Raw genomic sequence first — 60,948 nt, forward strand, 5'->3', positions numbered from 1 at the left:
CTGCTTAGATGATCAGCACCTTCTCTTGAGTGAAGGACAGCATGAAATATTTAAACTGCTAAGACAGCTTTTTTTTTTTTTTTTTTTTTTTTTTTTTAAACAGCCATTTGAATGAGAAGCTGCCCATCTCAGTCAAACGTTGCTCAGGCTCACTGGCAGCTCATTAGCAGAGCTACAGTAGATGATGGTTTGATTAATGGGAATGAGATTTAATGAGCAGCAAACACCCCATAGTCATCAGGATTTATCATTTTTAAAAGGTATTTAAATATGTAAAATGGTTAATGATTGCTGTATTTAAGCTGTTCTTGTGCCACAGTGGTGTGTTTTGTGTACTTACTGTGAAACATAACTATGGGACAGCAGAAATATTATCAAGATGTAAATGATATTTTTGCCATCGGATCAGATTAGTTCCAATTTACTATCTCGCCTCAGATTGGACACTGTATGGTGCTTTAAGCAGTTGAAATAATCATAAATAAGGCAGTGTAGCTTTAATGTTCTAAAATAGGGTGAGGTAATAGTAATCATTTTTTCACCTTCTGTACTGATTTAAAGCCACAGTAAATGTGAAAAATCTGCACAATGATTATGGCATCTAATAGTCGTCTAATTATTGCCTCGGATATTGATGGATATTGGCTATACTTTCATCTTGCCCTTGACAGGACAGTAAAAGCTTAATTAAATACCTTTCAGCATTGAAGCAGCTGCCATGGGGAACAACTTGTATAAACTGCTGTGGATGAGCCTTTTATGAAATCATGAAAAGGTTATCAAAAAGCACCCACATTCAGGCCTAACACACTGGTTACTTGGATGCCATAGCTCTGTGTGGTGTGAAAAATTTGCAGGCTGAGACACAAAAGAAATGTTAACACAACACATTTATTTTCCTCACAGATAGCATCATAGTTTTAGCTTTCACTTACAGATAGATGTCTGCTTATATTCTCATTCATCCAGGTCATAGTCATATCCAGGCAACAAATGGAATCAAAACCAACTGGACTTAGATTTGTCTAAGAAGACATTTCGCCTCTTCTCCAAGGGCCTTCATCAGTTCTCAGTGCATCGGAGTGACTAGTCCCTTAGATAAAAGGGTTAAAAGCAAAACGTCTTCGTAGACGGTTCTAAGTCCAGTCGTGATTCCATTTGTTGCCCTGACTTAAAGACAGAAAGTTCCACACTTCTTAGACAAAATCCACTGATATATGAACTTGTGCTTTAAGGCGGTTGACTCTCGGACAGATTTTGATGACTGTCACGGTGGTTTGATATTATCCTGTGTGTCAGTGTCACTTAATCAATCATGCTGCTAGCCTCAATGTTTAAGGTTTTTGTTGACCAAATGATTACACCCAAAAGGTGCACCTGGGTCCTCGCTGGGAAGATGATTGGAAATTAGCGTGTAAAATCTGTGGAATTACTGTTTGGCAGTTAGAGGAAAGAGAAGGTCATAGTGGTTTATCTCTCATCACCTCATCCCTCCAAGTGTTTATTTCATCTTAGGAGCTGGCAGAGAAGCGAGTTGTCTTTGTTAGTGTGTAGTAGATCTTAGACACCTGTACAGCTTATTAAGACAGAATCTGGTCTCCTGGTGAAAGGCCAATCGACCAGCTAACTGTGTCTATCCACAGTTCACAACAAATCCCCACCCGGCTCTGGACTGCAGAGTTCAGACTACACAGGTTCCCATGATTTGTGATTACACTGCAGAGAAGACTTAAAATGGAAATATCGACGGGATTGCTGCATTCATACATAATCATCTCTTCGACTGAGATGTTTATTAATTCAGCCTTGTGTAATACTTTTATGATAGTCTCTTTTGGGCTCATCCTACTGTGTGAGAAGCCGACAAAATTTATGCCGTGCCAAATGCATTGTATTCCCTGATGATGCATTTATCCTCGAACAGGACACAGTGACCCAGACAAAAGATTTGCTTGTGCCCTCTTGACTCCTGGGAGTCTTTCTAATGAGGTCTGTTTGTGATAACTTTGGTACTAAATGCTACTGAATGGCATCCTATAATAAAACAAACAAGCCTTTTATTATTTAAATTTAGGATAATTAATCTCAAAAGAACTTATAAGGAATGCCCATTCTACCAATTAAAACTTGAAAGAAATTTGCGGGGGCTCACACTGAGAATGAGTCATTAGGATCGGTCCTGAAAGCTGCTGTTATATTACAAATACTTGTCAGATAGCCAACCATTCTCTCTCACATACCCAGAGCTGTGTGTTTCAGTGTTGTCTTCCTTGTGGGAATCCTCATCACCATCTTCCTGTAAATGACAATCCAATCCTCCCAAATCTCAAGGCAGATGTCAAGTGGACTTAAGTGTGAATGACCTTTCGAAAGCTAAGGCAGCCAGTGAACAACGATAGACACAAGGGGAGCGTATTTACACAGAATGTATTCTGATTTCTCATTATTTCCTCTGTACAGTGGAATACCAAGTAATATAGCATAAAGGCTGGACTCTGCCCAGTGCCGTTCAGTTTGGTCCAGTACTGATACAAAACTAAATCTGATCTTCTGTGTGATTTTAAAATATTGGCTGCTCAAGAAATGAATCATTTTTCCAGCATTTAGTGCTTAAGTTTAAATATGGGAGTTTTACTAAAAAATGAACACCTGTTTCATTCAAGCCCTTCCAACTGAGATCAGACTAGGTAAATCTCTCTGTATATTTAATTAATCTAGTTTTAAATATGGTGTCTGCAGCGACATTCCTGTATGCGCACCAATAGTGATGTATTGGTAATGTAATATTTGTTTTTCAAGGTAGAATAAACCACATTTTTGTGAAGCTCCTCACATAGTTAACCTGATACTGTGGAAAAAGTACAAGGCAATGTGAAACTATTCATTGAATCGCACCCCGCTGATTTCTGTTCGGAACCATTTGTGCCAATAATGAAGCAGAACGGCAGTAAAATTCTGATTGTTATGGCAGTCTGCGACAGATTTGTTTGAAACCACTACTGTATTTTGAGATGTAGAAAAAACTTCTGCCCCCTGTTCTTGAACATTGATAATGAAATCAAATCACTTCCTTCCTTCCAGTGTGCTCATGTGGAGGTCTTTCTCTAAGCCCTGAAATTGTGCATTTAACCCTCGTCTGTCCTTCGACAGTACGGAAAGTTGAACTGATATTATTTCTAACTGGTTTGACTTTCCTCCACCAGCACACAGCAGCACCCCTCTTCTCATGCCAGACCCTTCGTCTTTTCTTCAGACATCGACATATGCGCATATAGCAATCAATAACCATTAACCAGCAGACTTCAAACCAGACTTTTACCAATTAGGGTTATCCTCAAGGCACGTGTGCAAATATCCAAAAAGTGCTACTCCCCTGTTGTATGACTAACCCAGCCCTTCTCTGTGTGATAAAGCCATGTCCTCAGAATGCTGTTCTAACATGTAGGTGGAGATATTCTTCAGGTTGATGTCTGTTTTTGGTTTTAAGTGGTCAAGTGCTGCCTCCCTTGCTCATCGGACGACTCAGCACTGCTGTTCCCTCAGCCTGTCACACTTATGTGACAGATGCATGTGTAAAGGTGGCCTGTTCAGTCAGAGGTTGGTGGACTGTGGAAGATTAGACTCTGAGACAGCACATCACGAAAGAAAAAAGCACAACATTTAAAGTTCAGATACTCAAATGTGACTGAACTCTCTGATAGCAGCAGCTGTTCAACATATTTTCACATTCTGACAACCTCCTAGTTCATAGTTGAGATTTGGCCTACCAGACATTCATATAAAGAGGAAGATGATGAGTCATTGTTTTGCATAAGGCAAGGACATTTGGACTCTAATGAATCTTTTCTCAATTCCACTTTTCTTTATCTTTCTCTTGCTGTTCTTCCCTACTGCAGGCTCAGCTTAAAGCCTGTCCTTCTGTCCTTACAAATTCACTCAGCTGGATAAAGTCATTTACCTGAATGAAGAGGAATGAGAGAGGGGAACTGACAGAGGGAGTAGGACACAAAGAATGTCTTTGACAAACGCTGTATTTGTAAGGAGAATATAACGAAGTGAAAGAACACCAAAGAAACTGAACAATTACAAGTGAAGTTGATGGAGAGTGCAGACATGAAACCTGACTGTTTGAGAGACAGCCACTGTTTCTAACGAACAACATATTTTGTTGTTGGACTTTATTTATTCATATCCCAGAATACCAAAGCACAGGAAAAGCCACACAGCGGAAAGGAAAAGAGGTTGCAGTCCGAGACACCCTGGAGACCATCAGCGAGCGTCACTGTTAAAATGACAAGAAGAATGATAATTCAATATCTGCTATTAGTTGTAGTAGTGGCCTGGTCATCGGACATCGGTTCTAGGTTTTTCAGAATTTGTGAAAGAGACAGCAGACGATTTCCTGGATAGATGCGATTCCAAACCCAATGAGTGCTTGTGTTTCCACTTGTGTGTGTGTTTAGATTTGTTGAGGTTCCAAACAAAAAGATTCTCTCTTTAGATTCATTCTATCTCTGTACAAAGTTAATATCATCTGCATGTCATCATTTACTTCTGACAATGATCCATGTTACTCCACTCAATTAGTTACAGATAAGGTGTAAGGTGTGTGACATATTTAAAAAAATGAAGCCCACACTCTAAGAATTATCTTAAAAAAAAAAAAAAATTACAATACAGTTAAAAATACTGACCATCACATTTCCATCTGTGCTGCATTAGACATTTGGAGACATTGGCTCATCAGACTGCTCCTGTAAAGCTACACTAATGTTCTGCGGTAGGTGTGGCAGTGCTGGTTGGTTAGCTGGCCCACTCTCAGTGAAATTATTGATTTGGCTGCCATGAAACATTCATGATTTGCAAAGGATCAATCTGGAGGATTTTAGCAATCCCTTGTGTTTTTCTCGACCAACATTGTGGCGTAGCATCTATTGTATGGATCGCTGTAATATTTGGTACACACTTGACTTCACTCCATGGGACTGATTCTAATCACTTGGTTCATCTCTTAATCTCACTCATTAAAAAGTGCCATTTGTCCCCCTTTTTTTTTCCCTCATTTATCTGCAGAACTGACATTTACATCAATCTCTTCCTCATGACTTGTATTCTTGTATTTAGTGCCAGCTTTATGAGCATGTTAGCTTAGTTCAAAGAACTTCTATGATCTCCAGAAGTGACAGCGTGTACCCAAACACCTCAGCCTTTACAGCCACATTCACTGTCATACATGATGTGTATTTCTTCAGTCTCATATGTGCAGATACTTTAAATTTCTGTCTTCTTCCTTTATTTCTAATCTCTTATCACCATAAAATGGAACTGTACGGCTCCCTGCTGGAAGTTTATCGCTCATTTATGACGATACACGAAGAGCATGATGTCAAAATAAGTCAAATCACCGCTTTTATTCTTGAACACTGCTGTCTGTGCTTGCTGTTAGCACTTCTCCCTCCCTCTACAATACGACAGTTTACAGTTCACTGCCTCGTCACCTGACATGAGGAGCGACTGTCTCACTTTGATGGCATCATCATTCAAAGGCAACTCCTACACTGCTGACATAATGAATTTCTATGATTTTTAGTAACAGCAGGTGAAATCTTCCTAGGTCTTCATAGTTTTGTTGGCCAATTGCTCACATGCGCAACCATAAAATTAAATTTTTTTGAAAAACTTTCTCCTGCTCTCCACTGCAGATGTGAGATGACATATGAGGAAAGCCAGTTTTCTCATAGAAAAGTCCTCACAAACATTCATATTCATGTATTTTTTTTCTTTGTCTGTTTGTTGCCTTATATTATTTAAACTCTGCAACGTGTTAACATACATTAATGTAACTTCTCTCACTGACACACACACACAGAACACATACATCAGCTCTCCCTTATGTTTTCATGATGATTTTGGGCTCTGGGCCAAAGAGAGGTTCTGACTTCCCAGGTCGATCATCAGTCTCCACGGTTTATTAGACGCAGTTATAGTGAGATAAGCGCTGCCCTTCTGCTGCAGAGATTCTGTTGGGGTGCTCTATATCTTTTCTGGTGAGTCCATGATGTCATATCTTATTGCATGAGTCACAGAGAGCAGAAGCATTCACTCACACCTGCTGCTAGCAAATGTACAATTTTATTTTTTACAAAATACAACAGTGAGGCATTTGCCCTGTTTTCATGTCTGGCACAGTGCTGCATGGAGTCAGCTTTTCCTGACTGTGATGATGAAATGCACTGATGTGAAGAACACTGCTAGCTAACCCCGATACTATTCGACCTTTTAACGTTTTTGTTGGTTTTCTGTGCCTACAACAATCACATGCAAGCTTCTAGTTTGTTTTCTACTCATTTGCACCTTTACTGATGAACTCACCCGGTATCAAACAGTGCCCACCTGCTATTTATAGAGCTCAAAGACAGTTTGTAAAGACAAGGTTGGTTACTTATCTCATGTGGCTGATGATGAAATGTGGCAGTTTACTCCAACCGCGCCTCCTCCATGAAACATGCCAGTTTCCTTCCCTCACCTCACCTGCATCCATCCTGTGTCCCTCATCAGAAGCAGAAATACTTAGTTTATTCTCCCTGTAGGGGTTTCCTGAATAAAGCGAGAGCTGAGGTTTGTTTTAGTTAAGACTACTGATTCGCCTTTTCATTCAGGCTTTTTAAATCTGAATCTCTGTTTTACTCTACATTGCTTCTCTGATTAATAAGATAAATAAGACTAAGTTAGACTGTGCAGGTTAACACGAGGCATGGAAAGCACTCCTCTCCTGAGGAAATATCTCTCGGCTTTACAATATGTACAATACTGCTTAGAAGTTTAAGTATTCAGTTGTGCAAGATGAACACAACAGTCGTTTAGTTGTCTTTGGCTCAGTGAATGTGCCACTGTGGGGAGGATGGTCCACAGCTTTCAGTCTGTTTTTAAAAACTATTGATCTTGACTGCCAGGGACTATCCCCCGTCTTTTCTGATGAGGTGTCCTCTCACCACAGAGCACTGGCCTGATGTCTCAGCGGGTTAAACGGCCACGTTGGCCAGTCTGGGGTCAGAGTCCTGCTCGTAGCGGTAATGGTAGACCTCCATCTGGTCTCTGCAGGCTTCTCTGATATTGTTGAGCCACCGTTTGATGCCCCCCCGGTTCAGATACAGGACCATTAGAAACACCACCCCGATCAGAGCCAACACAATGCCGAGGAACACGTACGAAACCGCCTCCAGGTTCTCGTTCATACAATCCATCTCCTCTCCCCGCAGCTTCTCCACGTGGATCCCTCTCTTGGCCTCCGGCTCGCTGCACAGGAGGCGCCCCGCATCCGGGCACTGGGACGAGTTCTTCAGCCAGTAGTAAAACGCCTCCAGGTCGCAGGTGCACCTGAAAGGGTTCAGGGACAGGTAGACGCGGATTCGCCTTTGCTGGTACAGGCTGGTCACGTTTTCCCAGCCGATGTTCTCTATGGAGTTATTGACCAGCACTAAGGCGTGCAGGTTGTAGATGTCTAATCTCATCAGAGGCATTGATTTGAGTCTGTTTCCCGCCAACTCCAGCCTGTGGAGGTTGGGCAAACTTTGTGTGCTGAGCGCACGTGAGAGCTGCGCGGCGGCCGCAGGCAGAATGGAGTCGTTCAGGTAAAGAGAGCGCAGCTCGGGTAATCCGTGGAAAGCCCGGGCTGAGATCGACTCCAGCCGATTGTGACTCAGGTCCAGCAGGTGCAGTCGGGGCAGCCCCAGGAAGGCGTACGGCTCAATCACCTGGATCCCGTTGTGGGACAGGGAGAGCGCCGTCACGTCCAACTCCGTGCCGTTGGCCATGAACGCACCGCGCTGTAAAGTTGAAATGTTTCTCCCCTCCAGTATCAGCGCGGACGTCCACTCCGGTATGTCCCCCGGCACCTCGGTGTCCTCCCCGTCACGGCACGTCACCGTCCCCGAGTCTCTGGCACAGATGCAGGACGACGGGCACACATCATCCGTCCTGACAGGAGCATACAGCGCGCACACAACCGCAGCGTAACACAAAAACCGCTGACTCCAAGTGGAGAAAATGCGCTTTGAATCGTCGGCACCGTGAAATATCCACATCTCCCCGCTCGTTTCAATCTCAGATCAGTCCAGGCCACTACAATCCTCTGAGGTCTGTGAAGTCCGATCAGTCCGACATCCGCTACTTTGAACGGTCAGAAGACAAAAGGCGCTCCGTCCGTCATCATGTCGGCGCTGCCGGTCTCCGTTTGGAGGAAAGAGGAGTTCTCTGCGGGATGTTTACGCATCGGAGCGGCGGACTGCGTGGAAAGCTGCTGTGTTGGTGGTAATTTTGACGCCTGTCACAGGCTGGTGGAGGTGGAGGGGGGAGGTGAGGGGGGAGAGGGGAGAGAGAGAGAGAGAGAGAGAGAGACACTGCAACGCAAGTAGCTATTTTTAAATGCATCCTCATTTACAGTTTTTTTTTTAAAGGGCATTTTCAGAGAAATACAGTGAAGTTATTCAGGAATGTTTACTTTGTAGTAGTTGTTGTTGGAAACATCTCAGCATCGTCCACTAATGATGCCTTTCCTAATAACCAAGTGCTCACTGTTGTGTTAAATGTAATTGTCGAACCAAACGTCCACGACGTTATTGTTGTAGATATATTTGTTTCCTTGATCACAGCTGTAATTTACAGCTTCTTATGTTTGCTAAACATCAGCTGTTAGAAGTGGAGCCTGTTTAATGGGGCTTTGGTCAGTCCTTTGTTGATTGATTCCTAATTCTGTTTCTGGGTGTTGCTCACACGGTCCAGGTCTACAGTGTAGAGATGGCAAACAGGTCAATAAGCTTGAATACATAAACCGCTTCCATCTCAGGAATTTGCATTGGGGTGTGGAGATGGACCACTCCATGAGACTGATCTGTCCTTTTGTCCCCATTCATAACTCAAACAGGGAAACAAGGAGTTTAAAGGAGCTTGAACATCAATTTCACATTTAAATCTGGAAGTAATGGGAGTGAATTATGCTTCGATGAAGAAGGTGGCTTGAAGCTTTACTGTGAGGCAAAAATTGAAAACCATATTTTATCTTAAGTGGAAAATGTGACAATATTTTGCCTATTCCTTTCCAAACCAACCTAAACCTGCTATAAGCAAAGTGAGCAGTCGAGGACACTAAAACTGTATCAGTTAAATAAAGTATCTCAGTATTGAACAAAAAGGAAAGGAATTGGCTCAGAGTAAGACTGACAGAGTTAAAGGGTCAGTAGTTCAGTACTTCGCTTCGCATAAACTTTCTTTGTTCTGTGCTCAGTAAAATAAAAAAAGGGAGAAAAAAGGAAAGCTGTGGGGCTAGAAGTGGAGAGATGAAGGGAAGCAGATAGGAAAAAGTTTTCAAATTTCAAAGTTTACAAATAACAGAGTAGGAAGAAAAAGCACCAGGCCGATGATTATAGAGATTCAAAGATGCAGAAAGGAAAGAATACCACACAGCACCTCATGAGTTTGGTTCCTTTTTTATCATCAGGTCAGCCTGATGATAACTTTCAGTCTGACCTGACCACAATAGCCTTTCAGCAAATGATTTGGACTTATCTGGTTGGAGCAGCTGCAGAGTAACAATAAACTATCAGTAGTCATGGGCCAACCTTACTGACACCCACTCCATCACAAAGAGCACAGTAATAAGACTTCTCTAGCTCTCAGTTCATCCTGTTCCTTCAAACCAAACTGGGGAAGAATATTACTTTATGGACCACGGGATATACTTTATTAAGACTTAAACGGGAAGTGACTTTCCTGAAATTTTCGCCACAAATTAAGAAGCATGACCCTGTCCACAATCTCAGTGTTTACTATCATATTGAGATTTTTCCATAATTGGCATTAAAGCTCCCAAATAATGAAAAAATACCTAGAGCAGAAGCCAAACAAAACCATCTAGTCTAGTCTAGAGTTTCCTTATACTCTGGCCAGTGTAGTGTATACACAATTTAGCAATTCTTCACAACTTGCCTAATGACACCTGATAGATATGAGATAGATAAGATAGATATAAAAAAGAAAAAGGACGGTAGTATATGTGAACATAAGAATGTCACTGAGCTTCTAATTAACTTAAGTGAGACGGTAAAAGCATATTTCCCAAAATGACAAACTATGCCTCTAAAGGTCAGTAGGAGCTGTAGAAGATATTTAGGGCCCGTGTTTTTGTGTGTTTCATCAAGAACAGGTGGCTGGAAATGGCTGAGGTGGGGATGTAAATATAGGCACTGCGAGAGGGAGACAACAAGAAGCTGAGCCAGAGACACAATGAGACAGAGGGAGATAGCGAATGATGGAGAATGGCACTACTGCTGGTGCCTCTGATAAGCGCATAGAGCCATATTAATGTCAGGTTGTTTTTCCTATTAAGGCATATGGGATAGTATTTCTTCCTCCCAAACAAACAAGGACATCTGTTCATTCCTCTTCTCCGCCCAGGACACCCCTGCCTCCTCTATGCGTGCCCGTCCTATCTGCCGGTGCAGAGAGCTGATTTAGTGGCGGCTGCTATTCACAGGCTGCTGCTGGGATATTGTTATGGTGCCCTCCTTGTGGCCTTCAACTCGACTCTGAACCTTGTAATTGATTTACCCAAGGCTGCCCATCCCTATCTCCTGTCTGGACTGTGTATCTGTGTTTGTGTGTGTGTGTGTGTGATTAGTTGCCAATAACCTTGGCAGTGAAGTTTTGCTGCTATCCTCAGGTGTGTCATTATTTCTCACAGCTCTAGTGCATATGCTAAATTAACGGCCCCACACTATTTTGCGGGAATGTGCTGTGCTGTGTAGTCGGCATGTCGATTGCATGCCGCTCTCAGATTTTGGGCTCCTGCTTCGCCCTTACCGTGTCATTCATCATTCATTAACCTTGTCTTAACAGCCAACCTGGTCTTTGCTTCATCCCCCTTCCAGCTGGTCCATGACTGACATTCTGGATTGTCATGATTTAATAGGATCTGAAATGGTCCCCCAGGCTCGAGAATATCACGCACGAAATAGTCAGCGCAGGATGTTTAAGCTTAGATCTCCCCACATCAGTTGGTTCTATGTCTCAGCACATCAGAGATGTTACCTACACTTTGATAATCTCTCTGGTACAATATCACACTGGGACAATACAGTGTGAAGATGCAACACAAGGACATAGTACAGCTCAGAAGTTTTACTTTCTGACAGAGCTTGCAGGGTCGTCCCCCCCCCCCCCCCCAAAAAAAATGCTGCATAACAAGCCAGTTTCTCCAAACTCTTACGTCAAACTGTTTTTTGCTCCCCAGATTTTTCAGTATTACATCCTCGATGGATTCCACCCTTCTTATTTTTTAAGGATTAGCTACATTCATTTAGGTTTTGTGTGAAAGTTAAAGTTGAGGAAAACTTTAATAACAGGGAAAATTTCTTTTGCTCTCCGCTGAGACCAGCTGCCAGGGTACGTCCTGTGGTACACCCTGGTGCTTATGAGCAGCAGTAATTCCACCTAAAATCTTCCTTGATCTTTCTTCTTGCACTCTGCATGTTTGATAGAGTCCATTATGCAAAAGTTGAAGGACTCTATAGGAAACTCTGAATAATGTGGTTTATGTATACACATACTCAGTGTTATCTATCTGACCCAGCATAAACCTCTGGAGATCACGGTTCATCCATCTTCACTCCAGATAAACTACTGCAACAGACCAATAAAGATAGTAACACATCACCCATCTCACACTTTATTTACTCTATTTTGTTCTCCCTCCCATCCCAAATACAGTCTGCACCACTGTTTGTCCACCTGTCTCTCCATCTGTCCATCCGTATATCTGCAGACCTGCTCCTTAAACAGCACTCCGCCACCGGATGAATAAGAGATGAGGGGATGAGGCAGGAAAGGAGAGGGTAGAGGTGGTAGAGAAGTAAAGAAGTGTGGTGGAGTCCAGTCAGAGTCGTGTGGGTATCAGGGTGTAAATAGATCTTGAGGAGCCGGTGTCACCTGTCCCCGGACCATTAATTAGTTATTTAGACTTCTAATGGAGTGAGCCACAGCCAGACAGACACAAGCGGCCAACAAAGCCAAATCACTTGGTCAGAACACTTCGCAGTGGCTGCTGATCACTATTTGATCACTGTGTCATAAGATTTGATTAAACACAGTGTATAGGTGGAGGAGCATTTGTAGGATAATCAACATATTTGATTATTAATTATTAACAATTATCATATACTCAGTGTTTTGTAAAATGAAATGCAAGAGCAAGATAGCTTCATTAGCAAATGATAATGAGACAGGGTATAAAAAGGACAATAAACAATAGATATGGGATCTCTGAAAATAGGGCAAAAGCTCTGGAAACCAAAAAAGTTGGCACATCAAAACACTATAAAAGAAAATACAGAATAACTTAAGATTTTTATAAGGGCTGTATACATTTATAACTGGACCCCCCTGATGGCTCAGTGAGTAGAGAACATAGCCTGAATGTTGATACTGCAGCGGCCTCGGCTTGAATGCAACCCAAGGCCCTTTAATGTACGTGTCAGCCCACCCCTTCTCTCACCGCCTGACTTTTCTATCTCTTTCTCTCTAAACGGCTATAACAAAGGCAGAACTTCCCCCAAATAATGTAAAAGTTTACAACTTTTTCTATGTCATTCCTTCTCTTTATATATGATATTATTATGTAATAATGTATAATGTATGATATTCCATTAAGCGTCTCACTTGCACCCCCCTCGCCCCCCCAATGGCCGGCATATAATGAAAACTTAATATTTAATTTCAAGGTTGCAGATGAAGGTTATTTCTAAACCTTATGGTCACAGGGATGCATACATTTGTAATGTTTCTTACATTATAGTCTTTGAATCCGACTCAGTTGCTGCTAATCCATATTTCTCAAACTCTACGATTTTCATATCTGAACGTCATACGATCTGGAAAATCAATGGGTCAGGGGAGTGGAGGAGCTCATGTTCACACACTTTCCTCTCAGGAGATATGAGACTCTTGGAATTCATTGTGCGTGTAGGTTATTGGATGGCACATGCATTTATTAATTAACATCCAAGATATTTTTTTCTTCCTCAAAACGGTGTCTCCCACAATAAGCTTTGAATGTTTTGTTGTTTTGTTATGAACACTGATTTTGGAAATGATCATGTAATGGTTATTGGGTTTGGATACTTGACCTGATATTTAGATTGAATTAAAGCATACATAAGAATTCCTCAGGGTTACTATGACATTGCTTTGATCAAAAATGTTTTACGATATACCTATTTAACTATTATGTGTATTTAGGCTGCTTATTTACTCACAAATATGACTTGCTTCTTGATTGCTTGAATGCAAATTACACACAGGGAATCATGAGGAATAACAGATCATGCACACCACTCAGTAGCTGTTTAACTCCCAGAAGCCCTCATGGTATGACACAGTTAGTATCGACTTCTCCAGTAATCAGATGGATTTATTTATGTCTCTTCCTGGCTCATACAGAACATTAAGTTTCTAATGATCACCTAATAAACAAATAATTGAATTACAAAATGGTTGATAGTCGATGTTCAGGTGATCACTCTCTGTCCTTCTGGCTGTCATTGACCAACGATACTGATGCCTTCAATGCAGCTGAGACACTCCTGCTGAAGGGTGAAGTGTATCAGTGACACCTTGGAAAGTGAACCAACCACCTGAGTCAGGGGAAGGCACTGGCCTTTTGCCAGTCCTGTTAGAAGGGGTTAATCAGTCCCAGTGCTGAGTGATCCTTTTTCAATACCAACCACTACACAGATAAATGTTTTGGAAAAACCGATTTCCTTCCATTTGACTGTTGGCACTACAGATACTGCATTGCGGGTTTTCCTTCTTTTCTTTTCTTTTGTCTCCAAACTGTGCTGAGTCATTTATTTGAACACATTGCACTTTATAGAACTTTGTATTTTTGTGTACATTCAATTTAAATACAGTAGTATGTTGCTGATACTGAACTTTCAAATCACTATAAGGCATCTGCTTGGAGGGGATATAACGCTGAGATAAGTGTTTAGCAGTAATTTGATAGCAACCTTAAATTCAAGACGAGAGTCAGGATTAACATGGCTCAGAGTCACAGTTTGGATTTGGATTCAGTTAAAGTCAAGAGTTTCCAGGGTCTGTGGAGGTCATCAGGTGATCAGATGACCATGTTGTTTAAACTGGTTACCTCACACCAATCTATTGAACAAATTCTGTACATTTATATGCTTACTGCGGCCTTCCCAACTGATATCACTTTCTTAAAATCTCTCAGTAAACCTTGGCACTGGCAGGTTGTTCTGGATGAGTAAGAGATGATATTTATGTTTGGCAGGGCCGGGCAATCATATCCATCCATCAGCAGCTAGATCGCTCATCACTTCTACCCACAGTCAGGGTGAACTTTCCTGGGGCATGAAGGCAAGCCGCTGCTGATTGGCCATGCACCCAGGCCAGCGGGATACCGTGGAAATGGAGGACGAGCGATCAGCGTGTAAGCCTCTCACCATCTCATTTATTTAATAATTAATGTATTTATATCTGCTTCTAAAGGTGCGATGTGAGAACTTTAGGGCCTGTGTGTGGTGAAAGAGGGAGTACATTTACTCAAGTACTGCTCTTAAATATAAATTTGGTTTTAGATACTCCACTTGATTTTTTTTTTTTTCCCTTCTGCTTTATACTGCTACAACACTTCAGAGGAATTATGGTACTATTTACATGTTTAATATTAAACATATTTCCAGAGGGATTCAATTACTCAACAACAAAGCTAAAATAAGAAAAAAAGTCACAAATATGGTAATATATGTGGCTGAACTTAGCTTTTTCCTTTGGGGTTAATCAGCTTTTGGAGGGCGTCCTAAGCTGAAGCACTCAAAAACCAGCTCTACACATTAAGATTAAAAAAAAAAAAAAAAAAAACCTTGACCAGCAACATGATGCATCGTTATATAATCACTCAAGGGAAACGTTATTCTTCTTTTTACTTATCATGATTTAAGTACGTTTTGCAGATAATAAATGTAGTTCAATTAAGGTTCCTTACTTGTAATACATTTTTAAACTGTGTTGGTGCTTCAGTAAAATATCTGAATAGTTCTTCCACCACCAAAATCAGTTACACACACACACACACACACACACACACACACACACACACACACAAAAGCTCGTCAAGTAGAAACAATGGTATCAGTGAGGACAGATGGAGCTGACTTCTGAAGAAAGAAAAAAACCTCAAACAAACTTAGCCATCAACAGGAGGACATACAAACATGATCCTTTCTGATGTCCTTGAACATGACAACAAATTCCTACCTGCACTTTTGATTTGCAGGGAGAAAGTTGAGAGAAATAAGGAACTTTCCTTACAAGAGAGCAATAAAAGATTGAATTACATTCCAGGGAGCGATAACTGATGAATGAAAAGCATGAGCAGTTGAAGGGCTAAATGTCTTCATCATCCATGTTTCATCACCGTGCTGAAAATACTTGGGCCATTATGGCTCATAACAGAGGAGGACATTTGCAAAGAAGAGGAGGTGGGGATGGATGGGTGAAGAGAGGGAGGAGATTATCTTACATTTATTACGGAGGAGTAAATTAAACAGGGAAGGTCATTATTTTTATCAGGAAAAAAGAGAGAAAGCCGGACCTATTCTGAGCTTTTATCCCGATGGCAGGACCACAAGCTAGCTCTACAGCTTTGTGTCACCCTGTTTAGACCCCAAGCCCACTCTGCCAAAGCATGGCTTCATCAAACACACACAAAAGAGAAAATAGCCTGCTCTTTTTATATTATTTCTGGATTGCCAGAAGCAGCTGAAGGCCTTTTATTCTTCACTTAACATATTTAGTTCCCCATGAGGCAGAGGGGATTGCTGATGCCACAGAATATAAACTAAGTAAATAAATAAATTTACCCCTGGGCGAACTTCTCCTCAATATATTTTTATTTGCTTTTTGAGGTTCGATGTGTGTCACCTTTGTTATTGTTCCCTGGAGTGGGATGAATAACGTCAGCAATATTCGGCTTTCATATCTGGGAACATCATAACAAGATAACAGACACTAGGCAGGAGATAAGAGAGAGCATTCCTCTGTAGAGCTTGTCAGTGACAACTCCTCTAGATGTGGAAGAAAATATGATGACAATGAAACCAAAATTTTATTATTATTAAGTCAAACTCATGCAAACAATAGCTACTACAATAGTCAAGGATTTAAAGTACGAGCTGAAAAATCACGCACAACCGCCAACCTCAGAAGGATTTATTATTGAATATCTGCACAAAATGTCATGGCAATAGCCCAAAGTGGTGAACAAACACACAAGCCTAACAGTGGACAGACTGACATTGCCATCTCTGGACCTAAAAATGGCCAAAAGTGCAGAAAACCTTGTGCTTTTCAAGCAGCTTAGTCATAAGTGTGCGACCAAGCAGCGTGACCAGCAAGGTGAGCAGACTGTTTCAGAAGAGTGATTGCCGGTGGGCTTGTCAGCCAACTGACCCTCACCCCGCTCATGCATAGCTATGTGCCAAATTTAGCAAGGCCCTCTCTCTGCAGCTGATATTGCCCCAGCCCTCAAACGCATAGATTGTGATTCTCATTGAACCTACAAGCACAAGCAAAAAAAAAAATAATAATAATGAATGTTTCTATTTTTATTCTATTAGAAATTGTGAGCAACTGAGTTTTTCCAAACTACTTTAAATTTGTCACTGTACTTAACATTCAGTCGTGCATGACTATGATTTACTGTCAGCCATTTCCATAATAGTTGGTAATAACCTTGCCAGTGTAAGAGAGCGATGGGGATTTTATTTTTACATGAGCACCACATTACCATCATTTGCATCATGTATCAGATGTCCTCGGCTGTGGAGAGAGGGGCTGAAAGACAGAGGATGGGGGAGGCTGACTAAAGGAACAAATCCACTTCTGCCATTGGAGAGGTTGAGGGGGTCGGGCCTCTCAGAGTGAAGAGTGAGCAGCTTGTGTAACTCAGGATGGGAGGATGCTGCTAAGAGGGGATATTTTGTCTGATAAAGGTTAAACATGAGACCCGACAAAGAGGTCCGCGGGATTAAGTGCATACTGATGAATGGGTGGTGAAAAGGGGGCGTAGTATGATTAAATCAAACAAAAATATTGTAAATTCACAACTATTAGAGCAGAAAAAATGAAGGAGAGATTAAATGTTTATATATGAAACTGAGGCTTTTTGCTCACTCTGTTTCTTCGTTTCACTTTAGCATATTTGGGACAAATATTCCGGAGACAGTGCTGTAAGAATCAGCTATCTGCCCCTCTCTTGGCCAGACAACCTGACACTGAAACCAAACCCCAGTTAAGAAGGGTAAATCCACAGATTTTACATTCTAGACACTATCAAGTCAACATTAAGAAACAGTTATATAATGTTTCCTCAGGTTTAGTTATTTGTTTAAAAAAATAACCTTGAAACTACAAATACTTTTAGAATTACATTGGTTAGCACTTAATGGTTAGCATGTATAATGTTTTCCATGGTAGTTAGGCAGAGGTGTAGTTTAGCAGGCATTTGGTTCCAAAACATCAAACTTTGATCGGCTGTTGCTACAAAATGAGAAGTCAGGGTATCACCAGAGTCATTGTATTTTCTTGGGGGAACATAAATGTCTGTGCAGAATTTCCTGATATTCCACCTAATGGTTGATGAGATATTTTAGGCTGAGCCTCCCAACCTTCGTCTTGCCACTAGCATAGTTAGAACTGTCCAACCGAATTAAGGACTGAAAGTCAGAATATCTGAACGGTGATCATTCTTTATGAATCTTCTCTAAATTACTGGAACAGCTAGACTACTCTACCCGATCCACAAGCAGGGATACAAATCCAGTTTCCTTCACCCTGAAACCCCAAAGAGATTTTGCAGTTTTATTGGTTTCAGGTTTTCATTATGACGGTTTGGCTTGCAGTGACACGTGCATTTCTCAGCCAAGGTGAAAACACTTGTGTTAACTATCACCCAAAGTTTATGCACTTGTACTTAAATGAATATTTCCATATCATGCAACTTTATACTTCTGCTCCGCTCCACATTGCACTTTATGCTTTAATAATTTAATTTTACAGCTTTATTCACTGCAGTAACTCTAATATATGAATTACTTAAAATTTGCCCCATTTCACCACCTTCATCGTTTTGAATCATCTACGCATTAAAGCATTAATCATAAAATATGTTTTTGCGTAATGGCCATTCTCTACTGACTGATACAATATGCTAGTGTGCTGTGTTCTTCGAAGTGACTGTGTGGATCGGCCTTTCCTGTCACCTCACCATTAAAGCCACACCTTCAGACCGAGGGTCAAAGGTCATCGTTGTGGTTACAGCTGTGTATATAATTCATGTAGAGGCGGGTTGTCATGTTGATGACCAACAGTTTACACGATGAAGCTGAGTGTGTGTCACAGATAGACTGCGGACTTTGTTATAGAATACGCACGCAGCGGCTTTTTGTTTGCAGTCTGGACAGTTCTGATTGCATTATGTATAGCAAGACATCTGATAAGGCTGAGATCACGGGCACTGGAAATGACCTCAAATGGCACTAGGCAGTCAAATAAATAACTTGTAATTTCATACTGGGTCATATTTCCCCCTTGTCCCACCATACGGCAGTCTTATTTTACTCATCTGACTCCTTTCTTTATCAGCTCGACTGATACAGATACATACCAAAACAAATAAACACAGGAAGAAACAAAGCAAGCAAACAAACAAATAGCTCAGAAGACACAGAATAAACGGAGATGGACTGTAGGGACACGGGGAGAATAAACACAAATAAAACCTGAGCTGGTTGATAATAGTAAACTGATGAGAAATTTAAAATGTGGGATTCTTTGGAGAGTTGTAGATGGATATCACTGGTTTTTAACATTCAGATACTGTGGAATTATCTGTATGATTACCATGACAACAATGTTGTCCTTGACTCAACGCTTATGGTTATTAAGATGCATTAGTGAACATCTATTGTGTGTTGTATGTCTTTGTCTCTGACTGGCTGGCTGTTAGAAACTGTTTCCTGTCATGTTATGTTAACATTATGTTAATATGCAGCAGCTCATGAGGACAAACTACAAAAAGAAAATTTGGGCAAAGCATCAGATTGTCGGCTCAGTAATTTATACCAACTGGAAGGTACTTGTAATGAAAAAAAATCAATCTGCGAACTTATCGTTTTAACACTTATAAACCAACCAACTGAAAATATTTCAAACAGAACATTGTTAAGAAATGTTTAAATTACTATAGCAATTTGAATGTTTCTTGGTTCTTGAGCTAAACAAAAGACATTATGATGAGCATTTGTCTTTTGAACTTTAACAGGCCAAATAATTAAACCATTAATAACAAAGCCATTCACCAAAGACTTGATGAAAGAGCAGAATCCCGTAGAAATATTCCCGGGGATACTGATACTCTTTCCTACTCATAGTTGACCTCGGTTTCATTCCATCTATTCCTCAATGGCTTTGTGCATTTACTTTTTGTTCAGCAGGAACCTGCCCTGTGCGCCCTATTGGTGTTAATGCCTCGGCCAAGTTTTGATGTTGACCTTGACTTCCTGGATGCATCTTCATGACTTTCGTATTGGCTGACCTCCAGATACTGGTGATCAAACTGGCAGATGCCTCAGGAGCTCTAGCTGTGATGATGGAGATTTTATTGTCCCCGATGAACACAAGCTTTCCCTCAAATCTGAAAACCAATGAGATTCCAGAGCAGAGCAGCTCCCTCCTCATCTCCCAGTTACATAACTGGTTAGTAAAAGAATGGAAGCACATGTCCATCCATCTTTAAATGCTTAGCCGAAGTCAGGTCGCAAGATGGAAATGCAAAGGAGAAACAACAATAAAACCCTTAACACAATGCTTCGGTAGAACTGGAACTTTTAAAATAAAGCTCCAAAGGTGTTGGAGGACACAAGGTTAGTAATGTAGGTTCAAGAGTCACAGCTATATCTTTCTTTGCAGCCATCCAAGCATGAAATTGAATTTGTCAGAGGATAACTGCTGCCACCTAAAGGTCTGAGGCTACCTACACTGTAAGTGTACATAACAGAAAGGCATTTGCAGATTGTATAGACTGATTTGGTTGCTACAGTTTGCAGCTTTTGGCAGGTTTAAACCAAAAAAAAGGGATAATGATTTTGAAGAGCGCACACACGCACTTGTCTTTCAGTTTGAGAAATACAGTTAACCTGGAGGCACCTGGCAGATAACTTGACTCGGCGGCCAGACCACCGCTAGAGCATGAAATTGAAATTATTGATGGATACATTCTGACACCAAGAGGTCAGAGAGCCACAATGAACTGCATGTGTACCAGTGGTCGTCTGGTACCTGTGTGGACCTCTAAAACAAAACATTTACTCTTCAGAACATTTGCGGTTTGTCAACATAAAATTACTATTTATTTATTTATTTATCTATTTATCATTTACATACAGAATAGTTGCTTGCGCTTGTTAGTGCATACACCAGAGATAAAAAGGAGCAAAGTGAAAATTTGGAGTCAGATCCTTTCCATTTTATTCAGTTTCACTGAGTACAAAGTTGTAATCATACTGTAAAACTGTTCATGCTTGTTATTATTATTTAAGACTACCCTTGCAGACAGTCCTCCATGGCTTGCAGCTCCTGTAATTCATTGCAGTGAGGGCCACGGTGAAGGCAGAGAAGTCGTCTGACCTTGGGGATGACAGAGAGGGCCGGGTCTCTGGCGCCGCTGGGAAAAGGAGAGGTGAAACACTGAGCGCTCCAGTTTTACGGTTTTCTTGGCATCTCTAGTGTAAGGACTGCGACTACACACATGCATTTTTCCTCACTGTCTTTACAACTCACACACCCGTTGAAGTGTAGCTGAGCTAATTTGAAGAGTTGTTGGCCCAGTTCAATACTGTCTTCTCCATACTGGAAGCAAATGGCGATGGTGCTTTGCTCCAGATGGGAGGCTGCATTATTCCAGTCGCCTACAAGAAGCAAAGCAGGAAGATAACTGCAAAACCCGAGCCTGGCAGTTATTCTAAAATTGAAATGTTGGTTTCTTGACTGGTTTTGGTGATATCTGAAATTTAACATGACACTATTAAGCATGTTTTGCTGATGATAGCAACATGTGGCATGTGTTAAGCATCATATCAGCATCAGTATTATATCTGCTGAAGTTAAGTTAATGTCAGGAGTTAAAGAGAGACCACTAGCATCATGAGTTAACTAGAAAGAAAACATAAATTTATAAACAATGTATAATCTTACTTTAAACTCTTAAAAATAAATCATGTTCATGGTTTGTATTTTATTTTTGTGTGAGTTTTGACTGTATCTGGCAAAATAAAGAAATGGGAAAAATATAGGGAAAAGAGTCTATAGCACTCAAAATGGAGACATCCTTACTGTTTGGTAGAAATCCACATTAACCATTAATGGACAACTCAAACCGTTGTGTAACCATTAGCAGATTACATGTAAAATAAATGTAGATATCTGTTGCCAGACAACTAGAACAGCAAAAAATTAACTGCTCACCCATTGTAGCATAAGCTCTGGCCATTGCATCAGCCAGCTCCCCTCGTACAGGGTGCGTCTCTGCAAGGATTAGTGTGGACTGACACTGAGTGCTCTTCAAAAGACTCAGAGCCTCACCTAAGGGAAGGTGAACACGGAGGTGTAAGAGCTGCTGAACAAATGACAGTGATGTATTACTCTGTCTACACGCCACATCAGCAATTGTTCCTCACCTGGCCTCTCTCCCTCTATGAGCTTCACAGCCTTCTCCAGGTCGGCCTTGATTCCCTGCAGCCTGTGGTTCACTTCAGATGAAGATACACAGTGACCACAAGAAGGCAGCAAACATGTAAATCCTCCATCCTTGCTGTTTTTCTGAAAATCAAATGGGGTCTCAAATGATTCACATGATGATGATCACAGTAGTATAGTGCAAAAAAAACAAAACAAAACTCCACAACATCAACAATCAGCACATGCCTTGACTGAACTTTGGCACTTGCCACACAGCAGTCCAAACTCTCGTTCACTACTTCTGATGCCCGTCCGCTGCCGTCTGCCCCCTGCACCTTCCTCCTCTTCCTGGGTCGGGGTGCAGGCCTCACACTGACACAGGAAGAAGTACTGCTCTTGCAAGAGACGTTGGCGTTCTTTGATCACCATCCTACTGCTGTGAGGACCTGAATGAGAGACATTCTGTGATTGTGATAACTTTGATAAGATGGTTATCGAACCACACAGACAGTTGCTAAAAATGGTAAGATTATCAGTGGAGAGATAATGATATAGTTTAGGGATAAGTGACAAAAATATCAGCCTTTTAATTTAAAGTAATACAATATAAAGATGTATGTTGAAACTTTCTTTCTTCTCAGAATTTGTATTGACATGCACGATTTCCTCTATTTTTAAAATCTGACTGTCATCCAAAGTGATTCTGATTCATATGTGACGGTCATTTTCTTACCATAACAGTGTAGGATCTCTTGTCCTGCAGTGATATCTTTGGCTGCTCTGACAGTGACAGCGACTCCACAGGCTGAAGCTTTGTGCTCGGCTACACTCTCGTTACAGTCTGCAGACAGATCTAATCCAGTGCTAAATGCCAGGCTGGTGTTGGGGCAGCAGGAGTGATTCAGAAGACTGAGCGTTGGAAATATTGCTGTTGCTATGCGGGTTTCCCTGCTGGACTGCACTGGTGAGTTTTTTGGCCCTGTGCAAAAAAAAAAAAACAAGTAAAGGTCAGTGCGAGTCAGGCACGGTCACTGCAGAAGATGCAAAAATTAAACAATCATTCTTTTTTGGGTTGTACCAACCAATAAGCACAGTGGAACTGAAATGATCACCAGAAATGTAAATGTGCTCCAAATTCACTGGTTGTAATGCTTCAAATGCTAAAGCTTTATCTTCTATGAAAAAATTTGAAAAAAATATTTATAATTTTCCTACAAAGTCTAGTCCAAATAATAGTATTACTACTGATAAATAAGGAAAACAAACAGAAGTGTAACTGATGATGTTCTTGCAGGAAACATAACTAACTCGTTTATAATCTAACTCTAACCCTATGGTTCGATCGCTACAATCACATTTTTGACTCTGAACTGCAATACCTCTGCGAGTTTTCTTTTAAAACTATTTAGCTGTCATTGAAATCATCTTTAAGTGTGAACCATGATGTTACCTGTGTCTTGCAGCATGAGGATTGCCTGGGCATTACACCTCAGCTGCAGGATGTGTCTCAGAACTGCACTTCCCAGCAGCCACAGCTCCGAGCTCCAGTCTGTCTTCCCTCCGTCCTCGCCTGGTGCATGCCTGTTTACGTCTGAGGGCCCACTGAGGGTCCGAGATGCAGGCGGTGGACCTGCCTTACGGAGCCTCAGGTAGACTGTTGCTACAGTAATAGCGTTCAGAAAACGCAGGGCAGGACTATGGCAATTTAGGTGGTGCAGCAAGTGAAACACGCTGAGGTAAGAGTCACCGCAGTAGGCAGTAGAAGGTTCAGGTTGATCTGTGTGACATGGACTGGACTTGCCGTTTAGACAGCTCCCCTCTGACTTTCTGTGTTGGTCTCTGATTGGTTCCCTGGCCATTTGGATGTTTTTCAACCCAGCCTGAAGTGTAACTCTGAGAGCAAGCTGCGACATCACACCCAACGCCATCAGATCTGCGCTGAGCGGACATTCCCAGCGGTGATGTTCGCCCCAGGCATCCCACTGACAGGAAGTGGAACAGTATCGGCTGTAACTACATCCCTCACATGGTACAGGACACAGCGTCTCAGTCAAGCACCTGTGACAGAACCGGTGCTCTGTCTCAAGCACTCCCTTTGCGTCCAGTTTTCCTCTGTCCCCCCTCACCTCCTCCGTCCCTGGTATGAGGACACAGCTGTAAGGCCTGTCATGAAGGATCACCTCCCCAGCTGCTATTCTCTCCGCAGCCACCAAGTGTCGACCTTTCTCCAGGCTGAGGCCAACAGTAGCTTGCGGACAGATCCCACATGTGAGATTCTCACCAGATGGTGCTTTGACCTGATGTGGTCGCTTATAATTCTCAGAGGCAAGATTGTGATGATCCTCTTTTCCGTTTTGACCTCCGGCAAGCTGTTTGAGACACTCTGTGCGACGGCCTTCTAGTTTATGTAAAAGATGAGAAGGGTAGCCATTCTTCAGGGCTTTGTCAATGTCATCAAGGCATTCCTGAGGAAAACAAAGATAGTTGAGCGTGAGCCACCAAAAATAAAGGCATGAGCAAACACAACATAGAAAATATGTAGTCTAGGACTGAGAGTTTATCTAAAATTAAACCAGGAAACAAAGAATCAACAGGGCAGAGGAAAAAATAGTAGTAAAGTAATTATCTGGAACTATTTCTGACTGATCCAAAATGAGTGAATAAAATGTACAAAGATTTATTCTCATAAATTCTCATAAATTTTTAATTTTCACATATGATCTGGTCTTCTTTGGCATGTTTTCTAAACTTAGGCATATTAAAAACATTTGTAAGATGAGTAAAAATAACTAAAAGCAGGAGGAGCTGATTCCTGGCCAGTCAGTGTGGGTTGAGCTGAGGACAAGCAGCAGTAAAATTCAGATTGATGTTCTCCAAATAACAGGCCCAAAGAGTTTACAGCACTGGACCCTATTCACAATGATTCACTGACATTTCTTTCATTCATTCATTCATCTTCTATCACTTCTACCCATTTCTGGGTTGAGGTGGGTGTTCAATCCAATCCCAGCTCACATTGGGTGAGAGTGGGGTCACCCTGGACAGGTCACCAGTCCATCACAGGGCCAACACACAGAGGCAGACAGAGAATTTACAGTCACCAGCTAACCTAAACATGCACGTCTGTGGACGGTGGGAGGAAACCCACACAGAAAGGCCCCAGGAACCGAACCTGCAACCTTTTTCTTTGCATCAGTTCATGCAGTGGAAATGGGCTGAATTATAGGGATACAGTTTTCCTCAGGGTGAAACTGCTTCAAGACCTGATGTCTGCAGGACTGACTCAAATCATACTGACTTTATTAGGTACACCCGATATCCAGTCCAATACCACGGCCCTGCAATGGATCCTCCTTCAAGAGGTTTATGGGCTTCAGTTTTTATTGTAATAGTTTTATTGTTATGCTGCACTACACTTCAAAAGCACCACAAAGTGCAGCCTGCAAAATGAACATCAAGTTGAATTATCGCCTTTCCAAAACGGTTTCAATGAACACTCTAACCGTCAGAGGGTCGGATCTATTGCAGGACTGCTGTAATAGACTGCCGTACCTGATACACTGCCAACTGAATGTTGTCAGGGTGACCTCGAGGGAAATACACCAGAAACATAATGATGCATGCAGAAATCCTGACAAATTATTACAGGTAGTATATATAACAATCTGCTCTTTATAACTAGAATAACAAACGGTTTTAAGATTATGAGGGTACACTGTACATGTAATAACTGTACAGATACAAGCTAATTGTGCGAGGTGGCCTCGGTCTCACCTGGTAGTGCTGCAGATGGTGGAGCGCAGCCGAGCGGTTGGCATAACACAGAGACAGCTGCTCTGAACTTTGGGGAGCGAAACATATGCCCTGTCATTACAGGAGACGGAGAAGATGAGTGTTGATGTCCGCTAATTATGACTGAAAGGCATATCAACTTTAAGGCCTGCTGTTTAATCCATGTTAGATAAAATGTCTATGGAATAATACAACTTTCTCTGGTGAACATGCTTCGTATGCATCACTAACATTATTACATTAAATGTCATCAACTGAAAGAGTTCAAACTGTAAGTACAAATGGAACAAGATAGAAAATGTGGCAAAGGAACAAAAGTGATATTTTAAATGAAAGGATGGACTTTATCCTCCATCATTGTGTCCAGCTCACCTGTGAATAGTGCAGAGCGGCTGCAGCGTAGTTTCTGGTCTTGAAGCTACAGTTTCCTCTCTCCCTGCATTTGGATGCCTGAACTGAGTCCTTCTGTACCGAGTATCCTGCAGAGACTGACTGCAGGAAATCAAGATCATCTTGGCTGGAAGACACAAATACACAGAGGGCACACTTTGTTGGTGACAACATCTCAACATCAAACCTGTCACTTTGTCCAAAGGCTTTCCCAGCAGAAATGTTTGGGATTATGGAGGTATTAACTTTGGACTGATAAACTGAGGTCTGAAGACAAATCTATGTTTTACATCCTCTGGTGCCAAACTTCAGTGACTAGCTAGCTGCTCACCCAGTGAGAGTTAAGGCACATTTAAAAACGTCATCTATTTCAGGCAGAGACGTGAAGTGCTGCTTTAAGTCGGGTTCGAGTCCGGCCCATTTCTGCGCAACGTGATCTTGCCACTGGGCACAAGGAAGGTCCATCCTGAAGTAAAATAAGGACTCATGGGCAGCTGTGGGTTTATTTTAACTCGGTTTCACGCCACTTTTTTTTTTTTTTTTTTACCGCGAATACCGAGTTAGACGTAGATGAGTTTCCGATAAGGACCTTCAAAATAAACCTTTTGCTGGTACAAGCCAGTCCAGTTAAAACAAGAAATAAATACGGGCTTAAGGAATGGCCTTCTGTTGGCTGCTACACCCATTTAATTATTTTGGGATTTCCCTGAGATGTGTGTTCATAATCTCTGTAGATTACCCAAGTCTGTTTGTGTCTTAATTTAAGAAAGCAAAATAACTACTTGACCCAAAAGCACACACAGATGTAGTTGAACAGCAAGTTTATCTGTTATTTTAATGCTCCTCTTTACCATCCAAAACTAGCTCTAAGAAAATGAAGGCCATAATAAACAGAACATAGAATGAAAATTTACTTTCACAATATGGTTCTAAACACAAGAAATACAATGTTGACTATTTATTTAATTCCTGCCTGTAGTGTGCCGTCGAGTCATTTCTTTTATTTTGAAGGCGTAAATAGTCCATATCCGGTGTGCTTCCCGCTACATGACGTTGCTTTTGACGAATTAAAAAGAAAACGTCATTCTGTTTCTCTCGCGATAACTCAAACATTTATTTTGGGTTACGTATTTAGAAATAAAACTGATATCTCCCGTTCATCGAGGAACTTTAGGCTGAAGAAATGAGTGTAACACTCACAGAGGGGGCGGTTGAAGTAAATATGAATGTTATTAGAAACGACTTTCTTTCTTTCTTTCTTTTTTCTCCAGGCTGATTGCTTTGGCCGCTAGCTGCAGCATGCTAGCACCGAGAGCTAGTGGGATTTAAAGCCAGCCGGATCTGTCGCTCAGATTGTTTCCACTTTACTTATCTTTCACGACCTGCTTGTGGAAATGCTTCATTCAGTCATGCACTGACGCACAATGATACTCTGATTAACTGATAATTGTCTTTTCGCCAATTTCTTCTTTATAATTTAGGGGGAGTTGATTAAGGTCAGGTTAGTTTATAAAGCAACATTTGCCTGATGAGGGGCGAAAGCAAATAATTGCCATTTCATTAGCATCCACTGATATCAGGCTGACTGGTGATCATGTAAGGGAGAAGGCAGGTGTTAAGAGCAGGTACTAAATGGAGATGTCTCCCTGTTCAGGTCCTGCTCAGAGGCTCACAGGTCGACAGCCCCGTGCTGCAGTTACTGGTGAGTTCATTTTAGCTGTCCATTTACCTGCCAGTTTTTAAAATCCACTTAATTACAGGTAAATAATACACCGCATTGAAAATACCATGAAAACATTCAGTATTGCTGGAGCACAGTCTTTTTAATTGATTTCCACAGTTTAAGGCCTTTAAAGGTGTGAAAGGAAGAGCTACTTGCTCTTAATGCTTAGTGTCTATCACCAGAGTGCCAAGAAGGGAAAAGAAAAATGAAATTCTTCTTGTCATTTTTCTTTCTTTCTTGCCTTTGAAAAAAAAGGGGAGATTTTAATAGGTATACTTGCTTGCCTCTGTGTTTGTCAGAACATACGTCAGATCACTAGCGGCACAGGCCCAGCCAGGTTCCGGCTCATGATGAGTGATGGTCAGCATTATTGGTCTTGTGAGTATCATGCAGGAGTTTTCATACCGCGTGTTGGCTTTTCTAAATCATGGTTTCTGTGGTTTCTAACTAACCTGGGGTCCAACAAAGGCAATAACATTTACAGTTATTTCAGTTGTGCTCAGGGAAATTTGAAGCTCACAAGACAAGATATGAGCTGCACATTAATTGGATGTGTTTGTGTATGTAGCCTTCCTGTTGGCCACCCATCTGAACCATCTGGCAGAAGAAAAGCTGCTACCAAACTGCGTGTGCAAGCTGAAGAAGACTACTACCAACACACTGTCAGATGGAAGGTATATGCTTTCTCTTCATTAGCTTTCCTCCACACCTTTTGTTTTTTGGCTAATCCCCTCTGACTCTATTTTGACTTCTTCCCGCGGCTCCAGACATGTTGTAGTTGTGATTGACATGGACATATTGCAGTCAGCTGAGGAAACTGGTGGGAAGATTGGAAATCCTACTCCATTCAATACTGATGGTATGGTCCTCTTGAAACTTGCATGCATTCAATTAAAAATATTCATTACCATTTAGCGCTTTCTTTAATTTACAGATAAGACATCATCTCCACAGAAGTCTGTCTCAAGTGCCTCGGTCTCACCAAGTCGCCTGGCAGCTGCAGTGCCTGGACCCTCTTTTTCAAACAGCAGTGAGTGTCATATGTCAAAACCTATTTAATGCTTCAGTTTATATGAAACTCATGTCATCTCAGCCATTATACATTGACTGTGCTGCTCAGTGCTAATGTTCCTTACATTCATTAAGTATGCTATTATTTGTTATTTGTGTGATGAGACTGCAGCTGGCATCTCATTCACCGCAGCAGTTAAAGCTCCTGTAATGTAATTAATGTTTAGCAGTATCATCTTTTGCAGTGAAGAGAGGAATCTTTTATAGTCATTGTACACACACTGAAATCAATGTACACACAACACAATTATTTATTTATTTATATATATAAAAAACACACACACACACAGGTGCTTGGTGCACCTGGAGCGGTTTTTTGGGGGACAGTGCCTTGCTCAAGGGTACCTCGCCAGTGCCTTGGAGGTGGACCGGCACCTCTCCATCAACCAGTCCACACTCTGCATTTCGTCGTTCAGACTGGGATATGAACCGGTGACCTTCTGATTCCCAAACCAAGTTCCAACCCTGCTGAAGAGCAGGACTCGCTTCATGAAATCTTTCTCCAGCTAACAAATTCTTGATTCTATATTTACAGATATTCTAAGAATATCCAGCGAAAAATATAACTTTTCATGTAGAAGAGAGAAAGGTGAGGCTTGTGTCGATTAGCTACAACTCATTTAATTTTTAAAAATCCCAGGTCTGGTTGCACTCATAGCTATTGACAGCATTTCAAAAATATTTGTGCGTGCTTTTCCAAGCCAGTGCATACAAGGCAGAGATGTCTGACTAAATCAGTTTGAACCTAACTAAGCAATGCTGCCAGAGGCCCTCAAACTCTATATTTATTGATATCACGTTATATAGATTAAAACTACCTATTTGCTAAGCAATTTCCAGTAATTAAAGCTGTCACTAAAAAAGGCACGCTCTTATGTATTCATTTATTCATTCAGTTTTTTTTTTTTGTTTGTTTCTTGTTTTTTTTTTTGGGGGGGGGGGATTAGATAGTTGAGCTTGCTCCAGTTATTAAAAAAAAAAAAAAAAAAATTAGTGACAAACTCTAACCTCACCAACAGAGGGAGCCATGTGCCCTTTGAAGGAAGAGTGCTGATGAATGAGTTGCAGTTCCCTCATTGGGTTTTCTTTCTCCTCAGTGCTGCTGTTCTGCAGCTGTAATCTGGTTCCAACAGTGTCTTTGGTGTTGAGTTTTCAATCTCATTTACCATATCACACTTTGACCACTCAGACTAAAAAGTGAAATTTTAATTCCTGAAAAATTCAGTGCTTCACTGTTCAAAGGCTGCAGTCTAAGTGTGTGTCAAGAACCAGATGGAACAGGATCATAAGGCACGGAGGGGTTTTCAACCAGTTGAAGGTAGCCACAGGAAATGCTAAATTAATGGAACACTATAGTCCCCTCAGCACGAGGGCCTTTCTCTTTTTAACACATTGTGCACTTTTATCATATTTACTGCTTAGGCATCAGAGCAGCAAAATATCTTGTTGCCCACTGGCCACTGCGCCTGGTTGAGCTCATAACTCACCTTTTCATTGTTTTAATAACAACCAGAATCTCATAATAAGGTAAGACCACTGAATGATGGCTGGTTTCCTGCCAAAATGGCTGCTGCCATGTGTCTTTCCCAAAGTAGCTCATGTTTTATTGGATCTTCTTTTATTAGCTTAGCCTTTGTTTCACTCAGTTGTTTTATTCCAGCAACTGCTCACAGCGCTGACATTGATTTTGTTATGTGGTAGAAGCATAACCAATAGTCCTCCTCGGTGGAGGATGTAGGCATGTGGGTGGATAATGAGTGCTTGGTATATGTTGTGTGTTTGTGCATGTGTAGGTGTGTGTCTGTATGTGTGTGTTGTGACTGAGGGAGGTTGTGTGGGCCGATGGCTCCTCCAGTTCATGGCTTCATGAATGTTGTTGTGGACTGAATCCCCATGTAGCGATACGCAGACGGAGGGAGAGAAAGAAAGCCAACTAATTTGTCTCAGCAAAGCTGAGGTTTTGCATTAGACACTTCATGGGACTCTTTCCTGATCCATGTTACTTCACAGATCCCATCAGATGCAGAAAACCTGCGGCTCAGTTTAATTGTGCTGTTGATGAAATGGTTTTGTATTCATCTTAAGAGACCAAAGCAAAAAACTCTCGCAGAGCTTTTTCCTCCTGAAGTGTTTGATTACTTTCCAATATTTTAGCAAACTGCATTTGCGGCAAGTCAATAAATGTGTGTGCATTCCCAAATTCCACAAATGAAGTGTTTCCAACCAGCTGTGGGCGATGTAATTGCTTAGTTAGCCACCGCTTTATCTGATCATCTGGGTTAAAGCCTCTATTAAGGCATCAGACTTTAACCAACACACTGAGTCTCTGGACATTTCCATCAGGCTAATATGGCTCCCTTCCTCCTTGTTTGAGTTGGTCGCAAGACAGAAAGACGGGGAAGCTGTATTTACAGAACAACACTCCCTCACTCATCCCTCTCTCATGTTGAGAAGCTACTTCTTCTGATGCTCATCATCTCAACTGCCCCATAATGTCAAGAAATAATTGAATTTGAATTTCGAAGGAAATCACCTGAGGCCTGATAACTGCTGCTGGTGCTCCAATTACAGATCTATTACTGTGTCAAAGTCTGATATAAATAACGCCAGCAAACAAATATATTTGTTTATTGCTGAAATAATAGAACAGGCAAGCAGGAGTTCTAAAATAAAATGAATCATGTGGCTACAGGTATATTAAGTCCATGCTATTCTTGCTGATGATGGATTTATGGAACGTGCATGGCGTTCGGTACAAATACATGCCTTTATAGAACGTACCGAAAATATTACCATGCTAAAGGAAAGCAGAACTACTCGTCTCTCCTTGTTTCCTCATGGTGACGGAACACTTTTGCAAAGCCCCGTATGTTTGTTGTTGAGCCATCCTAGCAACCTCATTTAGCATGTAGCACAGACCAGCCTCACTGAGGTTGAGCTACCTAAAAAAGTTAAAGTTAATTAATCTAACCAATAACTCAGTCTAATTTTAGTAAAGATGAGCCATGCAGAGCCATCTTGTTTTAACAAAGCTAGAGCAGTTTGAATGTGAAGTTCAAAATATGCCGCGCTTTAATCGATCTTTATCTTTTCTTTTCCCCTTCCTAGAACATGGTATGCTAATGTATGTAAAAGAAAAAAAAAAACCAATCGTTTGTTTATTGAATTGGGTTATGTTTAATGTTTCCCCTATTTTATGTTTTTAATTTGTCAATAAATTCAAAACAAGATCACCTTTTTTCTTGCATTTTCTGTACCGAAAACTGATCACCGATTTTAACTAAAAAAAAAAAAAAAACTATATTGGAGCAGAAAATAAGAGAAAAAGAAGAAAGGACAACTCTTTGATGACGATGGCACAGTTTTGTGTTATTCTTTCACGATTCAGAACAATATATTTTTTTTTTATAATGATTATTTTAATTAAAAGTTAGTTTATTATGTAATAGTACTGCTTGTTCGGTCCACTCCTGTACTGTCTTGTCAGATTAGCCAGCCAGTCACTGAACAGTATCTTATATTTGTTGCTGTGTGGTTCCAAAACAACCCCCACCAAGGGTTTCCCCATCCTCCCCTCTCCCACTCCTTACGTGAAAAAACTCTTACATCGTTGATGGTCGATCCAGGTCAAGCACCGAAGGACGGGGGGGAACAATGGATGTGTAGCTGGATGGAAAACACTCCCTGTAGACTCTAGGTATTCTGCTCTGAAGTGACCTCTGACATCCTGAGTGAGAGGATGTGATCAAAGAACATCTTTCTTCAGGGTTCAGCAGAGTTTGAAGAACGCATCTTGAATTTATTACTGACAGAAGACGTCAGTCATAAGTGACATTGTACTCCTGCTTGACAAAACACACCACAGCATTGATAGCCTGACATAACAGACAGAGAGCAGTCTTTCAGGTATAGGTGTGGAGTCAGAGGTCATGACACCAGCCACTGACGGTCGTGTGTTCTCATATAAATATTCATCAGCAGCCATCATTTAAAATACACTACCTTCAAACTGCTTCAGCAATATTTAAATTCCAGCGAGATCTGCGATCGGCGAAGTGCAGCTAAAAAAAATATTCATTATTCATCAGTAACCATTCTCTGCTGGTTTCCTTTGTCCTCACAACTCTATCTCTCTCCGTCTCGCTCTGGCTCCCATAAGCACACACATCATGAGTAGCAGCAGCCTCGTCAACATACACAATTGCTTTTCAGTCACTTTCTTTATTTATTGGCCATATAGTTCTCATTTCCTCGCATTCTCTTCACCACCAGACAGACTTAAACACTATTGGCATACATATTAGGAGCGTGGTCTGATCTTAATCACAAGAAATTTTGATTTCTGATAAAGCTCTGTGTCACACCCTTCTCTGTTTTTCACTCTGCCCCACCCCCATTCCCTACACCTATCATCTCCCCGTCTCTTCTTTCCCCACCAGCTCCGTTTCTATCCAGATAGCATGTTTATGAATATTGATGTTAATTACCCCTTGTCTGAAAATAGTTGCTTAACCTGTGATTTCCCCAAGGAATTTACTCACAACACACACACACACACACACACACAGAAGTGCTTGCGTAACAGAGGTGACTATTTGTTGTTCTCCACCATAGGAGCCTGAATCAGTTGAGTTGAGTGGTCTCTGTAATTGCATCTTTTTATCCCAGACAATTCCCCACAATAGCTGTTGCCCAAAAATATGGAAGATCATTCATACCAAAATGAGCCATTTCATAAAAAGTGTTTTTACAACAGCTAAATACGTAGCCTGCTGATGGCGAAGATGGTGCTGTAAGACGTGGGGTTGACACCTTGTTATTCAGTGGTCTGTTCCAAACTGTTCCATTTTTCTGGCATTATTTGTCAAAAGAAGAGAGTATTCTGTTTTGGGGTCTTGTTTATCCTTCTGTTCCATTCTTGTGAAATCACAGGTGGGTTGAATTCAAAACTTTTGGCAGTTGCTTTGATTTATTTGTATATTAGGGTTTACATTCAATCCGAGTTGGGTTGAACAGAAATAATGTCAACATGGTATTTCAGTTCAACTGTATTGGTGAAACATTCTCAGCTAGATTGATTGATTAGTCAATCGCAGCCACTTTGTACATTGGCTGTTATGGGAAGAGAGGCACTCTGCAGGAAAGAAATTTGTAGTGTCACAGTGCAAAGTATTCATATTAAAGCGGCCACAAATAATAATGAAACAAATAAAAACCAGAGACAAAATTCAGTCTGACACAGCACAACAGTTTACCTGATGTGGCACAGAGGGAACCAGGGGTTTGCTCATGAAGCTATCTACATCAGTGAAGTATCTATCTAGTACTTTATATATATATTTTTTTTTAGATTTTGTTGTAAAACAGGTTGCTCTTACGTTTGTCAGACATAGTTATTGTAACTTTTACTGCACTGAGATAACTGAGAGACACTGTAATATGCTCATCTCTGATGTTTTAGTATTCATTGTGGAAAATGAATTGGAGACTTTTGGAGAATCTATAAGCAGAGAATATTTTGCACATTTACTTGATAAATGAAAAAATCTCTCAGCTAATCAATTAACTTTCTAATATTCTACAACTCTTAAGTTGCTATTTTACAAACATATAAACATTAACTATTTTTCTCAGCAGGTAATTCAACTACGCAAAGTGGCTTTGCAGGAAAGCCACCAATGAAGGCTTCAGCCATGAGTGAGTCACCCTCCAAGTTTTCATCCATGCAGACTTCACCCTCAAAGTTTTCACCCACGAAGGCTTCACCCTCAAAGTTTTCACCCTTGAAGGCTTCACCCTCAAAGTTTTCACCCATGCAGACTTCACCCTCAAAGTTTTCACCCATGAAGGCTTCACCCTCAAAGTTTTCACCCATGAAGGCTTCACCCTCAAAGTTTTCACCCATGAAGGCTTCACCCTCAAAGTTTTCACCCATGAAGGCTTCACCTTCCAAGTTTTCCCCCAAAGCTTCACCTGGCTCTTCTCCAGGTTCTTCAGCACAAGTGAATCCTATAGCTGGCCTCAATCCCTACCAAAGCAAGTAAGTTATGTTGAAAGCATTTGCAAAATAATTTAAACATTACACATTTGTGTAGAGGACAGTTAACAAGCAGTAAACTTAACGTTCGTATTCCCTTTCATTTAAAAAGAATACACTTTCCGTATACTTTATGAGATGATTTGTCTTTGAATTTCTTTATTTTCATTTCTGCTTGGCCATCAACTAAACCATTTACTCAAATACTGTACCTCCACCTCCCTGGTTGCTGCCATTTTTAAGTGTGTATGTATTTGTGCATGCATGCATGCGTAGGCATTTTTATTATTTCTTTTTATGGCATTGGGTGAAGCTGTGTGGATTTGTATGTGCGAACGTTGGTCAGTTTATTTGCATGGAAATGAAATGAAATGACTGATCCTGCTTCAGAAATGGACACTTTAATGGCAGGTACTGCTGAGTCTTTATGATCTGCTGCTGAGGTTTTGATTCTGTTATTTGGCCCGGTGGGTATTTGACCAACCTCATTTTTTTCCACCCTTCTCACAATTTCTTTACCTCCTCCGGGTTTCCATTTAACTACTGCCCCCCCACCCACCAGCACCACCGCTCCTTATCATTTCATTAGGCTTAAGTCTCTGTTTCTGACCTTAAAGTTGGCCACGAAAAGACAAGAGCACAGCATAGCAAGATGTAGTTGTCCAGATTGGAGTATAAGTACAGTGTCAACTCTCGTTCTATGTTTGGGCTCTGATAACATAGCTCTTTTTGAAATTGCATGCTGTAAAGATAACTGTGCCTGTAGGAGTTGTAATAAACTGATGACTGTTCTAACTTTGAAGTTGGGGAGTACCTACGGTGAGTAAAACAGATGACTGCAGCAGCTATGTCTCCTCCATGTATGTTTGCATGAAATGAAAAGCGCAGGTGTGTCTCACAGAGTGTTTCATTCGTTGGACTAGATCGAGACACTTTGTATGTTCACATGGTCTTTTAAAGCCCTTTGCATGGCTTTCTCTTCCCATTCTACTGGTGTTAAGTAATGACATCTAGAGCAGACTATAATTGACTTTTGGCTGCTGTAAAAGCCTTGGTGTAGCAGTCTTATCCATACTGAGCAGGGAATGAGGGTTCACTCTCGGCCGGCAGCTGCTCTCATGATAGGGAATTTAATTGCAGGCAAAGTTATGGTATGAATATCTTCCACTGCACAATTATCAGTACAGTCAAAAAGCTCACTGTTGCATAAACTGCAGAGCTTGCCTAGCTGTTGTTAAAAACAGACTGAGAAGCACATTCCAAATGAATCGAGAAGTTGGCAGATGTACAACGTCTAGTTTTCTGTATGGAAGGAAGTTATTGGGTTTTTTTTATTTTTTTTTGCTTTTTTGCTTCCTTTCACTGAACTTAAAGAAAAAAAAAAAAAAAAAATATATATATATATATATAAATCTTCCAGTTTCTTTGGGAATTGTTTCTTTGGGTGGTTGTATTTCACATTGGTAAGTGATGTGAGCTGAGTTGGGATGCTCATTAACAAAAAAGGAAGCATTTTAAAGTGTCTCTGCAGCATTTTCTCCTGCGTGTGCTGACCTTTAGACTGCAAATCCATTAGTCAAGTTGCACATAACTACGGTCAAAAAACTTTTTAAAGTTATTTTTGAAACAAGGATATGCTGTATATTAGTAACATGTGCACTTACATAAAAGAAATGTATAGCGAGAAATACAAAGTCAAAATGTGATTGCAGACAGTCATGTTGAGCTCAGATTTTGGTTGGCATGGTCAGCATTTTTGGAAAGGTTCATTCATCAGAAATGTTGTTAGATTTAACTTGTAATGTGTTTCCAAATAACAATAGTGAGAGATTTTATTCTTCCAAAATCACTTGTAAACATGTCATTGGGTTTTGTCCCTATATACTTTGTACGTTCTGATTTAGTATTACAGAAATCTTCTCTGTTCATATCATCTGCAGGTGGACTATCAGAGTCCGTGTCGCCAACAAGTCTAATGTCCGCACCTGGAGTAACTCTAAAGGAGAAGGCAAGCTCTTCTCCTTTGAGGTAGTGGATAAAAGTGTAAGTATAAGAACAGAGAGGTCTGAAAATCTATCTTTGAATGCCATTGCACGTCACACATGACTGTTTTCTGTTTTATCCGTTCAAATAAATGCTACTTGATGGAAATGTGCTGGTCCACAGGGTGAAATCAAGATCACGGCCTTCAACAAGGAAGTGGACAAGTTTTTCTCTCTAGTGGAGCAAGGCAAGGTGAGCAAGGCCCACTCACCCTTTTCATTCCATACTTAGAGTGATAAGAGCTTGTTAGAAATTTCATTCAAAACATTTCTTACAAAAAAGCTAATATTTGGACTGGCAATATCTCAAAAGGAGCTTTCACATATAATTGCATTAGTTATCAACACAAGACTCGTTTTAACAACAGCAAGACAATATCTACAGGCTATTAAAAATGTGCAAACTACTTGCAGACTTGGTTTCTGTAACAGGTATCAATTTTGTATGCACATAGCACCTCAAACAAGTGTATTGATGCTAAAATAGAGTCTAATAAACCCCTTCTGCAAAATCCTCCCATGCCTGCAGGACTTCTGGCCAATGAATGAGCCAGAGGCAAGTATTAGAGGACTTTGTGGAAGGATTTTACTAACTCATATTTCACTGAAGTATATACGTCTCTGACATTCTGAGAAGTTGAGTGATTGTATGAGCCAGAGAATATGAAACCAAATTTAGTTTTAGACAACGTTTTTTTTTTTGTTTTGTTTTTTTTGGGGGGGGCCAAAGTGGCCAAAGTGACTAACAGAGATCTCCTGAATAAGTAGTCAAGTAAGTAAAGATATAAAAGGCTAGTACTAATTCCTCCTCTGCACTGATCATGTAACAACCCCTTCATGCTGTTTTAGGTTTTGGGGTGTGTCTGCACACCATGGGCGCTGTGTGAATATGATTTAATATATGATAAAGTGATAAGTGTAAAGAAACACAAAGAGGACATTTCAATGGGAGATACCTTCTGATATGGATAAAATCAGATTACTGAAGATTCATAATATCTTTGGCTACATTTCTACATCTGTTTTGGTTAGAAAAAGGACAAGACACTGCTTCCAGGTATTTTTTGAGTTGATTTTTAACAAATTGCCAAATATTCTGTGGTGGGAGAACAACTCACTCAGACATCTTGAGGCATCTTTGTTTTAGTTTCACTTATAGTGTTGACACCACAAGGGGGATGATTAATAACCATCAACTCTGACACCTTCTATGGGCATATGAATATTATATTTGGCTTTACATGTAACCACACACCTTTCTTTCTGTAATATGAAAATCACTCTTGTGCATATGAATCTTTTTGGCAAAGTAGTGGGTCTAAAAGTTTTGAAGGCAGAGTTTGTTAATAGGACCATCTTTCAACCAGAGGACCCTGGTTCAAGACCTTATGTCAGCGAGCATCTGCTTTACTGTCCTTTAGCAAGAAATGTAGTGCCTAGCAGCTCCACTGCTGTTACATAAAGGACAATGACTCTGACCCCTGACCCTGCTGGAGAGCTGCAAACCAAACAGAATTTTATACAAGAATTGGAAAGTATAGCTAGTATTATCTTAAGATAATGGTGACTATTAAAGAATAAGTCATATTTATAAATATAATTCTTAATTGATACAAATGGGAAGTTAATGTCTCAGTATATTGCATTGTGTTTAAGTCTTTAAATGATTAAAATCTCCATTAATATTAAAATGATAAAATTCATTTTAACGTAAGATGAGGTTTAGAGATGCATGATAACACCTGGAATGATTATTCTTTTACGCAAAAGAGAAAATTGGTCTGTTGTTCTTTGTCAGTCCCAAGTCTCCGAATCTGCCCTCTGTTTCCCTCCACCTAAGCTCTTCCAGCCAGGTAGAACACAAGCAAAAGCTCTTGTTAAAGTCAGTTTGTCCAACAGAGCTTAATAACTCAATTAACCTTGGCCATCACTTTGCTAGTCACACTGGCTCAGGTATCAGCCACTGGAAGTGACTCCCAGCGCAGCCCCAGATCCAATTTGTGCCCTCTGCCCTCCAAAGATAAATAAAGGAATGAATCCGTCTTCTCTTCGTGATCTGAGTATTGACAGAACAGTGAGTGGGTGTGACTGGCTCTGAGCGCCCATAATGCTTATCACATTAGTTTCATGCTCCGACTTCTGTGTGGGGTAAATCAGAATGAGAGGGAGGAAGGAAAGTAAAGAGAATAAGTCACAGAGTCAAACTGTGAAAGAATGGATATTGGATTCAGGGCTGGAAAAGTAAATGAAGAAGTGTGCCCTGCAGTTCGAGTTTAAATTGTACTGTTTAGCAGACTCCCTCTCAGCTGCTTCTTATTTTCTGGTGAATTAGAGAGGTGATGGAGCTGATATGACACCACATCTTAGTCGGACCTTAAGGTCTTTGCATTCTTGTGTGCTGGTGGAACAGTGGTGGAAATGTTTTATTATACTGATAATTTCTTTGGCAGGATCATGAAAGTCATTGCTCAATTCAATCAGTCATAGTTACTTCAAATTTAAAGGAAATAACCAATTTGGTTTCTTCTAATTTTAGAAAACCAGAACACCTAATTCACCTTTTTTCTGTAGGTGTATTACATCTCCAAGGCCACACTGAAGCCGGCCAACAAACAGTACAGCACGCTGAAGAATGACTACGAGATTACCCTCCATGCTAATTCATCAATTATACCATGTGATGACACTCAGGATGTCCCCACAGTGCACTGTGACTTTGTGCCCATCTCAGAGCTGGAGAACAAAGACAACGACTCCATCATCGGTAAGAAAAGGAGTTCTTCAGTGGGAATGTATTAGCATCAGTCAAAGTGACAGAACAGGTAGAGCTTTAGAGCCAAGAAGAGTGGATAAAAGTGGAAAATGTGTCTTTTTCAAATTCACAAAGCTGGACTACATCTCACAAGTTCAATTTATGCAATCGAGGCACGAAAACATTGATAATCAGCCAATCCAGATAGGTATGTATCAAACCAATCAGCCCTCCGTGGTGAGTGCTCAGATAATGATGTGACTCACTGCCTCTCCAAATTTTGTGATCATCGGCTGAAACAAGGCTTTAAAGACAGAAAATGAAGTGTGATTCGGCGACGGCTTGTCTCTCTCTTTCTGTGCCACACGTTCCCTCAGATATTGGCGTTTGTGGATAATTAAGTAAACATTTCACCACATTGAATTACTTTTTGAAATTCTGAAGTAAATAGCAGGTGGTGCATTTATACGCTAAGCTGAAGAAAAGGTTCATGTTAGTCTAAAGAAAAACCTTTGGCCTCATGCACAAACATGATCATATGATCTCGTATGGGTTTCACATCATCACCAAACTCTCTTGACTGATCAAACTTGTCCTAAAACTACTAATTTCAGTCTGATGAATGTTTGCTGTTCATACAGAGGTATTTGCTCATGACATTCCTTTGAGAAATAGGCTGCCTTCTCTGCTTCTTGCATGGCTAAGTTTCATTCAAAGAAATGTCACTTTTTGCACCACACAGCTTGAAGTCCTGATGTCAGGAGTAAAATTGATGGTGTGCCAAGGTAGTGGCAGTGGAAAAATTAAATAATAGTGCTGCTGTCGTCGAAGTCATCTACATGTATTGTGACAGAAATAAGTAGCGTCAGTTGTGACGTTACGTTAGTGGTGTAAAAATGTGCTTCTAAAGCAAAGTGGTCTTTGAGTAGTATGAGCAGCCGTCATGTCGCTGTTCGACATGAGTTACATCCAAGTGTTTAGTGCAACAGAGAAATATACCTGACATTGTAATTGTAATAAATAGGAATGAAGTCATGAATGAATAATAAAATAAAAAATAAATAGCTAGCTTTGCATCATTTGTATAGCAGGAAAGACCCCTTTGTGAAGTAGATTTTTTTTTGCAGGACCAGAAATGCTACTATTTCTCTTACATCACTTGAATGTGCAATTCAGAACAAATCTGTTTGCACAACTCGATCTTGCGTGAAGTCTGTTGAGTAACCAAAAAGTGTGCTTATGTGGTCATGTGTTCGCTTCTGCCAATATTTGGGTATGTGGATTATCAGCCCGCCCATCTCTCTAACAGCTCAGTCAACCCAGGCGATTTAAAGTCCTTGATATAATTGGTAAAAACAGACACCTGAGCGTGTCCCAGTCAGTTGTGAGCCAGATGTCACAGAAGAATACATTATGATGGGTCATAAGGAAGGTTAATTTAGGCACATAGTAAAGAGGAGAGATAAAAAAAGATGATATGGCTCATTCCACTGTTTTTATGAAGGTTAGCTGTGGTGCCTGCCCTCCGCCTGACAGGAATGTCTTATCTGTGCGTCAGGTAAATTGGGATAGTCCACCTGTAGATTGGGGTTAAAATTAGTGATTCAGCAGCGTGGTTATTAGTCTGTTTAAGAGACTATGAGGACAGTGATTTTTCTTTGGCAATAACTTACTTTTGACAATGTGCTTTGCAAAATATGTGAGTGGAATTAACAACAGTGAAATTTAAATAGTGCATGACTGTTTAAATGAAAATCATAGCTTCACTGACTACTGGTTGAAAGGTTGACATCGCCTGCATTTATCAGCCATTAGCACAGGTTCATGTAGTCCTCTTGTAATCTCACTTTGACTTAACGTTGTGCAGTAGTTTAGATTCAATGTATTTAATTGACAAAACATACAGCAAATACTGGAGGGCAGCACAAACAGAGCAATTAATTCTTCCACATATTGGACATGCAATATTAGCGTACCACTCAATGGTCATAAAGTAAACAACATACTGCAGTGCACTGAATGGAAGATTAATGTGGGTTTACATTTAGAGTATTAATGAAGCATGATCACAGTAGTGTAAGCTATGAGAAATACATGGCAACACACCAGAGTTAAAGGATGTGCCGAGTGGTTTACCTTGAGGAGCGTATTTGCTCTGGTCGCTGAAGGGCAGTGTTACATGTCCTGTGCATCATCTGTTGTCCTCCCATTCACTCTCTCTCCGCTCCCTCACTCTCCGCGTCTTTGTTAAATAGGGGATTATAACATGGTAATGAGAACTGTCAGCCTGTTCCTGTGGTGATAATGGAGTTCAGAGGTGGATGACATCGTCTCAATCATAATGGAATTAAGAAGAGCTGAGAGAGCGCAGACACAGAGCAAGGGAGGAAAAGGGGGTGGGGGTGTAGAAAAAGGTTAGCAGAGGTAGCAGACAGGCGGATGATGAAGTTCACAAAATGACTGTTTTTTATTATGTCTTCATAATAATTCCATCCAGTCATTTTATTCAGTGCATGGGCACTAGTTCTGACAGCGTGATATGACTGACAGAAAATTAGGCACCACAGTCGTGATAATTGTTACGCCAATAAAAGGTGCCTTATAGAGCTTTTGAAGCCAAGAAAAAGACTTCTTTTGAATATACAAAGAACAATTTAAAGTATTCAAAAAAAGTTTTATGGAAATGCATTTCACATATTTTTCAGGTTCCAGGGTTAAAGATGGTACATTAGGAATTCAAACATAACCTTTTGTGTAAGAACAGGGAGTTTTCAGTTATTAATCAAGTTAAAAAGACGAACCTCTGCTGCTCAGACCTGTGCAAATATTGCTGTCTTTCCCTTGTTTCATAGTAATCAAATTTGTGAAAAAATGCATTATTGAGTCATTTTGCTCACATGATGGCGTTTGCCATTGTACCATTATACTTTGAAAACTCTCAATTAATTCAATAACTTCTAAAACTGTGTCACAGTATTGAGGTGCACAAATTGAATTTGCTTGTGTTTCTTTTGTTTTCAGCACCCTTTTAAAATTCTTTAGTTTGTGTAACAATGACTTTATAAATCAATTAGACTTGTTTTGGTGTAGTTTTCTATGTTAGTCAGAGTAGGGCAGGGCATTCACCTTCTTTTAGCTCAGCAGTGACTGCTCCTCAGTGCAGTAATCCTGATTGAGGTGCTTAGGCCCTGAGCATGACAGCAAACATGAATGTGGAATGAGTGTGTTTTTGTGATTTGGATTTTGGGCCTGGGCTTTAGCCAGCCTGTTCTGACATTTGTGTCAGTCATGACTTGGCGACATCAAAGGCAAGTGTGAACTCTCTGCTGCGTCCGATCTTTACCACTTGAAGTGAAGTGATAACAGTTCGCAGTATGCAGAGAATATCTTGGGGGCACTTTTACACTTCATACCAAGTAGAGTTTACAAAAGACTCTGGTAACACAACATGCCCTATTGTTTTCTCTGTCTAAGCATATTTGTCTACCTGTGTGTATATAGTGAGATACCTATAGATTGAAATAAAAAAGATTTTCTCTGCCCGTAGATGTTATTGGAGTGTGTAAAAGTGCAGAGGATGTATCTCGTATCACCACTAAGACCAGCAGAGAAGTCTCCAAGAGGGCCGTCAACCTGATAGACACAACTGGCAAAGTGGTGACAGTCACACTCTGGGGAGAGGAGGTAATAACTATAATCCCTCTCTCACTAACTCTCTCACTTTCACTCCTTGCTCTCCCTCTGTATCCAGGCATAGTTTTATGATTTAACATAAAAACGTGTTAAACAGACTGTAATTAATGGTGTGTTTATGAAGGTGTGTGTGCACATGTCCACGTCTGTGCACATATTATACTGTGTGTGTGTGTGTGTGTGTGCTCTTGTGTACAGAGTAGTTAGTTTGAGTTTTTGGGGCTGAAAATTTTGGATCGATCAAATGATTCCTGTGACCTTCAGGAGTGTTTTGGACCAGAGTCCCTGATTTGACACGAAAGACTAAATAACTCTTGAATGTGCATGAAATAGCACTATTCTTCTCTAAGCTCATTCAATCTGCAAGAGCTAATCCTCCTTGTTGCCAAAATCCAAAGATGACTTTCAAATTAACTTGTAGGTTGTCCAATTATCAAAGTAAACTATACCGCATTTTCATTTCTGGTCTATCCAAGCTGCAGACACGCACACAAAAAAAAAAAGGCACCCTTTCAGTCTCTTATTTTCTGTAATTTTGTCCTCAATTATTGTCCTTCCCTCACCAGGCAGAGAAGTTTGACAGCTCTGGGCAGCCTGTGGTCGCCATCAAAGGAGCTCGTGTGTCTGATTTTGGGGGCAAATCTCTCTCTGTATTGTTCAGCTCGACAGTCATGGTCAACCCAGACATACCAGAGGCCTTTAGGTTGAGGGCCTGGTGAGTCATTCAGCTGTGCAGCACTCACACACACACATACATTACATGCATCACACATACAGAAATGTCCACACATTCCTAACATGTTCAGTCTACATGGACAATCAGCCCACACACAACACAAGCTGCAGCAAATGTGCTTCTTTTTGTCTATAATACTTGGACATGTAAAATAGTGTATAATAAATACTAAACACAGAGCATCCTCAAACATGGTCAGAGACACAGATGAATAAACTTGAATACAGGGCCCCAATAATCACGTGTCAAGAGACTCGTGGCATGTGCCTCTTTAGTCCCAGTGGGACTCTAGACAGGATGTAGACGGGATTGAATGGAGGGGAATAACAGAAAAAGCAGGATGTGGATATTTCTGGATTCTAGCTCTGAACTGATACTGCATGTGCACAGAAATGGGCACATGGTGAGCGGCAACAAACTGGATTCCTGTGGAGGGATTTTGAATTATGACTCATTCGCTCATTAAGACTGTTCCCAAGTCTGGCCACCGCTGAAATATAAACTGGTTTTTTGCCTTTGATTCAGTGTACGAACACGATGCTACAGTCTGCCTATGCTCGCAGGTGTATTACACTGAAACCTATTCTTAGCATAAAATGCTCACAGCTTCACAGTGTGAATACAGTAAATACAGGGGCATGCTTGTTTTTACCTGTGGGTATTGTTTTCTTCACTCTTTCAGTCCATGCCTGGTTTAAAAATTTCGCTAATGAACAATGAACAATAGCTCTGGCCATTTTTGCGTGTGCCTTTTATCATTTACAGCAGTTTCACGTTTGTTTGTGTGTGAGTGTGAATGTGAGAGCAAGAGAAAATGAGAGAGGAGGGGAAGGCTGCATTGCTCCAGATTTAATCTTGCTCTTATTAGTCTCTGGTCAATACACCATCTCATCCTGACATTCAAAGGGCTAAATAACTAAAAGGCAGGGACCCTCCCTCCTTTCATTCCGTCCTCCATTCCTCTCTAATCCATGGATTTGCCCTGATCTCCGCTGCTATTTGGTCTTCTTCACAGTTTACATGCTTACAGCTCTGAACAAATGGCAATGAATTTTATTCAAAGAGCAGACAGAGTTTGGGTTGTTTTTTTTTTTTGTTTGTTTTTTTTTTTGTTCGTTTGTTTGTTTGTTGTTGTTGTTGTTATTTTTGTTTTTTTTTTTTTTCCCCACTCCGTCTTAACATTGAAGTCTGTACTTTACCAAGACAAAGAGTCTCTCTCTGACTATAGTTCCTGTGGCGATGTGGTGCTTTGTGGAACTGTTTTGACTCGGCTTGGTCGCATAATTAAAAGAAACTGATGAATTTGGATGATGCCTTGATTAGATTGTTCTGCTAGAATACAGAGCAGGACTCACACTGATGCAGTGAGATTTTGAGGGGAATATTAAAAAAGACGGTAAATGAATAGCTGGAATGGGTAAAGAACAACAGACATGAGAAAGGTTTTTGCTCCTCTTTTTGTCTTTAGCAAAGAAACTGTATATGGCCAGAAATGTTCAGAAGCAGTTCAATCAGGCATTAAAGTTGAAATTCAGACATGATTGTAGCAGATTTTGTAGTGTGAAATCGAGCTTTGGAGGAATCTAACATATGTTTGTAAATGTAAACATGATGTTTCACAGTCTCTTTATCATTGAAAGACTCAGCGTGGGACAGATGTGCATAGGCCCAATAATATTCTATAATATAATCACCTTAGTATTTATGGATCATTAGATGTGCTCCCAGATATGTGGTCATTTTAGTAATGATGTTCTCCTCTCTTACTTTTCTTTCCTCCACAAAGCCTAAATAATGTATGCCATATTCCACATGAAAAATGGGTGTTTTTGGTGTACAGTCATGCTTGCACACACTGTAATTTGTTTGTGTGCTCTCTGTCTTATATCCAGGTATGACCAGAGAGGCTTTAAGCTCAACAGCCAATCCCTGACAGAGACAAGGTCAGTGAGCAGCAACGCCAGGATGAACTGGAAAACCCTCAGTGATGTCAAGAATGAACACATGGGACAAGGAGAGAAGGTGCAGTGTTTACATGCACACACAGACACAGCAAGGAATTGGTCCAAGAAAATAGCTCAGGATTTAATGCACTTACATTCAAAAGTGACTCTTTAGATGGTTGGGTTGCTTAAATAACGATGAGGGTTAGGGTGACAGTCCAGTGATCTGTCCAAACTAGATACAATTAGAGGTAAATAGGAAAATCTACCCCTAACCCCCTTAATAGTAAAATCAACAATAAATAATTTTTGGTGGTGTACTCTTAAATATCCTAATTTTATTGATTAGTTGGTCCATAAATTGTAAGAAGAAAGATGTTTAATCCTTTCCCAAAACACACAGTGTCACCTTCATACATTTAGTTTTGCTGCTTGCAAAAAAAAAAAAAAAAATGCTGTTTAATATTATGTTAATTGAATAATGGTTTCAGCGTATGTTGAAACTATGTCTAAAGCTGTCCATAAGTCTGGCTTGATTTTTATTCATGGAATTCGTTCTTTATTAATGCACGGTGAATGGACTATTACCGAGTCTTCAAACTTAAAGACCAAATTAATGCTGAGAATTTCAAGTGATGAGCCCGTAGTCCATGTCTTTATTTCACTGAATGTGCTGCATATGTAGAGTTTCTGGGCTGATGCTTCTGGCCGTAAATTCATTGAAGCACTTGGACGATTCAGTTCAGTCCACAATAAAGGGCCAGACTGTAGGAGCCATTGTGAAAACCACACGCAGCCGTGTTACTAATCATTTTACTCCTTACTGGGCTTTCTAACCACAGGTGTTAGTTCGGAGCTTTGGATTCATCCTCTTGCCTTTTGAAGGAAGAGAGTATACAATAAATTAAATAAAATTAAGCCTTCAGGGGACTAACAGCAAAAAGAAAATCTTGTTATTTGTTTTTCAGTTTTGGTTAGAGCTCTGAACCGGCTCTTCGTGAAAACTTCGGTTGGGATCAGATTGATGTGTGGGTCAGTAAAGTCTTTGTTCTCAGGCAGGTGGCTACGGTTTGAAGAGGAATGAAAGAAACCCCGACATATGACCAAACATCCGCATCAACATTACACCAGAGTTGAATAGCAGAAAATCTAATGGTTAGACAGGCACGGAAACACCAGGTTTTAGTGTCACTGCCTCATAATGCAAGGGTTACTGGTTCCCTGTTCTGCCCCAATGTTCCACAAAGGAGGACAAATCCATCACGTTGATGGTTTCTGACACCAAGAGACTCGATCTCTTTCGTGTGCTTGCTTCTCTTACCCAATCACTACAGCTCATGTTTAATTAATCTCCATCACCTGTTAAGAGGGGCTTGTCTAAATGCATTAAAAAAAAAACTAAGGAAATCACTAAGCATAAAAGGATGGCTAAAAACAAACCCTGCTGCTAAACATTGTGAGGGGAAATGATGATCTTTGTTTTAATTATTTAGACTAGCCTCTCATTTAATCTATCAATGATAATTTTCTGTGAACAGGCATGGATATACTCATTTATAAATCTGACTGCTTCACAGTCTCATTTGAATGTAAGTGTTTAGACAAACAAACCCACAGTCAGTTATCCATTCATTGTAAATAGAGCAGCTGTAGGCTGCACCTTGCTTTGACTTCATGGACTGGAGCCATGGCTTTTCTGTTTATATGCTCACATATTAGCATTATTCAAGGAACTGAAATGTGCTGTTAGATGAGCATGTGAGACCTCTCTTGCCATTTCAAGAAGTGTTATTGCTTAAAATTGTCATGCTTTCAGCCAAAAATAGTGTGTATGTAAGTGGTATGTGTCTCTCTTAAACTCTCTATCTAATTAGGTTTATCTTCAACTAGTCTCCTTCATCCCTCACATTTAATTAGAAGCCACTTACGAGTAGTTCCGACATCAGTGTCGTTTTTCTAATAAAAATTTCTAATTATGTGTTGGAAGTGGATGAAGCCCTTAGGGCATAACATTTCCAGAAGGGAAGTAGTCTGGATTGAGAGCAGGGAGAGGGGGTAAAAGCCAGGCAGCGCCATTTTAAGTTCTTGTTACTTCCAAAGCTTTTTTTAAAGGATGGAAGGAAACAAGGCCACAGGAAGAAAAAGGAGGCAAGAGAGACAAGTGACACCGGGATATTGAGAAAAGGATACAGATCCAAGAGGTTAACTGACAGATTTAGGGAAGGAGTTGAAAGGTGAGAATGTGTAAATAATTCTTCTTTTTTCTTTTTTGCCCTTCCCTCATTTCCTTTGTCTTCTCTTTTCTCTCTCTCTCTCTCACTCTCTCTCTCTCTCTCTCTCTCTGTCTCACTGCCTGTGCCCCCAAAGCCTTTCTGTAATTGAACACCTTAAAGGAGGTTGTCCATAATAATGAAATCCAAATCATTAGCTTATAGTTTGAAGGAATCTAATTTTACATTCTACCTGTTTGTCTGTGTGGGAGTGCGAGTGCGTGTGCGTGTATATTTGTGGATGCAAGTATACAAGCCATTTCTAATTAATGTAGCTGTGCATATGTCTGTACGTGTTGGGGTTTTGGGACAAGCATTAAATTTGGCATGTGTAGACACATCAATTATGTGAAGTAGATTTTCACTTGGTTGCCCTTCCACAGACAAATTTTAATTGCATTTAGGTGCCAGAAGGTGACACAGGGATTTGCTGTGATAAGAATGAAAACCATTTTCAGAATGTTTTGTATGTGTGTGCGTTTAAATCTGAAGTCTGCGTTCATATTTTTGATGTGCTTTGTGGGTCTGTGAGGGTTTCACTATCTGTTTTTGTCTTAGTCATGCCTCTCTTCTGGGTTCTCCACAGTGTGCTTAAGGTTAAGACTTTGCCCCAAGGCTTCTGTGTACACACAAGAATACAGAGGGAATGTTTAAAAAAAAAAAAAAAAAAAAGGAAAGGAGAAGGGGAGACATGGTGGCAAATGCTGGAGGATTTATTTAGACTGAGCTTGTTGTGATGGAAGAGCTATGGTCCAGATCCTGCTGACCTCCCTCCTAATATTCTCAGTAGCATCTGCCAACATCACAAGCCCTCAACACGCCCCCAAAGGAAACATCCTGTTCTTTTCTTCCTGCCATGTCCACCCTCCTACCACCTTCCCCACCCATCGTCTTCCCACCTCTCCAGCCTTCCAGCGCTCTAATCTGCTCAAGTCTGCGAAATGTGATGAGGCAGGCACGCGGGCGGAAACATGAGAGTGGAGTGCTGAGGAGGAGAGGGCTGTTGCTTACGGGAGAGATCCTCCTAATTAATAAACCTTCTTAGTAAGTGTTTTGGTGGGGGCCTTGCTGTGTGGCATGAGCACCGGGTAGATGGACGGGTGGACAGATTATGAGGCTGTGACTCAGTTTTCGCTAGCGGGAGGAAAGTGTCAGAGATTGCTCTGAGTCTGACTGACAGTATCTGCAGAGGTCGTGGGGACATCGGATGGCACCAGCCATCTTCTCAGGGATGGAGGGAACACAATGGCCTTTTCACATTCAGTGCTCTCACCAAACGTTATGTAGAAAGTTTGGGTTGTATAAGGGAGGGACAGCGACGCTCAGCTCAAGCAGTGTGTGTGAATTTGGCCAGTATCCTAAAGAGAGTCTTTGATAGACTCATTTAGGCCAACATCAGTAATGAGTCTGGCCCAGCTCTCGCTTGTATGTAGTTGTTGGTTAGAATGCATTTTAAAGCATTTCATTTAAATTTTTGGCTGTAATTCCAACATCTTGTTGAAGGCCTGTGCTCCTGGTAGACAAAACACCCTCTAGGAAAAGGGATTTTTCTGTTTCCTACATGTGCGTGCGTGTATATCGTGTTTATCGGTTTGAACCTCATGTCTGTTTTGTCTATCCATGTGTGGCTGTTTACACGTAGGCGTGTCCACGTCCTCTTCCCAATGAGACACATTTCATCTGCTGTGTGCATTCGTCATATTTATATTTATGGAGATCATTTTGTGCTTTTTCCACAGGATGAGAGGATAGCCTTTTTCCCCTAGAGTATGCATTTCTTTCCTTTCTAGCTGTTGATTTTACCAGTGTGAGTTCTGCTGCCTAAGGTGCTAATATCTGTTTAAATTACCACAACACAACCCTGCATTTTAATTTGATTCTGTTTGACTGTTTACATAAAATTTTAGCTGAGAAAAGTTTAGCCCTCTGTATCTGTATTGCAAATGTGTAAGTTTGGGTCTTTGCATATAACCTTCCATGTTGCATGTGCACATGTGTGTGTGCTGATTTTGTAAGTGCACATGAGCACGATTTATGTATTCGAGGGGGAGAGAGAGATTCGTCTCATCTTGCATCTATTATGCATAGAATTCTCAAACTCCCTCTGCTCTCCTTTTAAACTGTTCCAAGATTGTTTGGAAGTCAAATAGAAATGTGTAAATAGTGCGCATCTACCAGCTGGACCGACTGTTTGGCAACAGTTTTACTTATGACGCCAAGTTTGATCTGAGTTTATTTTTATTTTTATTTCATGCTTTTCTTCTTACCCTAAGCAGCTTATGCATTTTCTTAAAACTGTTGAAGGATGTCCTGCCTCCACTAGAAGGAGCACTTTGGCATCTTGTCAGCTCTTACACATTCTTTTCTGTCTCATATCAGTTTGATGGATTTGAATTTCATGATTCTCACCGTGTGCTGCTAACTAATGCAGCTATCATAGCATCTGAATGAGAGCAGGGACTCCACCCAAGCATCATGGGAGTAATTATTATAATTATTGATCGTGGTCTATCATACCACGCGTGTCATGCATCACTTCATGGATCTGACTGTTGGGATTGGAACTGGGATTGTTTTTTAATGTACCAGCAGTTCCTACCCGAAACAGGTTTTAGTTTCTGGTCCTTACAAATCTGTAGTTGTAACCTGACAGGAATGATTTGTATCATTGTGTATGGGCAACGTAAACTACAACCACATTGTAATTTTAGCTTTTGTACTGTAGACAAGTGATTATTCATTTTGTTCTGATGGCCTTGACCACCTGGTGTCTTGTTCCTCTACCAAGATGCAGCCTTCTAAATAACAAACACTTTGAAGATATGTGTTTTTCCAATCTGTTCATTGTACATAATTTTTAGGAATGCAGCTTGCAGTCCTCAGCTTTGTTCTCCTAGCACACAAAAACATACTCTTTACAATCACAGTCATTTATTTCCTGCTAATGTATTGGCATCAAGACAAAGAGGCTGCACCTCCTTAGGAGGGGCAGCATTTGTGTTTGTATGGTTCAAACTTATTGAATTTTCATGGATTTTCTTTTGGAGGAAAAGTTTTAAACTTTCTATTTCTAATTTCATACAGCTGCCTAAAACCTGGACCTTATTGTAAAGTTCTGTATTTAGAAATAGTACAATTTATCAATATAAATAATATAAATAAAAGAAGTTTCTAACTTGTTCTTGTGAATATGTGGAGTGTTAATGTGTGACTTCATGAATGCAGTCTTCTATGAGAAGCTATTTAAAGCGATTGTAAGCTTGAATTTTTCTACAGTTTCTACAATTTTTGTAAATGTAATGTCTTGGCAACATACTTTTACTCAAGACTCCTAAAAAAAAAAAAAAAAATGTTCTAAAATTTTAATGAAATGGAGGCAGCAATCAGGCAGTCACATGGACTGCTATGGTTATCTTCATGATTTTAACAGCTGCCAGCTCCACAAGCAGCTGCATTCAAGAGCTACCAGTTAAACAGAGAAACTGCATGATAATCAAGCGTCAAAACACAAATGCAATGCTAACATTTACTGCAATAAATGATTGTATTTTAAGATTAATTTGGTTTGGAAGATTTTACCAGCATGTTACCTGATTTGTTCTCCTCAGTACAATATTGTATACAGTACAGCTACTGCAAATTAACTGCAGCTGTTTGATGTGATTTGGTGTTTTTTTATTGATCATGCAGCTCATTCCTCCATAATTAGATTTCTTCCTGTCCCATTTTTGTTCTTTGTATTCAGGCAGAGTATTTCAGCTGCGTGGCGACAGTGTTGTATATTCGAAAGGAGAATTGTCTGTACCAGGCCTGTCCATCTGCAGACTGCAACAAGAAGGTCATAGACCAACAGAACGGACTGTACCGCTGCGAAAAGTGTAACCGAGAGTTCCACAACTTTAAATACAGACTCCTCCTTTCTGTAAGTGTAAAGTTTAACGTTCTTACTGTGATGCTGACTTCTGTAGTTTCACACACACACAGTCTAATGTATGCAACTTCTCCCTCCCCCTCGTTGTTTCAGGCTAACTTAGCAGACCACGGGGATAATCAGTGGGTGACTTGCTTCCAGGACACAGCTGAGATCCTGCTGGGTCACAGTGCAGATACACTGGGAGAGTTAAGAGACACTGTGAGAAACACACACAGCCCTACACAAAGTTCTGCTAAGCCCATTTGGTTCACACATGACAAGGAAAAAGCTTTTGCAGTTTTTCCAGGAGGTCTAATTTTAATAGATGACTCTATGAAAACCATTTCCCCTGACTCTGTGTGTGTGTGTGTTTCCTCCTAAGGACGAGACTGCTTTTGATGAAGTCTTCCACAAAGCTAACTTCAAAACGCACATCTTTAAAAACCGGGTCAAACTGGAGACATACAATGTAAGTAGCTACAAACTGCAATGCAGTTTAGTGTGCCGGGATTAAGATAACTAAATATAATAGCATGTACTACAGTGATGCCTGGTATTTTTCTGTTAGCTGCATTTTTTTCTTGACCTGTCCATATCTCACCACTGTTCTGAACAACTACAGTACCATTCTGTTTCTGTGATTTACTAATATTGATTCATTTCAATGGGTTATTTCAAACAACAGTAACCATTTTTCAGTCATGAAATAATAATTCAAAAGGACTTAATATTCATCAACCACACAGGATTCTGTTTTTGTCAGATCCAGGTAATATTTTCTCTATCCAGCTGTGTGGGGACAAAGAGTGATGTGTGTTAGCATTTCGTGTTAAGCAGTAGCCACCCTTAGGGCGAACTGGTTGAGGAGGTAAGGACTGAGGTGAATGTTTCTTAGCAAAGCTTCACAGTGAATGGTGCAATCAAAAGCTGCAATTCACTCTTTCTTGTTTCTCTTCCCTTGGTGTTAAGCCTGCCACATTGAGCTGTAAAAAAGCAGCATGTCAATTTTTTTAAAATTTGCATCAACCAGACTATTCGTCAGATATTATCGTTGGAGAACTTCAGCCCAAAGCATGTAAAGCCAAAGAACAAGATGCGTAAAATGCAATATAATCGTAACATCCTGTCAGTCACACAACATGAATCACAAACTATTTCAATTAGTATCTCAGTGACAAAGGAGTTGTTATGAAGCCAGTGCACTTTGGATAACAGAAAACAAATACAGCTGTGGATTCATTTCTCTTAATTAGGCACTAATTAGCATTTGGCTATTGTCTCTCTAAGCCTAATTAACTTAATTATTTGCAGACTAATTTGCTGCAGAGGGCACATACCAAGAGTCTCTGGGGAATGATTGAGATGGAGATGTAGGATGAGCTTCGAATGGTCTGTATCCTGACCGCAGGAAAACCTACAAGGAATGTCAAGAGAGTTCAGAGGACATTTCTTCATAGTCTGGAGAATAATGTTCACCCTGTCAAAGAGGAATTACACAAATATTAGGCAGACAAACTAATTCCAACAAGATTTTCTGAAGTTGCAGTCTAATTTTGCATATGGTCTTATTTAATGCAATAAAGAGTGCACATCGGAGCCAAAATAAGCCTGACTGCTTACAGCAAATGTCAGCACCGCACCGCTACTGTCCAGCTAATGAGAAAAGGCCTGAAGCACCACTGGCAGATGCTAGAGGCTGCATTTTTAAATACAACCCACAAGTGCTTGGCAGAACAAACAACACGCTATTGATTTTGCTTTTATTATTGTCTTAGCAGCAGTGAAGCTTAAGATAGTTTGTCCACAGGTGCTGCATCAAAGAAAACAATATTTAGGAAAGTGAATGTTCCCTGTAAATCATCCTAAGAGGCTTATGAGTGTATAACGTGTGAGACAGACAGACACACAGTCTACACAGTCTCCACTGTAAAAAAGGAAACATGTCATCAGCGTTACAGCAGCTGTTTCTATTCTTCTACAGAGAAAAACAGCAGTCTGACTGGTCACTTTTTCTGTCTGCATATACCAAATCAGTTTAATAGGAATGGATAGAAGAAGTCAAAATAAGCTCTTGTGCAGGATTTCTCTTTGCCCAAAATGAGGCAGAGGTGGTACCGTCCTGACTATGTGCACATGCCCCATTCTACTGACCCTTCAGCTGCTCAAACTAACACTTTTTACAATCAATGTATTTTCTAGTGAAACCTGTAAAAGGAAAATAAACAATGTGAATGTGAAACTACCAGGATAGAGCTTTTCAAATCTATTCCTGTTGATTATTTTCACCATGACGTTTGTTTAGCAGTAAGTTTCCTGTTGAACTGGTTATAATGCAGCATCACTGAACTGGCATAACTCAGCTGTTACAGTTACAAATGGCATAAATGCACCAAGTGAAACGCTCGTTTGACAGTAATCCCTCAGCGTTTGTCGGTAGCTAGAAGCTGGCCCCCTCCTAATTCTCTACGCGGCAAAATCCTGCTGTTATTCAGGTGTGTAGATGTATGGATTCATTTATGTATGTTACGCCCGCCTACATCTTCAGCTAGTACGCTCAAAGCACTTTACTGAATTTTGAATTTGTTGAAAAGTGAAATACTTATCTGTTCAGCAAACAGACATAGGAACATGTATTTGCTTTAAAAATAAATGCACTGTAAATTCGGATGCCCATCTACTTACAAAACTCTGAGTCTGCCATTAGCTTGTTTGACCTTAATTGGCTGGAAAGGCAGTAAGTCAAGTCAAATATTGTCAGCTGAAAACGTTGCTTTAGGTTCTGTGATGTCAACACTTAACAGCAATGTAGCTAATTCATCCCTACTAAGTTATCAAAAGACTTGGGGCTTTAACGTTCCTCCGCCTGAAATGTCACTAAGAAATGGTTGAGGGAAATAGTGGAAGTCAAGATATGGATGACCATCTGATACGAACGAGTCATCATTTCTGCCCAGGGGTGTCCAAATGTTTGCTAAAAACTTCACGGTTTTATGATGTCCTATTTAAATTAACTGCAATAATTTAAATAACCAAATATTACTTTGGAAAAAACTGAAAAACACATTAGAAGTTCTATTTTAACTTGATTAGTGAAGGCAGAAGTGCCAGACAAGTGTTGTTGACAAAGATATCAAAACTACAAACACAATCAACATATACAGTAACAATATCTGTGAGTTTCCCGAGTCTTGTAATAAACTAATGATGTAAGATACAAGAAATGAACCCCTGTGGAACAATGTAAAACTAATGATACAGTTTTTCGCAAAGGCGATAATGAGCTCTGAGCAGATACATCTTCACAAGTTGGTGAATGAAGCATTCGCTTCCAGAGGTTGTTAGTCAAAGTTTACTGCTTTTATTTCAAAGTACCAAACAGAGAGGGAATCTGTGACTCACTTGAGATTGAGACTGTTTATCTACATCAGCTGCAGTTCTTCACCGTAAACAAAAAGATCTGATATCTACCGCAGTGTCTTCATAAAAAGAGTTTAATGGCGCCAGTGACTTTACAATATTTACATTTTGCCATTTTAAGAACAGGGACACAGAAAAAGATTATATTTTAAAGTTTGTCTCAACTTCTTTAGCATTTTTACTGAAGATTGTTTTTGAGGGAAGAGCACAGATACACAACAACGTTTAGACTTATCAGACTTATCAGAATGAAGCTAAATTTTATATATATTGGAGATTCCGCTGTTGCAAAAGACTTTGGTTGTCTTTTGTTTTTCCAGACTTGATTTAAAATATTTACAATCTCTTTTTGAAGTGTTGAACAACGGTTAAAGTCGGATTTTTGTAAAAATTAATAATTCAAATAAAGTCATTTAAATGTGTATAACCACTGCAAAGCGATTCGGACAAAACTTTGAAAACCTGAGGCCAAATTCATGTTTAAAGACACGAGAAAACTGATGCAAAACAAATTAAAAGCCTTCATTCATTTCAATCGTCTCGATTGTAATACATTTTTGAATGAATTGAGTGATTTATTTGGATTGTGGTGTGAGGGAGGACTTCGGTTTTTAACGCTACACAACTCCTTTTCATTCTTTGTTTCAATATCGAGCACGTTGTGCTACAAATGTTCTGTATGAAAAGCACTATCTAAATAAAGTTTGATTGACTGATACAGTACTCAGGCCATGGACATGAGAAGATTCTTTGAGTAGTTTTAATGAGTAGCACTAACACAAGTAACACAAACTGTGTTAACAGGAAAACATGGCAAATTACATGCTGATTTGTAAAGTGAAAATAAAACAACACTTAGAGCAAACAGGTTAAAGACACCTTTCTACAAATGATGCAGTGCAATTGTGGGATGTGGAAAGGTTTTGGGCACCCAACTAAGTCAGTACTTAGTAACTCCTGCTTTCTGCGGGGTTCATATTTAGTCCTTTGTTCGGCCCTGTATGTAGGATAAACACACTCTGTAATTGGGAGGCACATTTGTTCCAACCTGATCCAGATCCAGTAATCGTTTAAATATGTGGGTAATGGTTTCAAACTGTGCACATGGAAGCTGACATAGTTGTGTGAAGAGTAAAAAATTAAGAGCTGAAAGGGGCTGGTTGGAGCTCCCTCCCCACAGCACATCCCCAGTCTCTGTTCGAAGTGGATGAGATCCAGATTGTTTGTAATAGGTGTAGAAACGTCACATTTCATTAAGGCGGCGTCCCACTGAGGCAGGTGAGTGTGCAAAGAATGTGACGGCTGTGCAGCAGACGCCGTTACTCTCCGTTACAGGTAGACTTAATGGAGTTCAGATAATGGTGAAGATGTGATCTGGCCTGCAGGATTGGACTTACTGAGCGCAGATGAGTTCATTTTTCATATAAGCATCTTATTTGCATTTATTTAAAAGATAAGAGATTATTCATTGATATAGAATTTGGGTAGGTTCATCAGTTTTCTCACCTTTATCTTCATGCTGCATGTTGATGAATCTCTTATCTGCTCCAGGCTGTATGGTTGTTGGCCCTTCCGTGTGAGATGTCGCTTTATTAAGTCATGTACATGCAGGTAGACACAGACCTTGACCACGTGTGTGGATATAACTCTGCTCCAGGTTGTCTAAGTGCAGTGAGAGAATAAATTGATTTTGTTCAATGAATACATTAGCAAAGGGGAAGAGTCATTGAAAGTCACGCACACTTAACACACCTCGTATTTGTATCGTCAATAAAACACACCTTTACCAGTCCTTATCAGCATCACCCTGAGGTCATATCTCTGTTCCTCAGCTGGAGAAAAATTGGCCCACTTGGACCATTCATTCCAATCCCATTGAAGATTTTATGGCATTTAACTCCCTCATTCTTGAGTTTTTTGCGCTGGTGTGGATTTGATAAAATTCTCATTCACATTCAGCCATCATTTTCTTATTTGCTGCAACACTGTTCAAATTGACATGCAGGAATCATTTCGTTGTCAAGTGCAGTAGATTATCTCATTTATTGACTGAGGGGCTTTGGTGTCACGGCTCTTGCTGCATGTGTATGCGCGTTCTGTCACAGCGTCGTCGTCTAGGAAATGTGTTGTTTAATTGTTCAGGGAGGAGCCGCACCTCACCCCACCATCTGAACCTGAGTTAGAGTCAGATGGAATATTTAGCTGCTGGGAAATTGTTTTCTCTTGTAGCGATGTTCTTTGGATTGTTAGTCAGAGCACATTAAATTAACAAACAGCCTTTGAAAATCATTAGATTTAAACAAGTTGTCACCTTTAGAGTGGGGCCAATATTGTAGATTTGCCTGCCATCCTCAGGTAGACACAAACTGAAAATATAAGCAAAGGTGCCGAATCACATACGAGAGAATGAGGAAGTCTTATATTTCACGCTCTTCGTGCTGAATCACTAATTGATTCATGAATTGTTTTTGGTATCAGTGCTTCTTATAAGGAGTGTGATTATAATGGAAATGGATTTTTGGGTTGAGGAGCAGTTTCTAACTTTTTCTGTAGCCGTTAGCGTTATCAGCAGTCAAGTTATTAGTCTTTCCAACAGTTTAGCCATGTTTGCATTTCTAATCCAAGATGTTATAGCAGTCCTTCTGAGCAGCACAACTCAGGAGTCAGTGTGCTGGAGCTCAACAGATTCCAAACAAAGCCTTTTGACAAGGACAGGCATTGAGTTGTTTGCGGGTTTCTCTCTGAAATGTAATTACAAAGTTGATATCCACGTGAGCATTAACGAGAACGGGACCTGCAGAGAATACAAACACAACGTGCACCATGGTTGTCGTGGCAAACTGTAGTCATTTGGAGTAAGAATAGAAATTTGACAGCATGAAATCTAAAACACAGGCAGACGTGCCATTGTTGTCATGTTCAGAGTGGCATTGTGAGTCGGTGTGAACTAGCTCTTATATGCCTGGTTTAGATGAAAAACGACAAGGAATTGCAGTTATGTGGGGTCGGGCTGTTGTTGTTTGTTGTTTGCTGGGTTGTCCTGGAAGATTTTCAGACCACTGATGAATAGAAAGTCAAAGCTATAGATCATTCATCGTTCGACAGCAGTTCAGTGCTCCACCATCAGACAAGCAGTGTAACACAGATCCCCACGTGGAGATTGGTTTTTTTAAAGCCTTTCACTGATGAAGCCTCTTTGGTTACATTCTTATATAATAAATATATATAGTTTTTATTTTCATCCACTGTTGAATAATTCTGATCACAGATGTTTGCTGCCCTTTTTCTTCCCTACTCAGGATGAAAGTCGAGTGAAGGTTACTGTAATGGAAGTTCAACCGGTCGACCACAGGGAATACAGCAGGAGACTCCTCAGTAACATCTGGAAAATGGCCAGCTGAACTTGGTCACCGTCAGCCAAAGAGCCGCCTGGTAATTAAACATCTTTGACTGGTTTCTGAACAGTCTGACTTTTATCACCACAGAGATAATGGCGTATCTGACGAAGGCAGCAGAGGGGCAGCCACTGATTCATCTGACTAAATGGCAGCCCAACAAAGGACTGATATTTAGTTGCTCACATCCCTCAGTTGTGAAACACTGGGAAAGTGGTAGAAATTACTTTTATATTTAATATAATGACATTTGAAATAAGAGGCTTGCCGTTTACATTTTGGTGCGCTTTCATTGTGTAAGACACTGGCCTTTTTCTCTTGTAAATGACTCATCTTGGATTTCAAATGTGTGTTGATCATGAGTCAGGCCCGTTTAGTTCTTTATTGTTTAAAAATGAAGGCGTGGCAAAAGAGTGTGTGGGAGATGGACGTGTTTGCATGTCTTTTTAACTGTGTTCATAGCATTTAGCTCTAGTTCAACTGATTCTCTGTTTTAGTTTGTGTTTGGTTTGCTGCATGGTCTGGGCTCCAAAAGATATCAGTGATGAAAAGAGTTATTAAAAATGTTAATACAAAAACACAGTTTGTCTTTGTGATGTTGCTGTTGTTATTGGGAAATTACATTCACTTATTCTTTAGTAATTACTCATTAAAAAAGTAATTATATGACTAATTACTCAGCAGCAACTTCTTTTTCTCTTTTTTATTTTTAAATCGTCATCTGTTTGGCTCCTCTTTGTCCTCATGTTGGATCTTTTTTTATTTAACATGGAGAAGGAGGGAATAAGAAACACAGGGAGCCAATCAGCAGCTGACGCTGGGCGAGGGCGGGTTCATCCCGAAAAGGTCTCCCGTCTATCTCAGGGCCGACACGTAGAGACAAACCGTTCACTTTCAGGCCTCCAGGCAGCTCACAGTCACCACAAACCTAAACCTGAATGTCTTTGTACTGTCGAAGGACTCAGAGCCAGAGGAGAGAAGAGGAGAGAACCTGCAGGCCCAGAATTGAACCTATTGCTTTGGGGAGACAGTGCTGACCATTACTGTCTCCACCGTCTGGACGTGTGCTTGCTTGTATTTTCGACCGTGAAGTTGAATCACACATTTTGCTGCTCTTAAAGAGCTGATTTTAAACTGAGACACTTTCAGATGAAATCTCTGCATCGGCATCAGCAGCGTACAAATACTGGAAAGCGAGGACAGAGCTTTAGCAGTGTGCTTCTGCAGGCCGCCTCTCCACTAAGGTGTGGTTCAAGGGCATGACACTGATTTATGTCGGCATCCAGCCGCCTGCTCCCCTCACTCCGAACACCCTCAGTAGTCTTCCTGCCTGCTGTCTGGCGTGCTGTGGGCAGAGGTTTGGGAGATTAAACACACACACACAGATCTTTTCATCCCAGTGTCACCTTTCCCTCAGGTTTTCCTCTATCTCTGTCCTTTCTCCTTTTGTGTGTGTGTGTGGATGCTCTAGACTCTGTACCTGTTTATTTTAAGTGACCACGCAATCTGACTTCATTTTCTGCACCCAAAATGAAAGATCAAAAATGCAGAAAGTCCATTATCTAAGTTTTTAATGCTTAAAAACACAAGTGGCCCCTCAAAATGTGAGGTGATGCCTGATTCAGTGGCTCTTCTGTCACCTTGTCTGGCCAAAGAGCAAGGCAGCACATTTCTTCTTGCTTCTTCTTGCTGGAACAGGCAGATGGAGTGAGTTTAACTCTAAATCTACCACCGTGTTCACCAGATCAGAAAGTCATTTCCAGCTGAAAGCCGCGCTGGTGATTGAGACTTAAGATGGAGACGCGTCCCTCTGCAGCCTGAGCCCCGGGGCATCGTGGGACGGGGCAGAACGCAGTGAAGATTAATTGAAATACTTTTTTTTTTCTCTTTTTCTGTATTATCCTTTGGGGACTTTATCTGAATGTGATGTGCCGAGCAGTAGTGACGTGAATACCCAGTGAGGT

General features: G+C 40.5%; 3 protein-coding genes across 5 annotated transcripts; 1 reads left to right on the top strand and 2 right to left on the bottom strand.

The window, feature by feature from the left end:
* Window positions 1-7,022: 7,022 nt before the first annotated feature.
* Window positions 7,023-8,084, bottom strand: tpbgl (trophoblast glycoprotein like). Its single transcript, XM_029520068.1, has one exon. It carries the CDS (start codon window positions 8,082-8,084, stop codon window positions 7,023-7,025), a length of 1,062 nt encoding a protein of 353 aa, XP_029375928.1.
* A 12,444-nt stretch (window positions 8,085-20,528) lies between these two features.
* smyd4 (SET and MYND domain containing 4) lies at window positions 20,529-26,519 on the bottom strand. Of its 2 annotated transcripts, none has more exons than XM_029519544.1 (10): window positions 26,324-26,519; window positions 25,975-26,119; window positions 25,585-25,674; window positions 23,261-24,275; window positions 22,544-22,789; window positions 22,057-22,256; window positions 21,810-21,951; window positions 21,598-21,714; window positions 20,918-21,041; window positions 20,529-20,797 (listed from the first exon to the last, which is right to left on the bottom strand). In XM_029519544.1, the coding sequence occupies exons 1-10, from the start codon at window positions 26,455-26,457 to the stop codon at window positions 20,674-20,676; spliced, it is 2,337 nt and encodes a 778-aa protein (XP_029375404.1). In that variant the 5' UTR covers window positions 26,458-26,519; the 3' UTR covers window positions 20,529-20,673. The 2 variants fall into 2 exon arrangements, with proteins under 2 accessions (XP_029375404.1, XP_029375405.1); XM_029519545.1 differs by having other exon boundaries at window positions 25,585-25,651; window positions 26,324-26,457.
* A 557-nt stretch (window positions 26,520-27,076) lies between these two features.
* On the top strand, window positions 27,077-59,591 carry LOC115054708 (replication protein A 70 kDa DNA-binding subunit-like). 2 transcript variants are annotated; one of them, XM_029520046.1, is made up of 17 exons: window positions 27,077-27,208; window positions 27,647-27,694; window positions 28,015-28,093; window positions 28,284-28,389; window positions 28,483-28,574; window positions 28,650-28,745; window positions 34,421-34,826; window positions 36,764-36,866; window positions 36,990-37,058; window positions 39,437-39,629; window positions 43,165-43,301; window positions 43,877-44,025; window positions 45,939-46,068; window positions 52,005-52,181; window positions 52,284-52,391; window positions 52,555-52,641; window positions 58,889-59,591. In XM_029520046.1, exons 1-17 carry the CDS (start codon window positions 27,176-27,178, stop codon window positions 58,988-58,990), a joined length of 2,115 nt encoding a protein of 704 aa, XP_029375906.1. In that variant the 5' UTR covers window positions 27,077-27,175; the 3' UTR covers window positions 58,991-59,591. The 2 variants fall into 2 exon arrangements, with proteins under 2 accessions (XP_029375906.1, XP_029375907.1); XM_029520047.1 differs by having other exon boundaries at window positions 34,424-34,826.
* Window positions 59,592-60,948: the final 1,357 nt, after the last annotated feature.

The sequence above is a fragment of the Echeneis naucrates genome, chromosome 14, assembly GCF_900963305.1.
Source record: "Echeneis naucrates chromosome 14, fEcheNa1.1, whole genome shotgun sequence".
Classification (NCBI taxonomy): domain Eukaryota; kingdom Metazoa; phylum Chordata; class Actinopteri; order Carangiformes; family Echeneidae; genus Echeneis; species Echeneis naucrates.

Bases quoted from the DNA above. Each gene is read 5' to 3' on its own strand.
- tpbgl (XM_029520068.1), bottom strand. From the start codon at position 8,084: ATGTGGATATTTCACGGTGCCGACGATTCAAAGCGCATTTTCTCCACT.
- smyd4 (XM_029519544.1), bottom strand. From the start codon at position 26,457: ATGGACCTTCCTTGTGCCCAGTGGCAAGATCACGTTGCGCAGAAATGG. The intron at 21,042-21,597 runs GTGAGCAGTTAA...TGCTTCTTGTAG, and splicing joins CAGAGCTTATGCTACAATGG to GCGACTGGAATAATGCAGCC. The intron at 20,798-20,917 runs GTGTGTGAGTTG...TCCTTTTCCCAG, and splicing joins GCTCAGCTACACTTCAACGG to CGGCGCCAGAGACCCGGCCC.
- LOC115054708 (XM_029520046.1), top strand. From the start codon at position 27,176: ATGAGTGTAACACTCACAGAGGGGGCGGTTGAA. The intron at 28,094-28,283 runs GTGAGTATCATG...TTGTGTATGTAG, and splicing joins TGGTCAGCATTATTGGTCTT to CCTTCCTGTTGGCCACCCAT. The intron at 34,827-36,763 runs GTAAGTTATGTT...TATCATCTGCAG, and splicing joins CTCAATCCCTACCAAAGCAA to GTGGACTATCAGAGTCCGTG.